This window comes from Sinohyriopsis cumingii, chromosome 7, assembly GCF_028554795.1.
Source record: "Sinohyriopsis cumingii isolate HCF-2022 chromosome 7, ASM2855479v2, whole genome shotgun sequence".
NCBI classification, from domain to species: Eukaryota; Metazoa; Mollusca; class Bivalvia; order Unionida; family Unionidae; genus Sinohyriopsis; species Sinohyriopsis cumingii.
Genome location: NC_142967.1, coordinates 98093326 through 98165414, shown reverse-complemented (window position 1 = coordinate 98165414; position 72089 = coordinate 98093326). Strand labels below are relative to the sequence as shown.

The 72089-nt window shown below is 32.2% G+C and overlaps 2 protein-coding genes, 1 long non-coding RNA gene and 1 pseudogene across 6 annotated transcripts in view; 3 read left to right on the top strand and 1 right to left on the bottom strand.

The window, feature by feature from the left end:
• Positions 1–5009: 5009 nt before the first annotated feature.
• On the top strand, positions 5010–11094 carry LOC149795782 (uncharacterized). 3 transcript variants are annotated; one of them, XR_016422403.1, is made up of 3 exons: positions 5010–5329; positions 7107–9106; positions 10654–11094. It is a non-coding gene; the product is annotated as an uncharacterized LOC149795782 (long non-coding RNA). The 3 variants fall into 3 exon arrangements; XR_016422402.1 differs by having other exon boundaries at positions 5020–7279; positions 8515–9106; XR_016422401.1 differs by having other exon boundaries at positions 5010–9106.
• Positions 11095–26542: 15448 nt separating this feature from the next.
• LOC149795781 (galactoside alpha-(1,2)-fucosyltransferase 1-like) lies at positions 26543–40291 on the top strand (annotated as a pseudogene). The gene is made up of 4 exons (XR_016422400.1): positions 26543–26660; positions 28936–29135; positions 30359–30443; positions 36003–40291. The product of XR_016422400.1 is annotated as a galactoside alpha-(1,2)-fucosyltransferase 1-like (transcript).
• A 5312-nt stretch (positions 40292–45603) lies between these two features.
• LOC149795780 (lewis-type alpha-(1,3)-fucosyltransferase-like) lies at positions 45604–50091 on the top strand. The gene is made up of 3 exons (XM_089965704.1): positions 45604–45772; positions 46284–46330; positions 48109–50091. The coding sequence occupies exons 1-3, from the start codon at positions 45753–45755 to the stop codon at positions 49329–49331; spliced, it is 1290 nt and encodes a 429-aa protein (XP_089821830.1). The 5' UTR covers positions 45604–45752; the 3' UTR covers positions 49332–50091.
• A 16815-nt stretch (positions 50092–66906) lies between these two features.
• LOC149795779 (uncharacterized) overlaps positions 66907–72089 on the bottom strand; it is a gene marked incomplete at its 5' end in the record, with an annotated part of 6384 nt that continues 1201 nt past the window's right edge. Inside the window, 4 exons of the mRNA XM_089963848.1 lie at positions 66907–68618; positions 68651–68663; positions 69245–69361; positions 70887–70961. Of these exons, the coding sequence (XP_089819974.1) occupies positions 68385–68618; positions 68651–68663; positions 69245–69361; positions 70887–70961 (439 nt within the window). The remainder of the gene's footprint in view (positions 68619–68650; positions 68664–69244; positions 69362–70886; positions 70962–72089) is intronic.

Genomic DNA, 72089 nt, shown 5'->3' with positions numbered 1-72089 from the left:
TGTTTGGCTAACTGGAGATGTATCGTTTAGAAGATATTTAAAAAAGATTACCAGTATATCACTTTTTGTAAAACAAAGTTTATACGCCAAAAAGTCATTCGATATTGAACTGAAAAACAAATAAAGACAGAAAAAAATAACTACAAAAATAAAAACTAGGCATCGTAACATTCAGAAGAAAGCGTACTATACACAACGGATAAAAATAGCAAAGAGCAATACAAAGAAATAATAAATTGCATTACAGATGTCTTGATCCGATGTGGTAGAACATCTTTTCCGACTTGAAAGAAGGAAAAAAAACCAACAACAACACGGCATTGTAGAAAACCTGATATATCATATACATACAAAAAACATATTTGTATTTCTATATGTTCCGGCTGCCAAACAAGAGGTCACGAGTTTGAAACTCGTAGCGGCATTCGCAACATATATTTTTTAATTACATTGTTATATTTATCTTCAAACTTCTTTTAAACTCTCTCCCCCAGTTTATTTATTTATTTATTTAATTTTTTTAATTCCCGTCCTAGGACGGGCAATCAAAATAGTCATATAAAAACACCCACATTTGTCTTACTGTGCAATCCAGGTTGCCAAACAAAAAGTCACAAGTTCGAAACGAGTGGCGGCATCACAATTCTTTCAAAACTTTATTTGTATTTGTATGTTTAAACTTTTTTTTGAAGTCGCTGATCCCAAAATAATTTACGTATTTTTATTCCCGTCCAAGGACGGGCAATTCACATAGTAAATTAGAAATTCGCCGAAACACAGAAGGGGGGGGGGATGATGGTAGGGGTTGGTGCATTTCCAGAAAGGGCAGTCAGAGATACCTCTTGCAGTAAAAGAGAGAAGCTCTAAGATATGAACTGCACGGCTTCACCGCCAGGAATGGGAGGAAAGAAACATACTGAAAAACAATTTAACAAATAGAAAAGGAAAATCAATGGCTCAGGTACTCGAGTGGTCTAAGATGCTCGCCTTTAAAATCACAAAATATTCTCATCTCGCTCGCTTCGGGTGACTCTAATTTCGGGCTAGACTTTAAGAAAACATATCCATCGTTAAGTCCGCCAACACGTCGAATCAGATAAACAATAACAACAACAACAAAACACACAAATAGACAAAGTACTTTAACATGCGTTAATGCTCGGGGTTCCTTTCCTAATTGACTCTTGCATTATGTATGAGAGAAACTTTTGTTACGTCAAAATACTATAACACTCAGACGTGATCTCCGATTTGTAACTTTGAAGAAATATAGAAATGGTATGAAGGGTTATCAGCTAGTTTAGACATCACTGGAGGTAACCTCATTGTGTGTAAATTCATAATTATCAGCCATTCTGAAGTTACGAATGTTGTTGATTAACACACTTGGCCAACTTGTTTCTCATGTTTTACACTACTCCAATGTTAACTATATGACCAAAATATAATGGGGAGGTCGGGGTGGGTGGGTGGATTATATGTTCTATGTAAACTTTACCACAAACAATCCAGTGGGTAAACTGGATGGACTTACGTCAAAAGATATTCAACTCAAACTCGGACAGAACGTGATGGGGTTGGAAGGTTTTGTGTTTGCGGGTGGGGGACGTGATTATAAAAATCGATTATACCTAAACTCAATCCCTACTCGTACCTAATCACATTTCACTACACCCCAACCAAACCGGAGCAGACAAACATGGTCATTTCACCAGTATCAAATATTACTGGGTAAAACGTAATGAAATAACATGCAATGTTTGTATTGATATCTAGGTACTTCTATACAGAAATAATATCCATTGGATATGGTCACTAGGGAAGATATTTTGGAAATTATATTGTCTCTACCATCCGAAGATAATATTCGTATCGATATGTTTCTTTCTAACACGGCTGACATTAACAATACTTATGTATAGACCATTTCTTCGCTCATTGATCTTTATTTCCTCCATTAAGAGATTTTGCATCAGGTATCGAGTTAGGTACATGACAAAGAAAAGTTTCATATTACATACAAGAATAGTTTCATGTATACAAAATATACACAGCACCTCCACGCACCAACGGAAAACAACAAGTAAACACAAGGCGTTTCCCTTTATACATGCAGCTATCGGAGTGTACTTTTCAAACATACTCAGGGGCCCCGAGTGGTCTAAAGCGCTAACCATTATGGATCACTGCAATACCACTTCTGTCTGCGTGGGTTCGAGTCTCGGGTTCGGCCAATGTTGGTATGTGAGAAAGCTTGTCAGTAACATCTCGTGGGTCGGTGACTCTTTCCAGGGTTCCCCCTATACTATTAATGCTGGCCGCCATGTATAGCCTCTCTTTTGCTGAAAAATGGCGTTAAACGCTACAACAACAACAACAACAACAAACATACCCTGATGGTTTCTTTCATTTCGGCGATCGCTATGATGCAATACGACTATGTGCAAGTGACCCTGGATGCATTTCCCCAAGTATCCGAAAACTGAACCAATTCACTTCTTATGAATATTCAACTGAAATTATTAGTATCATTTAAAATTGAATATATTATATATGTATAACAACAACATGTCGTTGTTCTTTTTATTGCTACTCGGATCAAAATTAAGAGTCATATTGTCAAAGTTAGGTGGCTTGTTACGAATCATTGGCCTTAAAATAAGTAACAGAAAGAAGCAAAACCAACACAAGAACAACGCGCTAAATGGAATACTACCTTATCATTGGTCAACTGAAAATCAGTTATAAATAAATACAGGACAGTATTTTATTTTAACCAGTGAGGGGACAGTATTCCATTCAGCCGGATCTCACATATTAAGCGGGCGCGATCACGGGCATGTCGAGCAGTAGTGTGGGAAAGTTTAAAAGGGGATAAACTTGTACTGGGGGAGGGAATTATGTCTTGTCTCTTATTTTTAAGAGGTGGGAGGTGGGTGTTGTTCTGGGGTTATTTTATCTCTACCCGATATTCTCTATAGGTAATCGTCGTGCATGTCCTGACGGGCGAAAACGACGTTACTCCAAATAGTCAGTCATTTATAGGTAAACTACCCTAAGCAACGATACGAGACACACACACCCCACCCCTATAATTGTGTGGCATTGTGTAGTATCTTCAGCACCTAAACTGCATATAGATTAAATCAAAATCCAATCTTTGACCTACAGTATGCAAGTCACTGCCAGGTATGTTGGCCCAGTTTGCAAATGGAGTTATTGACGGAATAAACAAGCAACAGTCACATTCAGTCAAATTGCATGATCAACCAACCTCTTCTATACTTTGGAATTTTCTTCCTACTGGCTACACTGCTAGATCCCTGTTACATCTACAAATCCCTGCATTACAGTTGCAGTAATTACAATGCGCTTTGGGTAAGGCAACTGCAAACCCGCGATTATTTTTGAAAATTTAGAGACAGCTTTCCCGGAAGCTGACTAGGCCAATATATAAGCATCCGCATTACGCTCGAAGGTATCACTCCGAAGTTAATCCTAGAAGTGGGCAAAATATTTAGATAATATGCAGGTCTATGGTATTTCATTATATGTGCTAACGGTGCAATATGTAAAACAATGATGATCAAAAAAAAAAACTTAAAATCCATCTTAGTGATATAAACATACACGCAATACGTAATATACATGATGTCGTCGAAAGGTTGCACCCCGAATATATATACAACATTTAAAATTGAAATATCTAAGCATCCTTTTGAATAAAGTTGACTTAAAAATAAGTTTTAACCTTATTACTATCTCATATATATATATATATATATATAGATATATATATATATATATAGATATATATATATATATATATATATATATATATATATATATATATATATATATATCAAGTGACCAATACATTTCTATTTTCACAGAAACAGTAGAAAATAATGTCTGACTTTTGGGCGACACTAGATATATCCTTTAGGCAGCCACGGTCGCCTAAATGTTGCGCGTAAATTTAAAATTGAAATATCTAAGCATCCTTTTGAATAAAGTTGACTTAAAAATAAGTTTTAACCTTATTACTATCTCATATATATATATATATATATATATATATATATATATATATATATATATATATATATCAAGTGACCAATACATTTTTATTTTCACAGAAAGAGTAGAAAATAATGTCTGACTTTTGGGCGACACTAGATATATCCTTTAGGCAGCCACGGTCGCCTAAATGTTGCGCGTATGTCGATCAATGGTCGCATTTTGGCTAATATATATATATATATATATATATATATATATATATATATATATATATATATATATATATATATATATATATATATATATATATATATATATATATATATATGTATGTATGTATATATATATATATGTATGTATATATATATATATATATATATATATATATATATATATATATATATATATATATATATATATATATATATATATATATATATATATATATATATATATATATATATATGAGTACAATCAATATAAGGCAGAGTGAATAGTTTCACAATGCTTAATAATATGTGAAATCATAGAAATTCTTTCCAGAACACTAAATTAAAATTATATCAAAACTGTATATTGCGTTGTAGCAATTTTTCGAAACAATAACTCAGACACTATCACTTTGATTACGTTCAGATTGGGATGTATCTTTTTTTCTATACCTTAAGTAGCTTATAAACCTTTTGCAATGATTTATACATTATAAACGTATTCTTGTATAGACGAGTCTGGGCTGGATTTGAACAAATATCATTAAAGTCTGAAAAAATCAGAAGACAATATGATAACAAACAAAGACCAAATTAGCAACTGAAATGGTATGCAAATTATTTAGTGCAGATATCGTTATCTTCTTCTTTTGATTGGACTAGAAGTTATTAGCTCTTGAAACTTAATCTATTACAAAATTTAATACACCATCTAAGTTTTCATTATTACTTTATTTAGATCGTGGCTTCTATTGCACAATTACAAGACCATCGTCATGCAGAAATGACAGGAGTACGACACTCAGTACCATACAATTTACCAACCGTGTGAGATTACCCTATACAATCACTCAACTTAGCCAAATTAAGCGAGTGACTTCCACTGAGTCCGCCATTGTTATTTAAACGTTGTCATCGATAATCACCGCTGACCGGAGATGCTTAGAGACTTACGAGAATATGAAATTACAATACACAGATTGTGAAAATGGTTCTTCGTGAATAGTACGTGAGCCCTATACATTAGACTGGCCCTGGTTAATTTAAGATAATTATGGAGGCGTTCACATACGAGAATATTTACTATGATGACTGCTGTGAGTACACTTAATGCTTTATCATTTCAGACGTTACAAATCGATTGTTTGTACTTTGCATACTGGTTTCATTTACATGACAGTTGTTTTCAGTAGCTCCAGAAGTAACTGGGCGAAAGCGCAGAGGAGTGCTTAACCTGTTTTGATTGAACTGCTATTATTCAAAACATTCATCATAATATGAATCAGAAATAATTTAACATATTGCATTAACACCATACAAAGATATCTTTGTTATAAAAAACAGTCTAGTATATTTGAATTAATGTTTGTGTTTTATAGTATTTAAAAAGAGCTGCTAAAATCCTCATTTTACATTTAACTCTTGGTTGATGTGGTCTCATTAGATGTAGCTCAGGTACTTAAAAGGAATAGTTAAGTCTAATATTGAAATGGGCACAGAAAACTGTATAAAAACGGCATCCGAAAAAATAAAACGTTCTTTATCCACACACATTGTAAATTACACTGTCAAAAGTTATAGAGGTAAGATAGTGCTATTTATTTTAATTACTTTCTGGTCAATAAGACCACCTCGACGTATTATCATTCGTTTGTATGCTTGGGGTGCGATCGAAGAGGACTAACAAAGCAAAACATTTATCCTTAAGAAAATAAAAAAAAAACCATATATTGACCTGTAAAATAGAAACAAATAGATATATATTATAAAATTGAAGAGAATATTATTAATGAATGATAATCGGTGTTTGTTAAAATTATAGTCATCAATGACATTTATATAAATGAAAACCAGCACATGTAGTTTATTAGCCATGTGCAATATACAGGCAAATTTCTAAACCTAACCGTTTGCGAAGTTGCAAGTTGTGCATATCAGTCATGGTCGTTTATTTTGGAATCCCGGGTAGGTAAAACAATTTATATTTGGCTCACATTCGAGACAAATGTATGTTATAATTTGATCATTACGAGTAAATTGTTTCAGTTTTCTTAATCTAGTATGATTACAACGTAATGTTTTACAAGATTGTAATTAAAGTATATTCATAACCTTATTGGACGTGTTGGAGATAGGGTGTCTTCCTGCTAACATCTTATATAAAAATGCTGTCAAAAACGAAATAAGTATACATAACAAACTTTGAAAACAGACACTTCAAATGATGCTGTTTTGTATTGTTCCATTGCTTAAGATAGCTACAATAAAGACACTACGTAAAACGTAATACCTATATTTATCTGCTCGTTAGCTGCAGCATTATTACTTCAAGCTATAAAACACAGCATTCATTCGCCACTTGTATAGCCACCACTTTATTCCGGAAATAGAAGTTGACGGACTTAAATCTTCTTTAAAAACTTTTCTTGCAATCCTTTAAAAATGCTAGTGTTTAGTATAATCAGTTTGCAAATGTTCTCTATTTCTCGATGTCGATGTCGTACAAAATAATACGCTCTTATTTCTGTATAGTTAAAATTCAAGATTGCACATTATGATATTAATACGAAATCAAAGAACATACGAATAATAGAGGCAGATAAGCGTCACATAATATCGATGTATATATAAATTCCAAAGACCAGTTGGTGAAAGCGGATGCATAACATATTGGTTTTGTTTGCAATGTTTGAATTGATATCAATTAGAAAGGCTCTTGCCTGTATGCATTATACCTAACATGTGCAATGATCGCTTGTGAACCTAAGTTTGCAGGTACAATGTAGCTTGATATCAACATATAATGTATGTTTAGGTGTATGGGTGTACATTCATATTACTTACTAAAATGCATCTACCAATATGTAATTGCAGCCATAAAGCTTAGTTCATGTATCCTCAAGCCGGTAAGCAAAGGAATGAAAACCTACGAATATGTGTTTAGGATCATCTGTGCAGCAGGCCTTATTTTGAGCCTCGTGTACATTTTTTCATGAAAGATATATTTGTATTGCAAAATGCCAGCACAGACGATCAGTATGGATTAGGTAAGTCAATCTGAACGTTTCTGCCTTACTTGTCATATTTCTTACATTTTTTGACACGAAGTCAATAATAATAACAATACTACTACTACAACTGCTACTACAATTGCTACTACTGCTGCTAATAATAATAATAATAATAATAATGATAATAATAAAATGGAGACATTAATTAGTTTATGAGCCATATTATTAGCATTGACATATGGGAATCGTGTAGCTTTTCTTTTGGTAGGATTATATATCAGCATTTGTTGAAGTGACGCTATTATCAAATACATATTCAGCTGCACCCAGAAGAGCAAGCATACTGAATTATATAGTAAACTGTATACATCATGTTTTTATGAAACACGTACTCGCTTTATAATAGTCATTACAGCAATATATTTACATTAGGAGCGTGCATATGTTTACGAGTATTTGTTACACTAGACGAGACCTTAATGTTTACACAGTTATAATTTTAAAGCACTGTAATATATCGTGTTGATTTAGTAAAAGTTGTATCACAATTCATTTTCAACGTTTTGTTTTTCAAATAAACTTTCGCATTTTATCCAAAATATCTTAACAAAAGGATATATAATCATTCATAACTTTAACACAGGTGGCTTCAGATTTATGTGATCAAACTCGTCAGTCTTTAATATGTTAAATCAAGTACACACGTTGAAATAATGTTTTAGAATAATACGATTTCATTCAGCTGCTATGCGCCTTAATCAATTCCATATATATTGTTAAAAGCTTCGCATTGATTGACGTGGCATTATATACTAACACCGACACATTTATCAGCATATGTAATCATTATTTACTAACAATAAAAGGTTCCAAGATCCAAAAATATAGTCATATGATATGAAATGTATTCTGTAAGTGAGGTATGATATGAATTCAATTATATTTGTAGGCGTAATCAAACGCAAATAAATATATACATACATTGCAAATATCTCAATCTCCAAATGTTTTTTAAATTCGTTTAAAGGCATTTCGAGTAATGTTGGTAGATTATTAGAGTTTATGTTTTTCCGAAATAACTTTTTGCTTCATGTATCCTTTTCGGCCGTGTACCTTCATTGTTATTCTAGTGTACCGTTCTGTATTATGACGGAAATACAAGTATGTTCTGTTCTGTTTATATTTTGATTTATGTGTAATACGTCTGTTATATTATCTACGCAAGAATACATTGTCATAATATCTGCATGATATTTGTTTTTCTCCGGCAGACGAAGGAATGTCATATATGTCAAAGAGATGTTTTCAGAGCAGCTGGGGAAATGTTCGCATGAGATGCTCATTTGCGAATAACAAAACGGACTGGTCCTATAAGACACAGCTAGTTTGCCATGTGTTTCCATCACTGAAACCACTAAACATGAGAAAGAAACTCATATCAAAATGTTATGGCTGTAAAGGAACCATCCGATACTACACAACTGACTATGCTTCGAGATGCATTAACGATACGATTGGATGACATATATCAAAAACAATATCTAAGCGGCGTAATTGATCATTGTTGTATGAGAAACGGGACAGTAATTTCAGACGTCTTCCATTACGCATGGTATTCGTGTGAACAACGTGGATGCTTCCCCTTCCTAATCTTCACGAGTGCCCCGAGATTTATTAAACCATGTCTTCTGCCGATTCATGAAAGCACCTTGTCTTCTGGCAAATATTGGGATTGTTTCATCAATATTGCAACAAACGTTATTAGTGTAAGTGTAATAAAGGATATTCGTACTAGTATATATGATCATAATCTGAAGTTTGAGGATCGTTTGCTTGACGCCAAGACGAAAAAAGCTCATACAGGTAAATTATATATGGCACGCTTATTATATATGAATATGTTTTCTACAACTTCAAAAATAATCGTCATCATTAAAGTATTGTATTTTAAGTGAGACAATCATTGCTGTATAAGAGATAATCGCCAAACAACTAGTGCAATTGTATTGAATATAGTCGATATTTTGAAACAAGACTCATGAAATTGGTATGTGTATGCCTGAAACATTTCATTCGCGAATCGTAGTATCAGTCCACATATGACTTACTTAGAAAAAATATGTAGTTATAGGTCTGCTTGATGGCTTATGTATTTGTCTTTGTTGCCAAGTAAATATTTAATTCTTACCCGTGTAAGTCTAGAAATACAATACATTAGATGCCAATATCGTCAGGTTTGTTGTTATGACAGCACTAATGTGTTGATTATAGTTTACTCCGATGTTTCCTAAACACCTTCTGCGAGCAAGATAGTGTTGTTCTTGTAGTTATAAAACGCAGCAACACGATCTACACAAGACCCAATAGGATGGCCAATGATCATGAATGCTAATCGACTTGTTCTGAATAACTCATAATAACTATATAGACTGGTCATTGTACTAAAAATGTACTATTTTATAACATTTCCACATAACTTATTCTGACTTATCCTAAATTGTGTCCCAGCTGTTAATTGCAAAATATAGAATAAATAAATTGTTGTTGTTGTTGTTGTTGTGGGGTTTAACGCCATTTTGCAGCACGATAGGCTATACATGGCGGCCAGTATTATTGGTGGAGGAAGAACCAGAGAAAACCCCGGAAAGAACCACCGACCCACGAGAAGCTACTGGCAAGCTGTCTCACATACCCACATTGGCTGAATCTTAGACTCGAACCGCCGTAGACAGAGGTGAGATGGCAGTGATCCGTAACGAAGAGCGCTTTAGACCACTCGGCCACTCGGGGCCCCGAATAAATAAATCATAAGGCACATAAACCTAGAATGAAGTAAAGAAGCATTTACTATTAAGAGGTTATTGAATGTAATAATATATCAGAGCTACAATGCTTTGATTATATGTCCGTTATAAAAATAAAAATAAATATAGGTTGCATTTTGATCATTCATCCTTCGAATATATTTCCCATTCAGGCTGAATCAATAGTGTTTATATTATTTTTTATTAGTTTTTATGTGTTTTTTATGTTTAATTAGTTGTTTTACAAACGTATGTAGACGAATGTATATAGATACAAAAAAAAGATCAGTATGAAGGGTTCGGCAGTAATATAATGAGACACTAGTAGTTTGTGATCACCAAGATAACCTTTACATACATTTTGCAAACTTGCATGGAATATATTCTTTCCATTCGTTTTAATTGTTTCTTGCTTTCTTAAGCATAAACAGGTTAATGGTGAGAGGTATTTGTTTCTACAATGTTTCATATTTTAATTATATTATTATTACACTCCGTTTAACCGTTGTTATGTAAATTTTTAGGAGCAAGCGTTATAAATAATCTAAGTAGTTAACTTTTCGTTTGGTAGAGTTTAAATACAAACGTTTCTTCTTTTTTTTCTAGCCTATGGTGGAATATGCTTGGCATATGATGTAATCATCCAAAGACCTCAGACAGTGTATAAGTATACTAGGGTTCATGATCTGATCATGGCGAATAAGAGTGCTGTTTTCCTGAGACTGTGGTATACCAGCTAAGCAACACACCTACAGGGAAGACTGGGACTCAACGCTCTGAACTTCCATGATTTAGCTATGAAAATGTCCTTTTGAATGTATATACATGAATATACTTTTACTCCAATGTCTTCTTCCAAACTGGACGTAATTCTCAATGAAAACTATTACCGCGTAATAAGCTTTCGATATTTTCGTTCGCTTATATAACAATGAGATGAGATTAGATCCAATAGGCAGCTGAACATAACAACAAGTACTGTAAGAAGATACATCTTTCTTGGAAATAATACAGATTATGCATTAAATTATGTAGTTAGAAAACTTATACATTTCATTATTATTATTATTATTATTATTATTATCAGAGATACGAAATGATGTGATCTGCAGGGTGGCAACCGCACATTTTCACAACTCAATGATATAATCATCATATTATTAAGTTAAAGCAATTGACAAATTAAACCAACTAACCTGTGCCACAGGACACAAACTTTCAACATTGTATGAAACCACTCAGAACATTGACATTCACTCTAGGCCACCATCTGAATTAAAGTTTTAGGTCGTAAAGAGAATCCGACTCAAAGGTACGTTAACAAAACGTTTTCAAATTTTGGAAACAGTGATACAAATACTTACTTGTTGTTACAGTTATTATTATACCATGATATACACAAGAACGATATCAGATACACATGGGATAAGGTCAGCAAAAGTGCAATATTTCTTAAAATTCATTTAAAAACAAAAGAGACCAAATTAAGTAGAACGGTGTTCTACAAAGATGCTGCTATATTTAACCTGTTTATTTTTTTTATAAAACTGGTAACTTGAGTTGCGTTATTATCATTACATAACCTGACAGCATATGTTTCACGCAAATGTTCAGCAACTTCATTTGTAACATAAATGCTAAATAGTAAATTCCACTCTTAGTTATCTCCTCATGGAAAACTGAAGTACCTCATTTTTAAAACTACACTGCTCACCACTGAGGAACATAAACTTGCAAAAAACAATTATATATTAAACAAAACTTTCATAATACATCAATAATAAATGACAAGGTTTAAAATCATAAGCTGCCACTAACATGCCAATAAAATTAAAATTGTCTGATGCATATATACAATCACCTTTACTTGAAAAGTAATATGACATTTTGAACTCAGCTGAATTATCTTTGTATGCAGTGATAAAACAATTCAGGGTTCATGGAATCAGAAAACATTATATAATAAAAGCAATACAAAATTTCTTCTATTGTGCACGAATTATCCGTTACCTTCACATAAAATTGTATAAGAAACGATAATCTTCAGCTATGATAAACGTAGGGACCATTACAATGGTCTCTAAAGTTTAAGCAGGGCATACTAATCGATGCAATAGATGCACAACAGGCAACATATGTAATATTTACATTGGTACAACGGAAAACTAATTTATCATATAGCAAGATTGTTCTTGTTAATTATCTGAACTGTGATATCATAACAAGTCAATCTTCAGTTTGATTTTCAATCGTTTGGTTTAAAACAGCGAACACAAACAGTCTGTCGTTAGTCTGCAAGTTGTTACTCCATATTGAAATTATAATTTGCGAAAGATGTAAAATCAAGTTGCATTTATTGCAAACTTTGCATACAATAAGAAATGAAGATTACGCGTTCATCGATCGTCACAACGGTAATTCGTTAAGATTCGTTATCACCCGTTCCAACCTGTGCGAAGATCTCATTTCTCCAGAATGCACATAAGCCACTTTACCTTTCCTAAGATTATGAGTCAGCATACATTTTCCTGACGCGTGAATGAAACAATCATAATATATTTTCTACGGTCTGTTATTTATCGAGAGAACTGTGCATTTTCAATGACATATTGTTACATTGTGTTGTACCTCTTGTAAACCAAAGTAAACTGACACTAATACTGTCTATTCTGCGTCTTTACGCATGTTTCCTCTGTTGATGATTTTGGTCTTGATGATAAGTTTTCGTTTTCACTGTAATCCAGGTATTTTGCACATAGTGCCCATTAAATGGGTGATGACATTCTACATTGTACTTTCCTTCAATAATTGTTTTGCAAGGACTGGTGTAAATCTTTCATCAAAACAACCAGCATTCATATAGTCTCCACGCTGTTTCATATTACGGCATGGTGATAAATAATATTTTATTGTAAATCTCTTCTACAGCAGTGACCTGCAACACATGATAAATGTGATGTAATTTATAATCTTGACTTATTGATCTTCTAGGTTTCTGTTTCGTCTGTTTTAATGTTTCAAGGGAGGCCATTGGCACATTATCAGATTTGAGACTACAGGCATAACAATACATTCTATATTGGAATTATTTGGAGCAACAGTGGAATTCAATTGAAAGTCTATACAATTGGAATTGTCATATAAATGTTACGACTGTTTTGGATCTAATTCACTATACCGTAAATTCTAATTAAATTTTTACTTTGTATTCTGGGGAAATACATTATTTGTTGAATTTTAGAATCCTATGTTCGTTCCTTTGTATTACTTCGTTTGAGACCGTGGAGTTGTAAAAATATTCGTCGGTCACTAAGGTACGGGGGTAAATTGTGATACTGACTTTCTGTTCGACACGATGCGATTAAGTAGTATACATTTTTTGAGGATATCTTCTACATGTCAAAAAAAGAATTTTGCTTGGTTACATATAATGTTATATAGTTATGAAGACAGTATCTGCATTTTTATATCATCTAGTGTCCAGAATGTATAAACGATTATTTCCCTTTATTACAGATCTATATTGTTTATTACGCCTATACAAACATTTATGACCTTATCTTTTTCAATAAACTAGATGAGCTTCCTATGCCAGCACTTCTAATATATTTTTGTAACCATTTCTTTAACATTCCGCTGTTTGCTTTCATTCATTTCCAAGCTATCCCTCCAGCACTTCATAATATGAATAGAATTGACCAATTCGATGCCGCTTCAATCATATTATACTTGTTAATATGGGAACACTGATATATTTAGTGCTTCATTTTATGTTTCTTCCGCATATGTACTTCATGAAATTTCATTCACATTCTCGTTATCAGTGTTAACTTACTGATTATTTGCAAATTCAATGCTTGTAAACCTTTTCCGTTTGCTACTTTGAGTTTCTGTACTCATGAGCTTGTACGAACGTGTCATCCCTTGCTTTAATTCGGTGAATTACGTTTTCACGCATTCCGTCTCCTGAATTTTGTATTATGTTCTCAAAGAGATTAACCTCTTTTTCTGGAATTAAAAGAAAAATTAGAAATTTTCTCCTCTATACAAAACCGATTTCAAAGTCAAACACCTCCAATGAAAGTTCATATAGACCTTACACCATCCACTCTACAATCTCTTTTCGGACTGTTCCGGTATCCTAGTGGTTAGAGCCTCCGCCTCGATGCGGGAGGTCGTGGGATCGAAGCCCGACATAGTCATACCAAAGGCTTATAAAAATGATACTAACAGCTGCCTCGCTTGGCGCTCTGCATTAAGAGGCAAGTGTTAGGACTGATCGGCCTGGTGTAAGGATAATGTTACTGGGTGGGACATCATACTACATGTCTGAGGCATGATTCCCCAGTGATATACACAACTATAGGCTGCCGCACTGCATATATAGTAGCGATATGACTGAAAATCGTTAAAGCTACGTCAAAAAAAATAAAAAGAAATAAAGACCATACAAACACATCACAAGTACGTACCTTGTTCTGCCATTAGATTTAAATTTGATTTTGATTTTATTAATCTTACATTTATTCATATATGTGGGAGCTTTTTTGAGATCTGATAATGATACTGAGTTACAGTTAACATTTGTATCAACGATATTATTGGTAATATCCGGTTCAAGCTGAGTGTTACTGTTATTATTTTTATTCTTGGCATCTATCATTGAATTATTCAATCTTTGTTTTTATTTATAACCCTACATTTTGTGCCGCTTTATATCCTTTCCTCTTGTTTGATTTTGTATATTCATTTTCATTTTTCTTGATTTTCCATTGGCAAGTGTCTTAAAATACGTTTATGACAACTACTTGTGACGATTGTTGTGCCAGAGTATGGTGTTAGCCACTAAGCCATAATGCGCTGGCACTATTCAATATAAAATTTAAGTGCACATGTCCACTGTGAATTGAATGTGTTTAGGCGGATAAATGAGCTTTTGAAATGCAGCAGCTGTGCTTTCACATATAATGATTATAGCTCACGAGTGTCCCTACTTACGATTGAAAACCACTAAACATTGGTTGGTCCCTTAGCATAAGAAGCCCAGTCGTGTATGCCGGTGTATAGGTACTAAATGCCAATAATACATGCTTTAATATTAAAAGACGTGTAAAGGCTTGTTCTAGAATGAAATTGTTTCATCGGCACATTCTACAGTTGTACTACTTATTGGTTATTCTAATGTTTTGTGGTATCTTTCATATGTGAACATCTTCCTGAGACGTTTATTAATCGTTCCATCGAGCTGGTCAATCAGGCTTACACTATTGGTATAAAGAATATAGCTCTTAAGTAATATGTTGTTCAATGTGGTTTTAAACCAGTCTACCAAGGGTTTCGTGAATGCCTTAGTAAATGACACTAGTACATTGGAGGTGCATTTTCATCTACTCGCATAAACAGAGGGTTTCGTCATACACTGATGCACGCAGGTCCATGAGGCTACCTTATACGAAACAGGAACATTTTGGTATTTATGACAAAATATATTTCCCTGATGTCATATGAAATTCACGCAAAACTTTATATTAATTACCACAACACTCCTTTTATATACATACATGTTGTATTTTATAACAATTATTGATGTTAATATTCCATGTTCCTATAACATATTGCAGAAAAATGGTCGCATGAGTATCAATCAAATAGTGCTAGTTATACTGCCTCATTTTGTTATGTTGCATTTTCATTAATCAAGCAAATGCTAGATGTGAAATTTTGTCACTTTACTTTACAATCGCTAATTAAAACAATACCAACTTGTACAATTTTGTAATATAAATACTCTTATTCATATACATACTTGCATCATATATTAATAATTTAATGTATAAAGGTAACTTTCCTAATGATGAACTGATGTCAAATCGCTGCGTCGACCAGACAATTGAACCGTGAAAAGTGAAAGATAATACAAACTAATCCATTCAAGGCTCCCACTTCTGAAACGTCTTCCACCAATAAATGTTAGACTCATATATATATTCTAAACCAAAGATAGGAAACTGCATATTTTATTGCATTCATTTAAATGCCCATTACTGGACACAGTGTTTTTATGAAGTAATTCATCTACATTAAAACTGTGGTTACACAAATATTTTCACCATCATTTTGATGATATATGATGCTAAGAAACTAAACAACCATGCATTAACACTTTAAAATTTATCGACGTAGGTATTCTATAATAATATCGAAATTATGGAGCTAACACAATGATGTCACAGGTGTTCACTTATTCATAAAAACGACACTACATACTTTTTTTATTTTAATTTAAATTCAATACCTTAATACATTTTTACGATTTTTTTCTAGATGTTTACCTTGATAGCGCTTCAGAAAGATCAGGATGGTTCTTGATCAATGAGCTTGTTGTAATAAACTATATCGGAAACTCTTACTAAAATTGCATAATGATAATTCGGAAATAATCGGCAAAGGCAGGTTGTAATGTCTGGTATTACTATTGCAACATTATTATCATACTAAATATGGTGTGCTTGCACATAAACTCAGATCGAAATAAAGATAAGGCCTTGTGCAACCTTTACCAAATTTGCCAAACAGTTCACAGTATATTCTGTAAAAGAGATTTGTTTTTCCTTACAAAATATAGATTATATATTGACATTTAATATAAAGATAAAAGAAAATTTTATTACAAGCGACAAAAGAAACTTGGTTATTGGCTTAATTAGAACACGAAACCTTATCTCAATTTTCATGATATTTGCTAATTCGAAATGAGATTCATGCAGCAATTGTGTTACCGAAATGCGTCAACTGTATACACTTCTGAGCTGGGACCGTAAATAATTGCCCATAACCTTTTAAAGTCTGTATTATTTGTTGAACTAAATGGCTTAGCAAAGATCAGTTTTGGCCCTTTTATAGATAAAACGTTAACTACTTGTATCTTAAGTTGAATTATAAAATGTTGATATATACAGATTATGAAATGCATTTCGCGATTCATCGTTAATACCTTGGGCACATTATATATTACTGAAATATATGGTATTACATCTTCATTTTAAATTGGTTCATTAAGTCTCATTTATTGCTAAGATCATCTTGATAGTCTTTTGGGGTGTGTTTCAATATGTTAGGATTTGTGAAGACAATCTGAAATTGTATATAAACCTTTGGGATCATTTTGTTTAGAATGACTTACATACAAATCATTTCTCATCACAATTTCTGACATATTAACCATTATTAGATAATAAGAGGATTGACATGTACAAATACGGTAAGCATGCACTTATACGGCAATGTTTACAAGGAATACTTTGATGTACGTTCCATAAATAGTTCATGTTAAAAAGACATATCAGCCTCAAATGTAACCAAATTTGTATGATAGCCTTTAAAAAGACATATCAGTCTCAAATGTAACCAAATTTGTATGATAGCCTTTCCATTTATCAACTTTTATATGAAGTTCTTTAGATTAAGACAAATTTGTTAACATGTGACAATGATGGAGTTTAAAACAAATAGAAAGCAATTATGCTAATGAAACAAATTTCACTTCGCATGTCTACGTGATTGATACATGTGTATCATATTAGTGTACATTTACAGGACAAATTTATTTAAAATAAGGTACAATTTAATATTTTTAAAAAGACAAACGATTAAAAACCAGTAACTTCTATCCGCATAGTTGAAGCGGTTTTCAAGTATCTAAGTTTTTAAGGATAACGCATGCACATGTACACTGTATAAGTCGTTTAAAATCACGATTATGTTGACGTTTATGATAGTTTTCAAAGTTAGGTGTTCCATTTTTAGCAAAAGGTATATCTTGCATATTGTATTTACAAACGAGTAAGACTATACAAATATATTAGATGAAGGACTAGACTTTATTCACAGGAAACTTCTGTAGATATGTTCATTTAAGTCTTTGTGTAAATAGTTCTTAGACCAAGAACCATAAACTGATTAAAAAGAAGGATTAGCTATATACAAATCAGGATGTTGAAATAGTTGAATATAACTGAAGACCTGGTTTTGAAATACTGAACACAAATTGATTGTATTTAAATTCATGTGAAGTTAAAATAATAACGTATTAACAAACATAAGACTTAAAATAATTGGTGAGCGAAACGTTAATATACGTTTCTAATTTAACGTTTAAAACAAAGACGACTTTGCAAGAAAAACAGCATAAGATAGAGAATACTGTAGGATAATATCAATAAGATACACATACAATCTCTTAAATAATGAAAAGGAAACGAGGCTTCATGTAGCGTACGTACTATCCATATATTTTATTTATATCATATACAAATACACGTATTTGCTTTTTCAACGGAGCTAAGATATGCTCCGGGTAAATGTACATTCACAGACTGTATGAACTTCTCAAATTGCTGCGAGTGTGTCCGCTACAAAAGTAGTTCCACGACATTTGTTGTTGTTCACAATCACATATGAAAATTCATAAATTGATTGTTTTTTGTTTTTTTTTTGAGTTTCTATTTTTATTGACGTTAATGAAATCAATATAATAACATTGATGATTTAAAATTGAAAGTTGTCTTTTATGAAGAAAGTAGTGCACTACAAACACGGTTAGCTTCTATGCAGTCCTTCCTTGCCTAGTTATTGCATTTCTGTGATGAGCATCTCGTGAGTATTCCTTGGATTTATTTCTGCTAAAAAAATCATATAAATTTATTTTATGTGAATAACATTGATACTTGGGATCACTTATTCTGTCAGCGATTTCAGATCTTGGTTATGTACTTTAATTTACAGATTATAAAAAAATGTTATACTATATCATTAATTATGCAGATACATGCAATAATAATGACAATACTACTATTACTACTACTATTAAAATTAATCGAAGTAGCAGATATAATATTGCTTATATTCTTGCTGTTTCACACTAGTATATTTATAAACAAAGCAAATGGAAAATATAAAATGTGTTGAATCGATATTTTTCAAATTATATCTCTCTCGCAATAGCCCTGCAACCTGTTATGATCAAATACATGTCAGTCAAACGTACCTGCTTAGAACAACTAACGGTGACATTCATTTCATGGGTTATTAGCGAATTTTTGTAGATGCTGAACTAACTAAAGGAGCAAGTCATTTCAAAAATACTTTTAAAATGTATGGGGAAAAAAATTCGTAGGTACTATCCATGGAAGTATTTAATTATGATCTGACTCTTGAGAAGGTAACATGTATATAACTTAGTACTAACTGTCATAGTATCACACGTACTCGCTAACTTGTATTGCTTTATATGGTGACCAAGTAGCTTGACAACAATCAGAAATGATTGTGTATTTGTATACATCAAGATGCATTTGATCGACCTGATGATTCTAAAACATTTGCCAGAGCTTCAAAAATTATCGGCATTTTGCTATCAAAACGTCTGTTTAAGATATATAAATACATTTATATTTAATGTAATATCCAAGAAAAACAAACTATATTTTAAGTATATAAAATGAATTAGTCCAAAGCTGTAAGATATTAGGCAGTCAAGATTTAGAGAGAAGAGTTGGAGAATGATTATCAGTGCAAGTGGTAACCTGGTTTTGTGCATCTTATACCATCTATTAAAAGGGCATGATATATAGGTCAGATCAACTTTTATAAACTGTACCTGATACAATGTGTATAGTTCGTAACTTATACGTTAATGATTCATGGTTTCAGGTATGCAGCCAGTTGCGTTGCTGAATAATAGAACACTGAAATAACTGATAAAGCTGATATCGGTGTTATTTTTTAATTGGAACAATCAATTCGTTCTGGATTATCAGCACTTATAATAGGGATGCTCTAATTAGAAAATATAGCTTAATGGAGATTCTAGATCAATTGACAGCTATGATGAATAACTAAACAATGTTTTTTATAATAATATAGCCCAATGTGGCAGCATGACTTATTCCTGGTGATACACACGAGAAGTATTGAACATGCATTATGGTGAATATTCATCAAATAGATATACGAAATTTCCTGAAGCACGTTACTTAGAGAATGCCCAGCCCGTGACAGGTTAAATAACAAGGTATCATAAATTTCAAGGTGTATGTGAATATGTATGTAGGGGTAATTGGATAGTTTCTACAACAATTCGTGAAATCAGTATAGTGGGAGGTTGATCAGCAAAGTAATATAATAACATATATTAACACAAAAGAGCTCACTCCAGCAGTTTTGGATATTTAAACTGCACTCATCGTGCCATGTACCTGTAAGATCAGTTATCCTTACATTTAGATCTGATATCTTGAACCAGATGTGAAGTTATGATACAAACCAATTTTAAACAAACGTTGAACACCTTTTACCAGTGACCTGCAACGATATACCCATATTAATTACACATATTATATTCACATGATCCTTATGAATAGTTATGATGCCTATTTAACAACGTAATTTAGTATTCATGGTGAAGAATGGTCTAAACGAATTTGCTATCAGCTTCTGCAATAATTATATACCATGTCAGTCAATGTCTCAACCAAACGTAGCCTCAAAGTATCATTGATTTCATATTAGATTCACTTCATTTCGCTTTATCCCACATCCACGTGAGAAAGTTGATTGTATCTCATTTAGTTGTATTTCTTTGATATTTTGCATTCTCTGACAGACCAAAACAGATCATTACACAAAGTGGTATGTTCTAGCCTTGATCTCCATCCTCTGATTTATTATCGTGTAAATGTGTTTATAAACAATTAAGCAAATCTGTGTTACAAATAAACCACTTCATCAAAGGCACATTCATAAACTATTAACACTGAATTTACCTAAACTAAAAACGAGGCTATAAAAAGTAAAAACAAATGCAACTAATATGATTCATTTTAACGTCACTATTTGACAGTTCGAACATTGACCAATTAATTCATTCAGTAAAGAAACTAAAATATATATCACCTAAATATGTGTAGAAATATCAATAAATTGCGAGAAAGGTTAACATTATCTGATTCATTTCCTACAGTTGAGTCATCAACTGTAAAAACAAAAGAAAATGACAGAGAGAATTAGTACCAAACAACATCCATTATATGCAAGTCCCTTAGTGTTGAATAATGACACCATGTAATGGTCAACACGTGATAGTGCTGGTCAATACTGTGGTGTCCTGATCAGTAGATGAAAGTGGTGGTCAGTAGATGGTGTGTTAGTGAGTAGTAATGATAGGTCTGCAGTAAGATGATATCGTATCCAGTTGAAGGAAGTGTTGGTCAGTGAGGCGGTGCTTTCAACACTTAGTATAGATATTGGTCAATTATATCGGAATCAGACTTGATTTGACTGTTGAGCAGACTCACGCCTTGTCTTTATCATGACCTCTCTTCACAAGTCATTTTTATCACATACCAATTCGCGTTTTAATAATCTCAAAATACTCAACAAACTTAGGTTAAAGGTGGAGTCTGACCTCGCGCGACTGTGTAGCATTCACTCGCCAAAAATGTTTCACCGGGCGTTTTGTTGATTTCATTAGCAGATGTTGTTTGATTTTTTTTAAACAAAAATTAGAAATTTAATAACTTTAAAGAATTGGAAAATCTTCCTTCGTCAATACGTGTACCTTATTTGACAATGTAACGATGTATTGCGGTTTCGTTGATATTTCAATATACACTTCGTGGATTGCAGTAGTAAACAAATAAATCTTACTAGGAGTGTTGTTCTTTTCTCTACATTGTTAAGCGGATAGAAATAGCTATATTATATCGTTAGAATGATTGTGTGCTGATCAGGAGGTGCATCGAATGGTCAGTAACACTCACTGTATATTGGTCAAGAGTTGAATGCAAGTCAGCTAACATACAATAGTGTAGGTCACTATATGTTGGTGCAGACCACAGTGCGGGGTGTTGATAAGTTGGGAAGACCTTTGGTCAGTTGAGCTGGGTTCCATTCAGACTGGCGAGGGTGGGTGAGACAAGGTTTGTTCTTCTGCAAGTGTATGTGGTGGTTAGCATAATGGGTGATCTTTAGTTGGGATGATAGTTAGTAAGACGACATTTTGTTCAGTTTATATATATACATCTTTCCAAAGTATATGCTTTTCAGTGTTTTTCCTTTTCTACATACCAATACAGAACACTATATAAAGAAATTATAGCATAGCTTCAATGCAATTGTTTTTATTATGAGCATGCATTTTGAAGAATATTAGCGATTAAATGCATGCCATTAATCTAAAATTAAAAGCCTTGTGAAAGTTATTTTTGCACAATACATTCATCGATGACGAATATTTTGTAGAAAAAAGAACGGTACAGATGAAGGACCTTAATTTGAGTGCTTTATACAAATGTTTATCTTGATTTATTTATTCTTGCCATTTTATAAAAGACAATGTTCTCGAAATCCCATTGAGAAACGCTCAGGGATATTGTTATGGTCCAACAAGATTAGTCTTGTTAATAATGCAGTAGAAAACTGTGTTTTTTTAAGTTTATTACGTGCCTTACCTTTAGAATATTAGCTTTAAAACAAGTGGCAACATGTCATTGCGAGCTTAAAAGAAAATATATGTTATGGTTAGCTGTAAAAACGACGTGTGTCAAAAATATTCGTTGAAGATATGTCGCTTGCATTTCGGGTGATAAGAGATAAAATGCAGTGAGTTTGATTATTTTTACATCTCGAACGTTTTGCAAATAATAATAATCATTTAATAAATGTATTTATTTTGCAATATCCTTCCTATTGATATTTTGATTCCTTATATATAAAGCACAGTTGGATTCAAACATATGTCATTTATATTCCTGAAAGATTTCATATAAATAATACAATGTATCATACTGGAAAACCAAATGTAACATATTTATGAAATATTAATTTGTCATCCAAGTTTTGTTTTCTTTTACAAAGTTATTCAAGGAATACTGTTCTTTGTGACACACTTTGAACTTACGTAATAAATGATTATAGGCAGCATAATCATATTTCCAAATTGTATTCTTCTTGTCTAAAGTATTTCTTAAACAAATAAAATGGAGAGAGTGACAGATATAAAGAGACAGAAGAAAACGAAGCATAAAAAGCACTACCAAAAGTAAAAAATAAATAATGATAAAATTGGAAGGATATAAAAAGACGCAGAATACAATGTCTTGATGTGATGATGTAAGCATGATATAAGCTAGATTATTTACTGGGAAATGTTTATTCCTTTAATCTAAATATTATATGGGATGTTACTAATTTATTAATTTTGAGATTCTAACTAATGTTATAATATCAACTAATTTTTAAGGAAACTTGCGTGCCTGAAAGGTTGGAGTCATTATAGTTCCAATCCAGATTATATTCTGTATCTTATATTGTACCCAGTTTTATTCCCAAAACTCCATTGCTTTGCTCATTTTAATGTTTACACAAACTGAAGATGACTTTGCAGTCTTATATTTAGGGTCTAAGCTTCATATCATCACACAATTTAAATTGTTCTTAAGTTTCAAACTAAAATTTGAAATTGAGTTCCTAACGTTAATGCATATTTATGCATTTTGTTTATACAACAGAGATATATAAAAGATAATAAAACGAACAGGAACAAGTGATTGCAATAATTGGAGTACGTAACGGATATATTAGGCTTGCGTGGTTTATTGCATATAAAATAATACAAAAAAAAAAGAATTATGCAAGGTACCATTTGGCACTTAATAAATGTGGTTCTTATATGAGGAAAGTCTACACAAGAGACTTTTCCAGCAGGAGTAACTGTTCTGAATCGAGCATTACATGTCATCTGGCACATATCCCGTTTGGATGTGACACTCTAACGCATATTAGGTCGATCATACTAGGAACCATTAAAGTGAACTTTAATTATATTACTGATATTGAGCTTTTAACTGGTATAAAATAATGTAGGGTAGATTGGATTATGCCCTAGAACAAATGTATTTACCAATGAATTTCCTACCAAAGGTAACCAAACATACACTAGTCTTGCGCAATTCGATAATACGGGGTCAACCCTGGTACTTCAAGATCCATTGCTCTACATGCTTGGTTCAACAAAGAGATACTATTTTGCGGCGTTTGATTGCTCAATAAACGATAGTAACTTTTTTATAGAAAACAATGATCGTTTTCAAAGAAGTGCGATTTTTGAATGATATAATGTTTTTTCACCAGCTTTGAAGCGAATGTGTCCTCTCTGGCATCAAAGTTGATGATATAATATAAATATATACACACAATCAAATAATATTTTGTGTACAATAAGGGACGTTATATCTTCATGAACTTATCTTGTTCACATTATTCATTAAAGCAGCATGAATATTCAACATCTTCGTGACTCCTTGATCTCCCTACATTAACACAAGTAGCAGTAGTAGCAGTAGAGGTAGTAATAGTATTAAAAGCAGTAGTAATAGTAGTAGTAATAGTAGGAGAAGTAGTAGTAGTAGAAGAAGCAGTCGTAGTAATAGTAGTGGTAATAGTAGCAGTAACAGCAACATTAGCAGCGACAAAGCAAGGGGAAATGACAATAGTAATATTGATTTTGTTGTCGATGTTGCTGGGTTTAAACGTGTAAGCTGTATACTGACATAATAATACAAGACATTTCTGAAGTAACAGATTGAATTGAAATTAAGGAACACATAATATGCTAAAACGATACACGAAGTTTATTATCGGCGTCATGTATAAGGTAATCAAGATCATCTAATAAATCATGCTCTGCCTCTGAGCAATATCATTATCATGCCTTGGGAACACGACGGTACAACAGAATAACCTTACATTCAATTATTTTGTTATACGTTTAAATATTGTATCTTCGAGTAATTATTAGAAAAAGCCCAAAGAAATATTTTGAATAAATTAAGAATAAGCATAGTTTCAGTGTAATCATTGCTTATTTGTGTCGAGCATAAGGAAGGAAATATTACAAGAGACACACACACACACACTTCGTCAGTAATATGAATATATATATATATATATATATATATATATATATATATATATATATATATATATATATATATATATATTCATATTACTGACGAAGCGCTTCGGGTTGACGATATACATTCTGTATATCAGCTCTTGAATTTTTTTCGTACATACATATCTAACAGAAGAGAAATCACCAACTGTTTATGTCATCATTAATTTTGCTGTAAGTTAATAATCCTCGGTCTTCAATTGTAGATTTCATTCCATGTTCTCCTTTGCAATCGTTTAATATCATTTACCAGTTACTAACCCATTTATATATGCGTGTACCTGATAAACAATTTTTAATTACAGGCCTACAACTGCTTTCATGCTGTACTTTAGTCTAAAAGCCGTATACGTCAGCTGAATCAACCGCAAATATTACATAATATTGATGAAAATACATCCATTTAAGATAGAGGTAGTTCTCTTTTGTTACATTACGTCCGAAGAATTATATGTTATATTTCTAATGCGAAAGACGTGTTATATTAAATTACACACAATTACAATCATCAAAAAATGATTTCGGGTGAAGGCAAGTTCATAAAAGTAGCTTATTTGACTTAAGAAATGAGGGTAGTTCATCTTCAAGAAGTACAACAAGATCAAGTATTATAAAGCTATTCATCTCAAGGCTTTACACCCCCCCCCCCCATTAAATGTTGCAGGCAACGCCGATTCCTACCATTTTAGGCCTTGAGTTTGTTAAAATGAGGAAAAGATCACTGACCTAAATCATTCTTTCAAAGAAGATTTTGATTATTCTGTTAGTTTTCATTCAAATGCTTGAGGAAGCAACCCGTAAAACTGTCTATATTATTACACTGACAAATGTGGTTGGTGTTTCAATAACAAAATCAGTGGATATAACTTGAAAGCAGACAGTGACCCTTTCATCTATTTTATGTTACTTTGCTTAAAGAATAATTGTTATTTAACATATCCACAGGAAAAACTCGGCACTAATCAGCATTCGTGGTTTGGCGCATGCAGAAAGGATATAATTAATTGTCACATTCAGATTATAATTGCGATGCTTGTACAATGAGTTTCATATGTACTGTTCACATATGTGTTTTATGTTAATCATGTTCATTTGATTCAAATGTTCGGGGCGTTATTCACTATTCCTTAAGCAATGTGTTTATGTGTTAAACATTGAAGTCTTGCGTAATTCGCAGTATGAAATTGGTTTCACATAGGCGTAAATATGTGGGAGTAGCAAATTACATATATACGAAATTAATGTTCATCGTATACAGCTCCAATGTTTAACACATAAACACATTTATCTATCATAGATACAGTAACACGTGCTCTGTTAAAAACAAACAAGAACAAAAAGATCCATAAGAAAAGCTACCAACAAACAACAAAGAAAAACAACTGCGTACAATTTATGTTTTGTTATCGCTATGGAAATAGCCCACGACAACAACACGGAACATTATGAACCCAACATATGGCAAATACATGTGATTGTTAAGTTTAAGGTATGACAGATATAAGAAAGGAATGCATATCAATTATTGATATTTATATTTTTATTGCGCATTGGAGATAATTCCTTGGTAAAGTCCTGATATGGATATCGGCCTGATAATGTAAGTGATCAAACTTTGCACCGTACATATAGAATATTTTAATAAAATGGAGAATGGTAATGACCTGAACAGTTAGAACGAGTACTTAAAAACATTTGCATGGAAACATTCGTTCAGATGTAAGGGTAGTACATGATTTGCTAATATTGTTCTCCTTAAAATACCATATATTGTAACTTGTAAACAAGATTTATTTTGTGAGGAATAATATTCAGCGGAAAAAGCAATATTGAAAAAGAAACTTGTTACAGGATATTAACCAATGAGAGTTGAAAAAGCTATGTATGGTCTTAATTACCATTGTGTAGACAATTGTGGAATGTTACCATTTCAGGCTCAAATTGTGTAACAGCCTTATTCTGAGGGTCATTGTTTCTTTATAAATATTATGCTAGCTTTCTAGATATGTGTCTACTAGTAATGCACTATGACCTCTATTTCGTTTTTTTTTTGTAGCAAAAATGTACTAATATATTTACTCAGTCATTACGTTATTTATATATATATATATATATATATATATATATATATATATATATATATATATATATATATATATATATATATATAAGTTTTTGTTAATTTTTTTGAATGTTCAAACTTTTGAACACTTATTAAAATATCATTTGACCCTATATATATCTTCATATTAAGGATTTCTCCTGTAGAACCTTTTATCTTTTGAATTTTGTGGAATGTAAGTAATAAGATGACTTAGTGTGTCGGGGTTAAAATAATTCTGTAGATAAGTGGAGACGTGATCATAATATGGAATTGTTTGTTCTCTCCTGCCTGTCTTTAAAGCTACGCATATTTATTTCATATCTAGCTTTACTATTAACCATTACCTTCAATACTTCATCAAATATTTTAAATTAAATATTTTGTTTATCTCGCAATATTTCAATTTTAAACAGCTAAAACAGTGGGTGTATGTGCTTATATTATATGCTAATGTTGTCACACCCTGCGAACACATTAACCTATTTTGGCAATGACTTTCAAATTAGCAGCATACATCATTTCCACGTTTGAAATAATTATATCAGGTTATAATACAGGATGTGAAGGAAGTAGTTTGCACAGAATTACGCATGCAAAATAGATGCATTTCAATATATACTTTTTCGAAGACAAAGTCGTTTGTATATCTTATTATATTCAATGGTGAGAAAATAATCATTGCGTTGGTCTAGCTATACAAATACAAACACAGTATCTGCTTAAATCTGACATCTTTAATAACCTCATAGTTTAATTTCTGGTTAATGTTTGCATGTCCTGCTATTAACACGAATATTTATACACACACACACACACACACACACACACACACACACACACACACACACATACATATACATACATATATATATATATATATATATATATATATATATATATATATATATATATATATATATATATATATATATATATAATCCTACTCTTGTTGGCTCGTCCTTCATAGTTGTTAATCCTTCACCATTTAAATTAGGCATTGTTTACGTTATCGTTACTTGTATGCTGATTGGATATACTAGTGTGTGATGATGTGCCTAGGCGAGCGAACCACCCTTTCACATATTTAAGTCGATGTCGTCAACCGTTTCATTAAGTTACGATGGTTGCAAGAGCTAATTTGACTTTGCATCAGTTTTATGTATAATTCAGTTTGGCATGGAATTCATATATTGGAAACAATGATGCCAGGTCATAAGTGTTCTGCGAAGTAGTTCAATTTTGTACAATATGTTCAAAACCACAATTGTTTTGTGTACATTGGACACTGAGAGCAGATGTTAAGCCAGAAAGTGTATTGCACATTGGTCATGTCCTGCTTGTCCCCGTCCTCTTTGAAAAAAATGGGTTTGAGGGTAAAGATCTGCAAAGACAAATTCTATACTTTCTTAAATAAGACATCCTGATAAATTACTAGCACCCAAGATGTAGAATGCCAAAATGTAAGGACACAAGTTGGCAATCGCCATCAAAACATATCTTACCAGATCTGATAGAAACGTTATGCGCATTATATTCCTCAACAAACAATGAATACTTTATAAGAATGTGGTAATAGAGAACAAAAGACGGGTTGGACAAAACTATACCATCGAAATATAAAATAGCTTTCCTGATGATGCTCGCATAATGTGTCCAGATCTACTGAGTGGCGATTGCAGGACAACGCACTCGCACGCACACGCCAATTTTGAATTGCAGACATTATAAATTTACACCACCCACAATACACTACGGAATTCGTTTCTTGCAGCTGTTTGATGTTCCCAAAAAGGTAAAGGTCCGTTACAAGAAAACCATGCCGAAAGCAGAGAAGGACTTAGAGATGTAACATCTGTCACATGATGTACTATTGTAAAGTTAACAAGATTGGAGAAGTTTCCTAATTCGAATAGACGTTCCTTTCACACTGTGTTTCAGATGTGTTAACTCAGTTTATGTCAAGGGGACTGTGTAAGTACATTGATTCCAGCGAAGTCCTAATCCAGCATTGCATACAGTTCTTTAATGAACGAAGTTCTACCAAATCCAGTTTTAAATATGACTTTATGACTAAACGTTCTAGTTTACTAACTTAATAATTTTGTATAACCAACCTATTAATTCATAGGGCATAAATGTGCAAAATGAAATGTCGTCCATTTATGTTGTTCCCATAAACACAATTTCGAAAATCGTTGGGCATCTTTCCTACAAAATCGGATATTATTAGTCAATACGAGTAGTGTATGGTGTAGGAAGTTTCAGTAAGAAATCCTTTGCCTTTTTATATCAAATGTTATTGAAATTATGTAATATCCATTCATCCCCACGATGCCTGCATTTGCAAAATTCAAGAAGGAAAATATATACAAGTTACTTGTAAAAAACGTAGCAACGTAATCAGCACTGCTGTTTGTATTTTGAATACCCTTGAATTGTAATTAAGACCCTATATTAAAAAGGAAATGAACAGTTGTATGACAACATACAAAGATCACTACATGGGCAGCGGTAAGACAGTTGTAATCACATAGGCATAACAGTCCTTTACAAACAGTCTTCAAAGATGGCGGTTATTTATTTAACAATAAAGAACTGTGCGATAAAACTCATATGTTCAAATTTAAACATTAATAATACACTGGAACTTTGGAGACGAAACTGGGTTGAAAGGATAAAAAGTCCTGGAAGGATAAAGACCATATGATACAGTATTATCTCTAAGAAAGCATTATCTATCTGTAATTAGCGCAAACGATTATTAAAACATAAAATAACTTGCCAGATGTTTCTCCGGTAGCTTATGCTGTACGGTTATATGAACGAGATTGCACACGTAAACGATGTGTATATTGCAGGATAAATAGACGGGTTTAAAATATTGTTAAGGTCCATTATAATAGAGGTAATTGTAAGTGTTTGCGAATATTGTAGCATACGCATATTTTGTACATGCATTAGCCGACTCAGAGACACTTTCATGGAATGATGTTAAGATCTGGAATGGCACGCTAGATGCTAGGAAAATATGTTATAAAATAGCACAGACTTCGTAATAATACGATCTAAGCATCAACAAATTAAAGGAAAATGAGCAAAATTAATATTTTCTACTTTAATGTCAAGATATATTCTTAAATGATACTAGTTATGACGGAAAATGTTATTCTCTTTCGTCTATGTTATCTTTTCAGCATATTTTGCAAAAACTATTTACAAAATCCGAACCGATGGTGATATCCACGACAATGAGTTTGTCGATACGCAAAGTAATCAAATGTAAGTAGCTTTCATGTTTGTTCATGTTCTGTCATACCAACATTGCAGCAAATGGTCAATGCTAAGTTTTGTGTGGAGTTTGTATCTAGTTTGTGCATAGCGATATATGTTTCGTTGATGACATAGTTATTTCCGTATAAATGCCTTTTTGATAAACTAATAGTTTCTGTTTGCGTTTATCGTGATGCTTATGTGCGTGTCTTGATTTTTTCAGGAGGTCTATAGAACATAATTACATTATGCACATTTGCACAATTTGTTTCTTAACCTTTCTGGGCAAGTGAAACTCGTGAACATTTCATATCTCTTTGGTGCAAACAGAAGAATTTTAAAAGAAATAGGCATATCCATTTTACTTTGATTTACATTATGAAATAGCGCAATGAGCACAAAAGTGCAAACTGGTTAGAAAAACATCCTTTGGAATTAATGCAATTCAAATTTCCAGATCAGAATTTTAAAGAATGTTTATCCACTTTGTGCAAAACCGTACGTTTAGACAAATTTCAATGTTTACAACTCTACTGCTTATTGTAGGTATACTTATGCAAGTGTTTATTATGTTCTCCATATACTTGTCATTGGTAAGAAAAAACAAACCAATTGCTTGCAGACATACAGGAAATCAAGTTCTTCAGCAATTACATTTACTAAGCTAATCAGTCGAGCTCATGTCTTAAATCCCACGGTTGCATAGGATATACGTCATGGCCTGTCAAACACAAAACTAATATTTTACAATTTAGTAACTATTTTGTTGTTTTTCTTTCACTCTTATACGCTATTTTTTCTGATATGCACCATGGTTCTTGTTGTCATTAATTAAGACAATATGCCAGCCTATGTCATCGCCCATGGTGCATCATTCATTTTGCAACTAATATAAATGCCGCATGGAAATTCTCTGTTACACATGCCAAAAAAGGACTTTATCGTTTCAGTTTACATATCTAACGACCATACCGGCTGTTAACAATTTAAAGTAACATATACGCAAGAAAACAACCAAAGTTTGTAAAATTCCAATAAATAATTTAATTCCCATAATGCAAAATTGAAAAGATATAAAATACACAATAGTGACGGACTGGTAATAGCAACAGAATGGTACAGAGCCAGTCTATTTTCAAGAAAGAATTTAGGAATATTATATGTTGTCCTCGATTCTGATAGGCAGCACATTCGATGTTAATCTGCAAACATTTTCGGTATTTGACCACATCAAACGTTGAGTCTTGTGCAGTATAATGCATTGATTATCAACATCCCCAAAAGGATGACTCTCCATAAGAGGCGTCATAAATGTATGCCTACATTGCAGCATTTCCACATAACATATCGCTCACAAATCTGAATCAACCACGGCTTAATAAGTTTGCAAAAGTCCAATCCACACACTAATTTCCACGAAGGCGTGGAAGTGTTATTAGATGTGTGTACCGTCCGTCCAATGCGACAGCGATGCATATTCGTGACATGGCTTATGGGTATATATATCGGACTTAAAACTAATTATAAACCACTAATTGTAAACAACACAACTAATTTTACTTACGTTAGTTAAGTGATATGAAGATACTATACACTCTGGTAGGGTCCGACCATCGTCCTACTTTAACGGCTATTAAGACTGATCTACTTCCCATATTTTATTCTTGTCCCAATGAACTCTTAAACCTGAAATACAACATCAACTGGTCAGACCTTACTTCTGACAACAGCAGTAAATCAGAATTATACTCATTCTTATTAAACAGGATTGAGATCCCACATTGTGTTGCCAACTGTAATGACCACGGCTGCACTAATCAGATGCATGGAGTATACACTGATATAGTAAAAGCTTTGTCGAAATCCAGTAATAGCTTGACAGGTAAATCCAATTGTGGTTACTTGGTTATGCCAGGCTGGAATGACTTTGAAAAAAAACTACACGACTTTGCACGAAATGCTTATCTTATGTGGTGCGATAACGGTAAACCTCATCATGGCCATCTCAGTAACCAAATGCACCGAACAATAGCACAATTTAAGTATGCTCTTAGATTATGTAAGAAGGGGAAGTAAATAAAGAGCAGACTCGATAGCACAAAGATTTAAAAATGTCAACCAACGTCAATTATGGATGCAAATTAAACAAATTACCTCGAAAACGTCCAAAATAAACCACCAATTTGTCTTTATGTAATCCATGGTCATAATATACGCAACATGTGGAAAATTAATTATGATAACTTACTCAATAATGTCAAAAATGAATCGAATAATAAACATGTGCTTTCAGCATTTGATACCCATTCTCATATTGAAGTAATTACCTTAACTGAGATTCAAAGTACACTAACAAGACAAAAATGTGGTACATGTCTAGGATCAGATTTTTTAATTTTCAGATACTATACTTCATGTGCTATTAATGACTTTATGTAATTGTACGTTTTTGCATAAATTTTTAACAAAAATTACAATTTTACCGCTACTAAGAAGCACGATTAGTTAAATGGAGTACAACAATGACTACATATATATAGCTATTACGGCCATTATTTCCAAAATATTTGAATGCATCAAAGTGCAAAGAAGTGATGTAACATATTCATGCCTATATGTCTTTAAGGAAACTGTCAGCTATTATGTAAAACATGGCAGTCCAGTGTTTGCATGTTACTTAGACGCTAGTAAGGCATTTGATCTGGTCAATCATTGGAAACTCTTTAAAAAGTTGATTGATATTAAAATACCTTTCTACATATTTCATATATTAGTTAACTGGAATGGTAAACACCTGTAGTATGTGCGATGGGAAAGTGTAATATCCAGCGCTTTACTTGTAACCAAGACGATGCGGTATTCTTTCCACTATGTTATTATTATTATATATATATATATATATATATATATATATATATATATATATATATATATATATATATATATATATATATATAGACGAGTTAAATCGTAAGCTGTGTCAGTGGAACGTGGGGTTACTTATGCCACCGAATGAGTTGTTTCTTAACAATTTTAGTTTTGATGATGATATGTCATTGATAAGTCCTTCTAGTACGGGTTTAAGGAAGTTATTAAAGATATGGGAACAATACGCATATGAGAATGATATCATTTATAATACCTAAAAATCAGTACGCATGGTCTTTCAGCCAACTTTTTTCAAATTACCATCTCCTCCTCCTGTACATCTTATCGGCAATGCTCTTACGTATGTCAACAGTTATACGTATTCGGGTCATATTTTGAAATCCAATCGGTCATATAATGAAGATATGATGCAACATTACCGATTTGTGTGTACTCGAACAAACATGTTTATACGAAAACTTTAGAATTGTTCATTTAATATCAAAATTAGGATATTCATATCTTCTTGCTTCACTTTGTTTTGCTCCTCTGTAGACAAGCTTTAATGATTGTATGAAAAGAAAACTAGTTATTGGCTATACTAATAGTCTTTGATTTATATTAGGTCTTCAAAGATCGAACAGTGCCTCCAACATGATTGTAAATTATATTGTATTCAGTTTCGAAGAATTAATGAGAAAGTATCTCTCCTCAATGATGACAAGTTTATCTAGTGCTAACAACTGTATACTGAAATTTCTTTGGAACTATGACATTCATTTAAATTCTAAAATGATTAGCCGATGGAACAGCTTATTCTTTAAATGTGCCACTTAATTTCATTCTTAACAATGCAGGCTGCAGTTGATTGTGTAGATTAATTTAGATGTATGGACTATATAGTCTGAAATAAAGAAGTTTTATCCTATCTTATCTTCTCATTTCCTTTGCTAAGTTGATCAAAACTAGTTATGAAAAAGAATTTTTCGTGTCCTAGTCTCGTACGTTCTAAATGTTTGCATATATCTAAAATTATCAAGCACCATAAAGAGTACGTGAGTAAATTTAATACAATAATTGATCCGCCTCATGAACTGCTATTGTAACATGCACAAGACTGAAACGTAATATATATAAAATACATATCAGTACCTTGACAGAACTATTGTATATTTATATACATACATACATACACACACACGCACACATACACATGTATATATATATATATATATATATATATATATATATATATATATATATATATATATATATATATATATATTCTAACAAAAGTATTATTTGAATTCCAGTTACATGTGTGCATTAGGAATGTCCATGCATATAAATGTTTCCGAAAAGCTAGATTTTGTTTTACTTTACTTTTTCAAGGTAGCTGGTATGTTATTGAATTTATTGTACATCCTAGTAAAAAATATTTTACTTTTTTCTGTATATTTTAAGAGCTGATCATGTGACCTAATCCAAGTTTACATTAAAGATTGTATAGAGATAATATAGTTGTCTTTCCTATTCCTTATTCTGTATATAATGCAAACAGAAGCAAAAGCAAATTAAATTCAGGATGTCAGCTTTTATCAATTGTTTCACTTTGCTCTATCAATTTGCAGTGAAATGATAGTGCAAATTTATTTCTGGTCTCAAAACTAATCCTCTAAAAATAATTGCGTATAAATCACAATATGATGGAGAAATTGTATTATTGTATCAAAATGTAATTTCATTTTTACTTGCGTGAATTTATTTCAGTTTAACAAAGTATTTTTTTGTATTTTTAAATGTACAGAATACTAGATTTGTTTATTTGCAGTTTGACGTGATTCTTTTATAGACAAATGTTCAACATCTGTTTCGTTAATTGTACTTTTGATTTAATACTTCTTTCTTTTCGTACGTAGACTATGAGTAAAACAAACTTCACAACATTTCAGTGATGTTTCCACAGGTGTAAATAATTCAGTAGATGAAATATAGGGAAGTGTATTTTTTTTAAAAAATAATTTCTTTTTCTTTACTTACTGAATTAATCTAATATAATAGTGGTCCTGCTGATTATTACCTTTCGGTAGATGACTTACACATTATCTAAGTAGTAATAACCTCTACTAAAAAATTACGGACTAGAAGATGTCCAGGATTTTGGCAATATGAATGTGTTGCTCCTTTTGAGTTATATTATTCAGTTATTAACATCTCAAACGTGTATTGGTCTGTCTGTTTATTTGTATGCTATTTTAGTTTACATTCAAATGGATGGAGTGGATGTTAAAATTTGTTGTCTAAATTAAATCATGTAGTTAGTTCAATAATCAGAAGCAATTATCACAAACAAGCATTTTTGTTACTAGAAACATACTTTAATCACTCACACTTATAAACATGCGAAATGCAATTTTGCTGACAAAACAATTTGATTTTTAGTTAAGGAACTTCCCTTACAACTTAAACTGCGAATCAATTGTATGTAAGTGAAATACCATATGTTGTGTTAAACAAAAACTAGAACCGTTTCTTTTTATTCAATATGTGTGATGCAGGAATTAATATATTAATATATTCTCCCGATTACTGAAATTATTAGGAACATCATTAAGGATGATTTATTAATTTCCAAAAGTACGTAGTGCATTATGAAACATTCTAATCATCTGCTTGCATATTTACATTTATTCATTCCAGGTTGGAGTTGTTTTCTTCTGCTGTCAAGTGTGCTGCTTTTGTGCTTCTTATATCCCCACTTGACGACTGTAAACATTAGATGGGTAAACACAGATCTCAAACGTAGTGACATTAAATTGTATATTTGTCCATTGTTTATGGGCAGACTAGGAAACACTATGTTTCAGTACGCCGCCGCCTACGGAGTAGCGTCTGAGAAGGGCATGAGGGTGCTTTCACCAAAAAATTCGTTGATAGCTATGAGTTTTAAGGTTGAAGGAGAAGTCCTCGAAAATGCTACGCATATATGTTCTGCGTTTCTTGTCTACCGCGAACTCGATTCCAATTGGGCAATGTATAACCAGTCTTTTTTAGCTCGGATACCACGAGACTCCAGCGTTTCCATACATGGTTATTTTCAATCATATAAATACTTCAATCATGCAAAAGATGCAATAAGGAAACAATTTCTGGCTTTCTACGATGGAACAAATACAAGGGCGATGAAGATACTCCAGGAAATAAGACAATACTATTTAGCAAAACAAAATGTCATTAACGTCACCTTAATTGGAGTTCATGTGCGTAGAGGGGATAAGCTTAGTACAACCGAGGTGCAACTTGGGTGTAAAGTTGCACCAAAGGAGTATTTTATTAAAACCATGGATTATTTCAATTCTAAGTATAAAAACCCTGTTTTTGTTGTTTGTGGCGAGAACCAGACGTGGGCAAGAGAAACCGTGCCATCAAGATATAATGCTGTTTTTCTCAGTCAGAGTTCTTTCGCCAGACGTTGATCTTGCCATTCTTACCATGTGCGATCACATGATCGTGTCAATAGGTAGTTACAGCTGGTGGGCGGCTTATTTGAATGCAGGTGAAATCGTGTACTACAAAGACTGGCTCTTACCTGGTTCATATTAATGACAATAAATGTTCATCTCTTGACATAAAAATCGTAGAAGACAGCCAAGAACTGTAATACATAATTCCTCAAACCTACATTGGCATGCTAATTCAGTTATGGCAGGAAATATAAATGGTTTTAGTTTGTGCAGGTCCTGATTTCTTTTGTCGTCAAAATGGCAAGTGGTGTGTAAAATAGATGAAAAACTGATATTTGTGGCATCGTAAAGTCAAGTTATCGTATACAGCATTTTGTGAAATAGACAATGTTTTGAGAAAACCTTACGCAGTTGTGTCATATTATATCACGCTCGTGCAATCAGTGGTAATTTGCAAAGCATCATTGAAAGTTACAAATATGTCATGACGTACTGAAATACTAGTGGTTTATGCAGCGACTGATTAATCTTTGTCATTCGTTTCATCTTAAATGAATACTTGTCTCTATGGCGAGGATCAATTAGACGTACTAGCGTATGATTTGCACTGTTATGTGCATGGGGGCTCATGCGCACATGAAGCACACATTAGTTCGTATGTCGTAGGCCGAATTATAACACCAAAATATGACAATCAACATATTACAGTTATGGGGTAAGGAATTATGTGTGCCCTAAGTATTACCTATTATTTATGAAATATAAATAACGAATGTTCTACCAGGATTAACCTCTTCTGAATGTATGAGTTAAAATATATAACTTACAATTAATTGTGAATTTTTTAGGATGTTAGTGTCAATGCTATTTACTCATAGCTGCTGAAAACATTATTTTTGGCCAATGCCATTCATTAATCTAGACTTTCTCATGGTCGTGTAGACAACTCAAAATTTGGTCCGGACACGTCCTTCGTACCTTACCGCAATACTATCAACGGTGTTAATTAAAAGTATTCTCTCGTACTGGAAATTAAACATTGTGTCATAGTTCGTGATATATGGTTAATTCTAATATAAAACTAGACGAAACCTGACCAGAAAAAGTATCAATTTTCATTTCGGACAGCTGCATTTAATACATAAGCTCATAATCAGCTGAGACGTAATATGACGTTGTCCCATATCAGCATGCGGAGCTATTTACACGTTTGATAAATTATTAGGTTATTTTATTGGAAATGCGGGGACCCCATATCAGCATTGATACTAAATATATTGTGCGACCTCATTATCAGTACGATCTCAAAACGTGATGCTGCAACATCAAGATCATTTCATTGTTCCAATACGAAGGAGGAACAAATCAATTACTAATATATCTTGTTGTTGCATTCAGCTTAACTAGTTTCCCATATTAATGCGCTCAAAAGCGGCCCTTACATACCTACATCTACAGATCCCCGAGTCAATATTTTACCAATCAGCTAATGAGTTATTGCAATGAGAGTGTGGTACTTCAGTGATCCTCTCCTTTGTAAATCCCTTTAAAGGAAGGGCCATTCCTTAATGGGAGTCAAGGTTGTTCTGAATCACAGTAATATGTTTAAACAGTTCATTCTTCTCTCAGAAGGCGATATTTGATGTGCAAAAGGAACTGCTATCTTACATTATTCAATCAATGCTTTTTGTTGAAACAGATCTTGTTAAATGCAGAAAATTATAGAAATGTATGTGATGTTCAAATATGCGTCAATGAGGCCTACTGTTTTTTTTATCGGCGAGAGTCTCGCGTTATCTGTCATGGCCAACACGGAGAGGTTAGTGTAACCATGCCAGTTTATATTATCGTGTAAGGACTTAATCAATTCAAAATAAGCCAAACTTATTTCACAACATAATTATGCGTATGTAGTATATTTCTACACTGTTTGTTTTTCTGACTTTAGTGATGTTTTTTTTGTTCCATTACATGGTATGGGATCAGTTCGTAGCCTCAACCACAACAGAAACAAATGTCGAGGCTACGACATCGTAGCTAAAGTGTCCCATGCCCTGATCAAACTAGCAGGACAGGTAAATACAGGTTCAAGCCATTAAACTGGATCATGTTCGACTACATATTTACAATGGGTTAGTGGTCCTTAGCTACACCTACAATGGTTAAAATATTAGAACAACAATTCTTTCTGTACTTCTACAACTAGCATGAAAAATATCATGCCCCATAACTTCTTAGTTTTGAATTATTTTACATTTAGTTTAGAACCCTATTTGTGTCTTGTATTTGCATTTATCAAACTCCTGAAAACACGAACCATACACAGTTCCACCAACATATACACACTTTTTCTATTTAAGGAGCAGCATACTAAGTCAATTGGAATTTAACTATTCGTTCAGTCTTTTTCCAAGTTGTACATCTGTTAGAAATAAAAGACATTCATCTCTAATATTATGTTCAGAAAATACATATCAATGTCAGCTAATTAATTTGATTTAACCTATTATCTTTAACACGGCATAATCGAACAGTCCTCGAACTGAAAGATAATACTGACGTTTAAGAGGCTATTTGAAAGGCAATCTATTTCTAAATTCTTGAAATACATATGTCAGGACTAGAATGTATGATAGTTTATAATAGTAATGAAAATCAACGGGGTCTTGAATTTAACGTAAGTTAACACATTTTGTACACATATGTAGTCTCGTTGAGTTAAGTTATCGCCTCTTATCAAACTAAAGCTTAATTCATAGAGACATATTTCAATTTTAATAAATCATTCGAAAAATATCATGTAATCCTGTGGATATATATTATTCATGAAGATATTTAATGGATTCTTCTCAAAACGTAATTGTATATGACTACATTTGTCGTCTTCAAATTATGTGCACATATAATTAGAGAGTGTCACATGAAGAAATAAAAATGATAAGTAAGTCGTGTCGTTTTATGTGTTTTACATGTTGTTTTTGATGTTGTAGGATTTAACGCCATTTTTCAGCACACGATAGGCTATACATGGCGGCCAGTATTAATGGTGGAGGAAGAACCTGGGGAAATCCCAGAAAGAACCACCGACCCACGAGAAGCTACTGGCAAGCTTTCTCACATACCCACATTGGCCGAATCCGCGACTCGAACCAACGCAGATAGAGGTGAGATGGCAGTGATCCGTAACGGAGAGCGCTTTAAACCACTCGGTCACTCGAGGCCCCTGTTTTAAATTTAATTCCTGATTTGTACCTCTAATGGACAATTTTTGTGGATATTTTAGACTTTGCTGTGTCAAGATTTAACTAAAACAAATGTAGTCAGAAGAAACGCAGTTAGCAGTGGTTTTTTTTCAGTTTTATAGTGACATGATTAGGATGAATGTAAAAAAATGTTCCGTAAACTAGACGATTATGTTATATTGACATTTTATTTTTTATGCATGACCACTGTAGCATGATTTGTTGATTGTTTCAAATAAAAACAAAATTATAGTGGTATAATTATCTGTTATTGTTTTCAAATTTAGTATCGGAATAGAAATATAAGCATTACAACAATCGGCTGTATCTTGTTTCCTACTTTGTTTGTGAAATAGCCACTGTAAAATGGGTTTGGAAATTTGTTTAGTCATATCTAAAGGTGCAAGTGAATGGATGACATCTATGTATGAAAAATGTATCTATTAGTATCAGCATGACATTAAAAAAAGATCAGAAATAGATGAGTTACGTCCAAGAATATATTTATAATCATAACTAAATATCCACGTAATCCTTATTAGTGCGACCCAGTCAAAATGTTTAAGATTAGTGGCATTGAATTTGCTTAAAAAACAGCGACTCGAATTATTATTAACTCATATTTCTTACCTTCAATGACGTTGTGCTGATCAAATACGAGAGTTTTAGAGTTCAAACATGCAACTAAGTTAAGGACACGAGTGTCTGTGATTTTATCTAATATATTTTGATATTCATAAAGAAATGACATTCATGATTCATTCTGAGGTATGCACGTGCATGCCAGAGGAAAATTCGCTGAAACAACACTTGTGGAAATATGACAGAAACATATGTTCATAGCAATGATCAACACAAACTCAGTTGATGCTTTAAGTCAAATGATTCGTCATTGATTAGAAGCTACAGCTATGACAGACAGTACATACAAATTGTTTTCGAAGTTGCTAAGAAGGAAAGACGAATTTTGGGATAGCACATTGGTAAATATAACGAAATAAATTACCTATCTCATAAAAGGAGCAAAGCAATCAATATTTGGAAGGAAATTATAGGTTGACCATAGGTAAATGCAATACACTTTTAGATTCTCAACAACTGCTGTTAGTATTTTTTGAAAGGTCACATAAACTAATTACAATGTTCATTACATTGCACAGCAAAAGAAAACAATATCCAAAGAATTTCGCAAAATGAACATGCATGAATGTTTTGTATCTTCCTCAGCTGAGCGAAGTTATGGTTACTTGTGTTCATCATAGATGACTGACCGGTGAAAATATCAGCTGTATTATTGTCCCTATTTTTCAATAGTTTGACCATAACGTTTTGAGCTTAAATTATAACATTTTATAATTATTGTATATTACGAATATCATTAGTCAACTTTACAACAAAAAAATACTAGTCTTTCTTAAATTTCTTTATAACACACTGTCAGGCTACCGTGCCATGGTTCGATGCCTATGGCTCACCATTTATAATTTAAGACGAAAAATAAATATGCGATATATAGTAGCCTATCCAAACGTTCAAAATTGACTTAAGCTGTCATGTATATGTCTGGGGCTTTGAGAGACAAAGACAGAGACAGACAGAGATGGAGAGAGATATATAGAGACACAGAGAGACATGCATGTATTATTCATCCCAATCTGAGTAAAATCAGATCTCCAACATCCTACATGGAGATCTGACAGCGAACGCTTAAGGGTTATGTTCTGGTGACCTAAGGAATTACCACAATAGCTACGTGTATCAGCCAATCAGATGAATTTGTATGTGTTCGCGTTTAAGAGATTAGATAGTGTAGATGCAGAGTATCAATGTGTGCCGAACAATTCGATTTACTTTCTAATTCTTGAAAGCAACATTTCCATTTTGTTAATTCAAAGGTCACCAGAAAATTACATCTATGAGCTCGGTGTCAAATCATCACGTATGGCAGTGATTTTAATCATATTGCATTTATCAGGGCTTATCATAATGAACGTAAATCTGCAAGCGTTTGGCATACGTAGTAAATGTAAAAAATCATGTTATTACATATATGTTATTATTATTTTATAACTGGTTGTATGTCTAACATGGTCTGCGCTGGAGTATGTATAATTTATCTACCTATCCCTCATAAAACTTCGGAAGCCTTCTTCGTACATAATACGTAACACCTTCAAGTCTCCATTTGCTAGCATTACCATGCAGTTCAATCTGCATCTGATTCACAGAGTGAAGAGTTCCAGACCACACCATCTGAGGCACGGGAGTCCATTCTGAACCTTCTATGTCAATTTTCAAAATGTTTATTGTCTTCTGGAAAACATAGATTCATTGTCAACAATAAAAGAGAAAGCCAAACATATCAAATAAATATACTGAAAAAATGACTAAACAGAAACAAGTAGATCAATGTTTAAAGATGTTCTAGATTAATAACATGAACAAATAAACGTGTACGATAAACCTAAAAAGTAGTGAAAACATCAATTCGTAACTATAAATACATATGTAATTATACAGTACCTTGGTCGCAATACCGTTGGCTCAATATTTCCGAAACAATGGATATATCAATAGCGGAAATACACGCAAAACTGATCGAAAATAATAAACACAAGGAACACTGCTTCAAACCGACTACGTCCTTGATTACTTTTGGTTTTGTCTTGAGTCTAATAATGGTCTGTTTGGCTATATCCTTAAATCAAAACTATGGTTCAATTTGAGCAATAAATGGACGTTACTGTAACATATCCTCTCATCACACATTATCTGAAGTAATTGACAAATGCTGTTTGAAGTTTACTTTAAACAGTGTACTTACTGGTATAGTGTGAAAACCGTGTTATGCATACCAAATATTTTTTTAACGTATTAGATACAATCAGCTGATATACACCTCCTTGTGACTGAGATAAAATATATATTCCTTTATTTCAAATGGTACACGGGATACTATTAGTATCTTAATTCTACGATCCTAGCTAATCTTATAATATCAGGCATATTTAATGAAACTTGCGTACATGAAAGGTCGTAGTCATTAAACTTCGAATCCAGATTATATTCTGTATTTTATTTTGTACCCAGTTGTATTCCCAAAACTGCACTGCTTTGCTCTTTTTAATGTTTACACCAAATGAGTATGACTTCGCAATCTTATATTGCAGATATAAGCTTCATATGATCACACAGTTTCCATTTTTTTTGTTTCATATTTAGATTTGAAATTAACTTCCTAATGTAAATGCATATCCATTCATATTGTTTATACAACCGAGATCTATAAATGATAATATAAAAAAAACACGAAAGAGTGATTGCAATAACTGGATTACTTAATGTAAATATTATAAATATTAGTACTGCGTGGTTTATTGTATATAAAAGAAGACAAGAAATATTTATGCAAGGCACCGTTTGTCATTTGGTAGACGTGGTTCTTGTCTCCGGCAAATCTACACAAAATACTTGTTTAGTAGGAGTAACTATTTTGAATCGAGGTTTACGTGTTTGGTGTTAAATATCCCGTTTGGATATGACTCCTTTGCGCATATTACGTGAAACATACTAACCGCCATTAGCATGACCTTTAATTACATTATTGATATTGAGCCTTGTGTTAATTCATCTCAAAGAGTTGCACTGAGCATCAATAGAAGCATGGCAGGGATATAATTACTAATAGTATTACACATTTTGTTGTCGACGTGCTGGGTTGAAACGTGGGTGGTATATACTGATTTAATATTAAAATACATTTGGCTCAAAGGAATTGAAGTAACAGATTATATTGAAATTTAAAAAAACACACTATACTAAGAGGATACACGAAGTTTATTATCGGCATCATTTATAAGGTAATCAAGATCATTTAAAGAATCATTCTCTACTTCTGAGTAATATCCTTTTCATAGATTGGGAATATGACGGTACAGCTGAATAAACTTGCATTCAGTTATTTCTTATACGTTTAAATATTGTATCCCCTATTTATTCTTAGGAAGAAACTATAAGAAATACTTCGAATAGACATAAGAATACATATGGTTTCACGGCAAATTTTGCTTATCTGCCTCGATTGTTATATATATATATATATATATATATATATATATATATATATATATATATATATATATATATATATATATATATATATATATATATATGTCTGTGTGTGTGTGTGAACATATACGTAACTGACGAATGGATTTGGCACGAAGATGCACATTCTGTAAATCAACTCTTGAAAACCATTATTTGGAACGTATCAAACAGAAAAGAAAGCACCAAGTCTTTATGTTATCATTTATTTTGCTAATAATCATCAATCTTTCCTTATAGTTTGTTGGGTGTCAATATTTAATTCCCTGTTCTCCTTTGCAATCGTTTAACATCATGCGCCCGTTACTAAGCCATTTATATGAGCATTTGTCTGATAAACAAGTCGTAATTAGAGGCACACAACTGTTTTGTTGCTGTAAATTTGTCTAAAAGCCGTTTAAGTTAATTGAGTCACCTGCAGATGTCACATAATATTGATGACTATCAATCGTTCTAAATTGGAAGTAACTTTCTTATGTTATGTGAGGTCTGAAGAATCATATGCTTGTTTTCATATTGTTATATCTCTCGTGCGAAAGAAGTGTGATATTATAAAGCACACCATTATAACCATCATCTAAATGATCACAGGTGTAGGCATGTTCATAAGAGTAACTTATTTGACTTAAAAATGAGGGTAGTTCAACGTAACGTAGTTCAACAAGAACACGTATTATAAGGCTATTCATCTCAAAGTCCAACCGAAATATAATGTTGCAGGCTCTGCTAGGTCCTAATTTCACAGTCCTTAAGTATGTTCAAAGGAGAAATAGATCACTGACTAATAATTCGTTCAAAGAAGATTTTTAATCAAACCATTAGTTTTCATTCAAATTCTTGAGGAAGCAACCGGTAAATTTATATCTTTACACTGACACCTGTGCTTGATGTTTGAATATCAAAATGAGAGTACGTAACCTAAAAACGGATAGTGCTTCTTTGATCTAATTTATGGTAACTTGCTTGAAGAATAGTGAATAAAGCCCCAAATATTAGAATCAAAGGAACATGACTGATATAAAATACACATGTGCACAGCACATATGCAACTCATTGCATAGGCTATACTCTTGTAATATGAATGTGACACCGAATTTGTGTTTATGCATGCTCCAAGCCACAAATGCTGCTTAGTGGTCAAGTTGTTCATTTGGATACGCTGAATAACGATTATCCTTACGAGATGCATTCGCTGAAAACTAATTTCATATAAATGCCATGTGCTACTCCAAGACATGCGACGCCTATGTGAAACTAAATTTATACTGCGAATTACGCAAGACTCCAATGTTTAACACATGCACACATTTATCTCTCATATATACAATAACAGCCGTTACTACTTGTTGGACAAAAATAATGTATGTTCTGTTCGAAACAAACAAAAACAAAACGAGCCATAAGAAAATCAATCAACACGCAATAACAAAGAAAAGCCGCTGCGCACAAATTCATGTTTTATTATCGCTATGGAAATTACGCACGACACCAACGCGCAACTTACCAACCGAATATGGCAAATACAAATCAAGTTTAAGTTTAAGGAATGACAGTCTTAAGAAAGGAGTGCATTTCGAATTATACGTGTGAATATTTATTACTTCGCATTGGAAATATTTATTTGGTCAACTCCAGACATGGATAGCGGCTCGATAATGTAAGTGATTAAACTTTGCACCATACATATATTATATATAATTAAAGTGGAAAATGGTAATGATCTGATCAGTTAGTATGAGTACTTACAAAATCTCAAAAATATAGTTATACATGAATTCCTGATATGCTCTATAATTTACATCATTCACAATGTGTGTACCTTATACACGTGTAATCACTTTAAAGTTTTCATTACCTGGTAATGGACGGATGACGATTGAAATGTACATGTTGGTTATCGTTGGTTGTCCAATGTATTTGCAGCATGAGGGGCACAGATTTAAACGTGTTCGAACATGCGTGCGAAATGACACCCACTCCAAAATATAGTAACATTTTTGAGAGTTTAGTTACTATTCTCTAGGATGATGGGACTATAACGTTATTTCTGTTTATTCGATTTATATTCCTAAGTACATAATAAGGACAATACATGACAAAGGAATATTTCTACATATTACACATGCACTTGTATCTGAATGTTTTTAGTGCATTTTCTTTTATTTCAGAAGGAGGTGTTGTCGGCTTATCAACCACATACGTATGTCTAACAAATGTAAGTCTTGTGATTCATTGCATATAACGTTGTTCAAACTATGTAACGGACTTTTTCTCAGGTTCTTTGTTTCTTTATATCTTTAATACTAGCTTTCTATAGATGTGTTCACATAAAATTACTTGTTTACTATAATTACCATATATGACACTTATAGCGCACAAATAGTGTGGAAGAATGAATCTGGTCAGTACTAAAGAGTGCGTACAGAAATTCAAATGAATAATAATATAATATGATTCATAGTATTGTTTTGTTGTTGGTGTTATTGTTGTTGATCTTGTTCTTCTTCTTTTTTATTGTCGTCTTCTTATTCTTCTTTTTCTTCTTCTTCTTCTTCTTCTTCTTCTTCTTCTTCTTCTTCTTCTTCTTATTAGTATTATCAGTATCATTAAACTTATACAAAACATATAGTACTCTTCTTTCTTCTACATTATATATTAATATGTACAAATTTAAACTAGATGAGACGTATCAAATCATTTTGGCAAGTATATGAAGGGGATTTTACTTTTATTTTCCGTTTTTATTAAGTCTGCAAAATACTGCTCATAATGTAATCAAGTATTACGTCTCTGAATGTAAAACTATCAACCGAATAGATTCCAGTGAACAGGTCGAAAAGGATTGTAATCATCAAAGTAATCATCATAGTCATCACCATCATCATTGTCGTCGTCGTCATAGTCGTTCTCATGTGAAGCGATCACTCGAAATGTCGTCACCACTCATATTTAATATTATGTACTTTTGAAATTTTACCATAACCCTTTCATCAGTATCGTACAATAGCTTTCCGAAATGCAATGGTCAAATTATCAAATTATAAAGATGTATATGTATATAAGTTAACCAAAGTGTTGTCCTAAATAATCCCGTAAAATGCATTGTCTGTGCAAAGTTATTTATTGTTATTTAACCAAAGCATTTTATCAAGTTGAAATGCTATGCAATGTTCAACTGCTTTACTAGTTTATTATTTTGAATCCAAAGGTAAACTCATATTAGAGCCAACGAGTTCTGGACACATAATCGTGACCTGCACGTATGACAAAAGCGCAAATACTAGAGCAGTAAAGACTATTTTCGCAACATTTTATGATTTACAGAAATGACACAAGTCATGAGAAATATTTTATATAAGTAGGTGTTTTGTAGCCCCGACATTATACCAAGCGTCATTACATGCAGTTTTCCGAACTTGAGCCAAACTTTTCATATAATTAAATCAAGTATTATATTTGAAAATACAAGTCATAAGGATTAAGATACACTGGAGATACAAGAGAAACAAATTTACCTTATCAGGACATGTCTGCAAAATGGGAATGTTCAATTGTTCGGAAAATCATGCAAATCTTTCTTATTGATATATCCTTTGTTTTATAAGATAGTTAAGTACCAAAGGTGAAAATCGTATGCCTAGTATTATAAACTGAACTGACGTATTCAGGCTACATTGTCGAATCTGAAGTAAATGTGAAGTATGCTTGGGTTAATTATATCCCAATAATTCATATCCTATTGTAAAATGTGGACGAAACATTCCCATTACTGCAGGCTACAAATTTAAGATATCTTGAGCAGTCGCAAACGATATTGAACTGAATATCAATCACATTTTAAGGGAGACAAATACTTCTTAAGATCAGGAATAAATTAAAGGTGTTGCAGAATAAGGTAAACAAGCTAATATACTGGTAATAACGTGAGGAGATAATTAACACCAAATGATATAATTTACTAACTGGCATACATATCCTTTTTCTCTTTTCAAGCAATAATAATTATGATGAGTGCCTGTTGTGCCGTTTTAACTCTTGCATTATTGAGCTCTCTACCAAGGAGTACTTTTTCAAACTACATTTCTCCAAAACGCAACACTCTGCTTGTGAATAATACAGAATATAATAGATCCACAAACGATGGATATGCGACCTTTACGAAGAAAAAGAATGCTCTGGTAGATGTACCTCAACTTTTCAGTGATATTGGACCAGTGCATAATATCACGGAAGAAAAGAAGAAAGTCGTATTACAAATTCTCTGGTTTAACAAACCTATATGGTTTGGAGAAGAACAAGAGGTTTGCCAAAGAAACATAAACCGGTGTGTTAATGACAATTGTATCGTCACGTATAACAAATCTCTACTTACAGAGGTTGATGCTGTTATATTCGACGCAACTGAGTCAACGTTTCCAAAAGATCCACCGCTTACACCACAAGAACGTGATCCTAAGCAGGTGTGGATCTTTTACGGTCTTGAAAGTCCTTTTTATTACAATGCTAAGCATTTCCAAAGAAGCCAGTGGACATCAACGTTCAACTGGACCATGACTTACCGTCTAGACTCAGATATTCCTCACCCGTACGGAATTTTGTTGACGAATCAATCCCCACCTGAACGAAACTATAGGGCTATCTTCCGCGCTAAGACAAAATTTGCAGCATGGATAGTGAGCAATTGCAATGCTGTCAGTAGGCGAAATGACTTCGTCCATCTTTTGCAGAACTATGTTCCTGTCGATATTTTCGGAAGGTGTGGCACAAATATCTGTTTCAGAAAGGGTACTGAATGTAGAGATAGAATTGGGAAAGATTATAAATTTTATTTGAGCTTCGAAAATTCTCTTTGTAGGGATTACATAACTGAAAAATTCTTTCATTACTTTCCATTGGATTTGATTACTGTGCAACGAGGATATTCCGACTACGACGCTTTCCTACCGAATGACACGTTTATCAACAGTGCTCATTTCTCTACAGTTCAGGATCTAGCACATTTTATGAAACAGCTTGCTGAAGACGAGGATCAATTTATTCGCTACCTGAAATCTAAAGACCGATACGTGTCTAAGGGCTTTAGTTGGACATATTGTAATGCTTTATGCAACATTTGCAACAAACTAAATAATCTAGAAAGGAACAAAAGATCATATAGTGATATATTTACTTGGCTTGAGAACAACATGTGCGGTCCAACATCTGACGTCAGATGATTTGGTCAGAAATAATTCATCGTTTTTAATTTTCAATTTTATTTAATGTGAAGAAAAAATAAATGATAACACAACTTGTGACGTTATATTTAACTATGTTTCCCAAATGGTATTATTTTCCAAAAGATATGTAGAAAACATCATGTCATAACATTGTTTGTGGATTTAATTTAAATAATTAATAATCCACAGCAATCGTGTAGATTTCAAATAGTATGCATTCCAAAAGAGCCAATTAAATGACAGCTAAATCAATAGCTTATAGTTTCATTTAACCACGAACAAAATTAGGAAATGACCTATTCTAATAGGTAAGTAAATGTTGGAAGCCGCAGTTGTGATCTCACAAATATGAAAAATTAAAATCAGTCTCAGTTTCAAATGATGTTCTGTCTTAATTTATAAAAATTATTTTGGCAAGATGCAATGTTTTGTCATTAGGTCTTTAAACACTGCTTGTTTATGTCTCTTTTTGTCATTTAGTGTAGAATAGCGTATGTTGTAATATTTTCAGAAAGTAGCAATGTACTAGGATCTCTATAACCTTTGATGAAGAAAATAATGTACTAATATATGTACTCTGTAATTTGTTCCTGTTGCATCATGTTAGATGATGATGTTGGCAAATATGAGAACTAACATGTTTTCAATTAAATAAGCAATATATAGAAATGAAATACTTTCATAAAGTAATAAAATACTAGGACCTTTGTTCTTTTTGTTGAAGAAAAAATATACTAATATATTCACGCAGTCATTTGCTCATACGTTTAATATATATATATATATTTATATATATATATATATATATATATATATATATATATATATATATATATATATATATATATATATATATATAACAGAAAATAAATTTAGAATTATATCATGTTAGATGATGGTCAAAACAAATAATTGTCAGATGATCGATGGCCTACTTTAACATTTATTTTGGAAACGGATGAAAATATTAATCATAATGCTACCAAACAAGTATGTATTAAAACTTATAAGCACGCTTTCAAGTTCGACACGTGTTCATGAACAGTTTACACGTAAGTTGTTTTTGCTATCATTTTCAACGTTCAAACATTTTACACCTATTAAAATATTATTCCATGGTCTATATTTATCTTTATATTAAACATTTATACTGTATAACCTTTTGACTTGTTACTTTTATGGAATGTTAAGCAGTAAGATGACATTGTGTGTCGTAGATTAAGCAATTTATGCATATAAGTGGATACGTGATCTTGAAATGGAATTGTTTGTTCCTTGGTGCTTGTATTTTAAATTACGTATTTTATGCCATATCTCTCTTTAACCTTAACGATTCACTTCAAAATTTTTTCAGATATTTTAATATACTAATGTCGTGTATCTCACAGTATTTCCCATTCAACAGTTTCATGAGTGGATATATATGCTTATATCATACACGAATGTTGTCACACCCAGCGAACACATTACACCTATCAATCTCATGTTTGAAACAATGAACCCTGTTTATAATACAATGTGAAGGAAATATGTTTACAAAACTAGACATACAAAGTAGACGCATTGCAATAGACACTTTTCCGAAGAACTAGTTGTTTGTATATCTTATTATATTCAGTGGTGAAACGATAATCATTGTGTTGGTCAAGCTATGCAAATATAAGCACATGATCTGCTTAAACCTGGCATCTTTGTTAACTTCATGGTATTATTTGGTCAAAGTTTGCATGTTCTGCTATTAGTATATATATATATATATATATATATATATATATATATATATATATATATATATATGAACTCCTACTATGGTTATCTCATCCTTCCTAGTTGTTTATCCTCCCCATTTAAAGTAGGCCTTTTTTATGTCATCAATACTTGTATGCTGATCGGTGATACTATTGTGTTTTGATCTACCTGGTTGAGTGTACCAGCCTTTCACAGATTAAGTCAGTGTGGCAAATCGTTTCATTAAGCTGCGATGATTTCAATAGCTAATTTGACTTTGCGTCATTTTTCTGTTTAATTCAGTTTAGCACGGAATTCATATATTGCAAAAATGATGCCTGTCATAAGTGTTCAGCGAGCATAATTCTAATTTTCAAAACATCTACAAAACAAATATTGTTTTATGTATAATGGAAGCTAAGAGCAGATGTTGAGTGCACGTTATCGTGGCACTGGTGTTAACACCTTACTATTTATTTATAGCAATTCGCATAAGTAAAATATGTAATATTCTGCTAAAAATACTTTTACACAACACAGTTTTGAGTCAACCTGTTGAACTAGTCTGAGCAAGAAATTATAATGCACAGTGTTGATGTTCTGTTGGTGCCCATGATCTTTGCAAAAAAATGGGACTGAGGGTAATGATTAGTACAAAGAAAATTATATACTTTCTTCAAAAATACATGCTAATACTTGGATACATTACTTCCACCCAAGAGTAAGAATAAAAACATAGGGAAACAAGTTGGCAATCGTCAGAAAAACATGTCTTACCAAATATGATAGAAACGTTATGAACATTATATTCTTCATCAAACAAGGAATATATAAGAACATGGTAATAGAGAACACCAGACGGAATCGACAATACTATACCATCGTAATCGAAAATAGCTTACGTGAAGGTTTCCATATCTAGTGATTGGTAACTTCGTTTCATCAGGATAAATCGCTCCCACACACATGCCCATTTTGCATTGCAGACCTTATATAACGGGGTGTTTTAACTTTACACCACTAACAATACAGCACTTAATTCGTTTCTTGCAAACGTTTGCTGTTTCCAAAAAGTTAAAGATCTATCATAAGAAAACCATGTCGAAAACAGAGAAGAACTTAGAGATCAAATATCTGGCACACGATAGACTATTGCAAAGCAGAGGTAACAAGACTGGAGAAGTTCTCTAAATCTAAATGACGTTCGTTTGATAAGGACTAATGCGACCACATATAATGACTATGGTTCAGATGTATTGACGCAGTTTATGTTAATGGGACTGTGTAAGTACATTGCTTCCAGCAAAGTCCTTATCAGACAATGTATACATTTCTTTAATGATGGAAACTCAAAACCAGGTTTAAAAATGGATATATGTCGAAACATTCTCGTTCACTAAAGGTATGTTGTAGGAAACTCCAATCGCAAATACTTTGCCATTGTATCTCCTTGGTTATTGAAACTGTACATATCCAGTCATCACTTTAAAGCCAGCATCTGTAAGATTCAACAAGAAAAATATATATAAGTTACTTGTAAAAAGCCTTTAACAAAGTAATCAGCAGTGTTTGTATTTTGAATACCCTTGAATTGTAATTAGGCACTATAATAAAATGCTAAGGAACAATTGTATGACAACATATAAAGGTGTATGTTATAAATTAAATATAAATAATACAACGGAATTCAGGAGATGAAACCGGGTTATAGAAACATACATTGGGATCATTGCAATTAATATTTACATATGCGCATTTTAAAACATATGTATCCACATTGTGCAAAACAATACATTTAGACAGAATTCTGCGTTAAAAAAGTAATGCTTATTGCAGGTATAAGCAATGCATGTGTTTTGTCTAATCTCCATATACTTGTCATTGGTCAGAAAAGAAAAAAAAACAATTTCTTGCAGACTTTCACTGAATCAATGTCTTTAGCAATTATATTTTCTAAGCTAATCAGTCTATCTCACGCCTAAATCCCACGATGGCATATGAGACGTTAAGGCATGTCACACACAATTTAACAATTTACAATTTAACAACGATTTTCTTGTTTTTCTTTCATTCTAAGACGCTATATTTCTGATAACCACCATGGTCCTTCTTTTCATCAATTAGGCAATGAATGCAGCATATGTCGTCGCCCATGGTACCTCCGACATTTTGCAACCAACATAAATGCTGCATGGAAGTTCACTGTTACACATACCTGGAATGACATCATCGTCTCAGTTTGCATCTCTTTCGAGTATAGCTGCTGTCAACTTAATCTAAGTAACATATAAGTGAGAAAACCAACAAAGTATTAACATTTCAATACATAACTGACCTCCCCATAATACCAAATTTTCAATAAATGAGATGCAGAATAGTGATGGAGTGGTAAGATAACCAGAGTGGTGCAGAGCCAGATTACTTTCAAGGCAAAATTTATTATGTTATATTTTGTCCTCGATTCTGAGTGTAAGATCACATGGCAACATTTGTTACAGCAAGAAAGGCAGCCCATTCGAAGTGAATCTGCAACCCTTTAATGTATTTGACCACATCAAACCTGCGGTATTGTGCAGTATAATGCATTGATTACCCACATTCAAAAAGTAATGAATCGCCCTAAGAGGCTTAACATATGTATGACTGTAATTTTCCCCTCCTAAGTGGAGCAAAATTATTTCTGAAATACAGTATTTTGCGTCCTACCCTCATACGTTCTAGAGTTTAGTATATATCGTGAATTCGCACGTACTAGAGAGAATTCCTTGAATAACAATAATATAATCCGCCTCATTAACTGTTTTTGTAATATATGCAATATTGAAACGTCATATAATTGCAATGCATATTAGTACTTTGGCAGAACGATTGTAAATGTATTTATATTAAAAATTGTATAATTTGATGTCCAGCTACATCTGTGCATTATGAACGTCCATGCATATAAAATTTTCCAAAAAGCTCGATTTTGATTTTTTATAACTTTTTCAAGGAAGCTGTTATGTTGTTTTGTTAAATGCACACCTTGCTAAGCACGATTGTTCTTATTTTCTCTATATTTTAAGAGCTTATCATTTGATGGAATTCATGTTTACATCAAAGACTACATTGATATAATATATTTGTCTTTATTTTTCATCTTTATCTATATAATGCAAATGGACGTGAAAGCTAATGCAATTGAGGATGTCAGTTTTAAGACGTATTTTCACTTTACTCTATCAATATGCAATGAAATGATAGTGCACATATGTTTGCTTTCAAAATTTATCATCAGCAAATAATTGAATCCAAATCACAAAATGCTGTACAATCTTTATTCTGGTATGAAAATGAAATTTAATTTATTTTTTCGAGAATTTATTCCAGTTTCCCACTTTATTTTTATTTTTATTTTTAAATATACATAATACTAGATTTAATTATTTGCAGATTGACGTGATTCTGATATAGAAACTGGTATACCACCTGTTTCCATAATTGCACGTTTGGTTGAATACTTCTTCTTTTTCACACATAGACTATGATGTAAGCAAACTTACATATTAGGTGCATACAATTTGATGAAATTTGCACTAGTATAAATATGTCAGTACATGAAATATAGGAAAGAGTATTTTCTAAATATAATTTCTTCATCGTTATTTCCTAAATTTAAATAATTTATTTGGGGTCGTGCATATTATTTCCATTCAGCAGATTACTTTCACATTATCAAAATCTAATAACCTAATACAATAATACGAATACGGAGATGTGTAGGATTCTGGCAAGCTGAATGTATTGCTCTTTTGTGGTAATATTATTCCGTTATGAATATCTCAAACGTGTATTGGTCTGTCAGCTTACGTATGTGATATTTTAGTTTACTTTCAAATGGATGGAGTGGATGTTAAGATTCATTGTCTAGATTACATCATGAAGCTAGTACAATTATTCAGAAACAATTGGTACATATATATATATATATATATATATATATATATATATATATATATATATATATATATATATACGTTTATTACTAGTAACATAATTTAGTCACTCACACTTATAAACGTGCAACATATTTTTATATCACAACACAATTTGATTTTTATATTCAAAAACGTCTTTACAACTTAAACTGAGAAATAATATTCTGTAAGTCAAATACCATATTTTTGTGTGGATGAAAACAAGAACCGTTTCTTAGTATTTAAAATGTGTGATGCAGGAATTATTGTATTCATACAATTACTGGATATATTAGATTAATTAATCATTAAAGATGATTTTTTTAAAGTATGTAGTGCCTTATAAAATATTGTTATCAACTGCTTGCATATTTTAAATTATTCATTCCAGGTTGGAGTTGTTTTCTGTTGCTGACAAGGTGTTGCTTTTGTATTTCTTATATGCCCACCTGATGACTTTTAGCATTATATCGGATTATATCGGTAATCACAGATGTCAAGCTTAATGATGGGAAATTACATTCGTTGACAGCTAGGACTACTACGCATATGTGTTCTACCTTTCCTTTTCAGCTGGGATACCCCGAAACTACGGCGTTTGCATACTTGGATCTGTTCAATCATATAAATACTTAAATTCATGTAAAGAAACATTTCATGACTTTCTACAAGACACAACTACAAAGGCGATGGAGAAACTCCAGGAAACAGGACAGTACTATTTAGCAAAACCAAATGTTTTAACGTCACATTAATTGGAGTTCATGTGCTTAGAGGTGATAGGCTTAGTACAACCGAGGTGAAACTTGAGTGTAACATTGCACCAAAGTAGTATTTTATTAAAACCTTGGATCATTTCAATACTGGGCATAAAACATCTGTTTTTGTTGTATGTGGCGAGAAGCAGACGTGAACAACAGAAACTGGGCCTTCAAGATATAATGCTGTTTTGCTCAATCAGAGTTATACGCCGGATGTTGATCGTGCCATTCTTACCATGTGCAATCACATGATCGTATCAATAGGTAGTTACAGCTGGTGGTAGGCTTTTTGAATGCAGAAGAAATCGTGTACTACAAAGACTGTCACTTACCTGGTTCATATAAAAGGAAATGTTGCTGTATAGAAACTAAAACAGTAGCAGACAGCTAAACGTGTAAAACATATTTCCTCATTCCAATATTGGCATGCAAATTTCTTTGTGGTATCAGTTATAAACGGTTTTAGTTTGTGCGGGTTTTAATCTTGATTGTCGTCAAAAAGCCAAGTCGTGCGCAAAGTAGATGAAAACTGATATTTGTTACATCGCAAAGTCCAGTGAGTGTATGCGTGAAATAGACAATGTTTCGAGCAATCAGTGGCAATTTGCAAAGCTTCATAGAAAGTTAGAAATATGTAAAGACGTACATAAATATTATATTTTACTTCACTGATTCATTGATTTTTGTCATTCGCGTCATTTTAAATGAATGCATGTCTCGATGGGGATTAACACTAAGACGTACCAGCATATGATTTGCACTTTTATGTGCATGTGGGCTCATGAGCACATCGTGCACACATTAGCTCCTATGTTGTAGGCCGAATTATCACATCAAAAGATGACAATCAACATATTACATTTTAGGGGTAATGCCTTATTTGTTCCCTTAGTATTACTTACCACCTATTAATTCTTTGAAAGGAAAGCTCCACCAGGATTAACCTCTTCTGAATTAATGTCTGACAATGTATAACTTACAGCTAAATCAGAACATTGTCTTTTGTTAGTGTCAATGGTTTTTACTTATAGTTGTCGAAAACATTAGTTTGCAGCACCGTCATTCATTAATCTAGACTTCACAAATTCGTGTCGACAGCTCCACATTTGTTCCGGAGAGCTCCTTTTCGTACCTTATCGCTATATTTCTAACGGTGGTCATTAAAATTATTATATCGTGTTGGAAATTAAACATTTTGTCTTAAATTTTGGAAGATGGTTAACTCTAATTCTAAATTAGACCAATCCTGATCCGATAAAGTATATAGTTTCTTTCGCAAGAGCAGCATTTAATATATAAGCTCATAATCAGCTTATGGGGACTTAATATGACGTTGTCCCATATCAGCATGATTTGCTATGGGCTAGTTTGATAAAATAATGCTATTTTATTGGAAATGCAGCGACCCCATAGCAGCTGTGATACTAAATAAATTGTGCGACCTCATTGTCCATCCGATCTCAAAATGTGATCCTGCAAATTCAAGATCATTTCAATGTTCCGTTACGAAGGAGGAACAAGCATATTAAGAATAGATCATTTTGTTGAATTCACCACTACTAGTTTCCTATGTTAATTCCTTCACAAGTAATGCTTCCATATCTACATCTACAGATCCCGGAGTTAATATTTTCCAATCAGTGTATGTGTTAGTGCTATGACAGTTTGGTACTCCAGAGGTCATCTTTATAAAGCCATTTAAAAGAGCAGCAATACCATGACTGGAGTCCGAGTTGTTCTGAATTACAGTAATATGTTTTAAACAGTTTAGTCTCCTCTCAACATGCGCTTTTCGGTGTGAAGAATAAATCGATCTCTTCCATTATTCAATCAATGTTTTTTGTTGAAACAGCTCTTGTTAAATGCCAAAAGATTTTAGTAATGTCTGTGAAGTTGAAATATGTGTCAATTCGGCCTACTTTTCATATTATGATGTGGTTATAAATTCAAAAGAGCTACATGTTTTATCTACCATAAACCAGACATATGCATACACCGTTTCATTAAATTGAATAGTATTAGATATATAATATTATTTATATCCAATTCTTGTTAACCGAAATGGCTGGATAACAAGCCATTCGCCATTGTAATGCCTTCTAGCATGTGACCTAAGAGCTGGGAAATATATGGTCGTACGTCTGATGTAAAAATGAACAACAGCACTCGAAGTTGACACAAAGAATACATTTGGCATGAAAATGCATTACTGGGGTCTCGATGTCCTGGTCAAGCTTTCATGACTGGTAAATAAAAGTTTATGCAATTGTATGCAATTACGCTTTGATAATATTTGGACTAAATATCTGCATTGGGTTAGTGGGCCTTAGCTACACCTACATTGGTTCAAAACTTAGAGCAACAAGTATATACTTCTTAACTATCATAAAAAATATCATGACCGATAACAATTTAGTTTTGCGTTATTTTTATATCTAGTTTAGAACTATATTTGTGTCTTTGTAAGTGCATTTCTCGAATTCCAGAAAACATGAAAAACACAAAGTTGCACCAACATATATACAATATGGCTATTTAATGACCAGCAAACTAAATCAATTAGATATAGTTATTCGTTCAATTTTTTCCACGTTGTACAACTGTTCGAAAAAAGAGACATTCCATCTGCAATACTACGCTCAGAAAATACATTTCAATGTAAGGTAATTAATTTAAATTAACGTTTCATCCTCAGTAAGGCATAGTCGAACATAACTTGACCTGAGAGACAATACTGAAGTTTAAGAGCGTATTTGAAAGGCAATTTATTTGTAAATTCCTGAATCATATATGTCAGGACTAGAATGTTTTCTACTACATGATAGTAATGAAGATCAATGAGGGTCTTGAACCTAACGTAGATCAAACATTTGGTATAAATTGGTAATCTTGTTGAGTTAAGTTCTCGTCACTTTTCAAGGTAAAGCTTAATTCATATAGCAATATTTAAATTTCTTTAAATCATTCAAAACAAATTACGTTAGTATGTGGGTTTATATTCTTCACGAAGACATCTAAAGGAATGTTCTCAAAATGTAATTTTATATGGTGCATTATTTCGCCTTCAAATTATTTGCAAGTATAATTAGGGACTGGCGCAAGAAGAAGAAAGGAATAAAGAAGTCGTGTTGTTTTATTTGTTTTAAATTTGATATCTGGTTTGTATGTCGCACTAAAGATTTTGTTTCCAACAGTGTTTCCTGTTGTGGTGCGTATATTTTAATTGCTTTGTTACAAAGGCTTCGAACAACAGATGACATGTGTATCCTTTCTATTTTTTGGGCACTGTTCATAAGTACGATTCGTTAACATCGAAATGAGAAGCTTGATTGTTGATTACATTACGCAAGTTCCTGATGTAAACGCCTCCTTGACATAATTTAGTGGATACTTTGGATTTTGCTTTGACAAGATATACCTAACTTAAACGTAGTCAGAAGAAATGTATTTAGGAGTGGGGTGTTTTCCAGTGTTATAGTTCCTTGCTTAGGAAGAATATATAAAACTCTACGTGAAAAAATAAAGTTATGTTCAATTAACGTTTTACTTCTTGTATGCATGACCACTATAATATTATTTGTTGAATGTTTCAAATAAAAAATATCATATTGAAATATCAATATATGTTGTTGTTTTCAAATTTAGGATCAGAATAGAAATGTAATTATCACAAAGAATGACTCGGCTGTATTTTGTTTCGTTCATTGTTAGTGCAATATCCTCTGTAAGTCAGCAACTTAGCTTTGAGGACGTTCCTATACCTGCAAAAATATGTAGATTGTATTCGAAATACTATACAGTTACATGCACTGGATCAAACGTCACTCCTTTACGATGAATAATAGTTTAAGACAAAACATGTATAAATATAAAAGTAAAGGACAAACAGGACATGCTTATCAGATTGGATAGAAACAATTTGCAACTAAGATGTAAATGTGCGTGATTGTGAAAATTTACTTATTAAACATAACTTATTTATTACAGCAGAAAATATTGGAAACTAGATTATGTGAAATAATAAGATATTAACAGTTATGGAAATTAGATCCAATATAACTTAGACGCAACCTTGAAACTTACCGATTTAATAGTCTCTGTTTATTACTATAATTATTTGTACTTGGATTAGAAACGACTAGAACGCTTATTGACGGTTTTATCTTCAAAATGAAGTCTTATTCAAACTGACACTACTATACGTGATGGGTAATTTGGATATATATATAGACCAGCAACATACAAGTAAGGTTTAGATTTCTAGAGTTTAGTAGTTAGAAAAAGAAATAGATTGTATAGAACATTGGACATTAGAGACCAATATTTTCATAAACATATGACGAAATTTATTATTTTAGTTACTTTTTAAAACAGGCGTTATTTTACGATAAGAATTAGATGCATTTTAATCATGCATACAATAGTTGACGGTCTTCAGTTTAATCGTATCGGAGATTACAAGCCTGTAAATGACGCAAAGCATAACGACAAAGGCTATATACATTTCAATTACTAGCCTTCTCAAATACCAGGTGGCTAAAATAACATTCAAAGGTAGATCTTTGAAATCTGGGATATTTTCTCTCTGTCCAAAGTTAAAGTTAAAAACATATAGATCATTACATTGTTATTCAATACTTAGGTCGATGCATTTAGTTTGAAAACAAATATTGTGCTCCACTAAAATATTGACTGCATTATAAACAAACCGAAACGGATTTTAACTTCTCTGTCGCCAAGATCAAAAGCTGAACGATTACTCGTAAAAATAAAACCAAAATAGTTCACATGAGTATAAACTCTGCAGGAACACAGAAACAGTAAGTATAATTGCATTCACTATTTCAAAACAAAAGAAGAATAAGGATGATTATTGTACTATATGGCCATGAAAGTGTTATAACCATGGTTTGATACTGTATCTGGAAATGACAATATGCTCCCTAAAATATGTTCATGAATGCATGCCTATACATTATTTCAAGTTAAGGGTTTTAAAATCAACCATCTTTAAAGAAATATAGTCAGTACCTGCTACATTATCTGTATAAAAATAGTAGGTGGCTTGCAATTCAGAAACGAATAATGGATAAAACTATTAAGTAATGGAAGAAAACGAATTTTCAGAATCAGCATCATAGACATTGAAACTTTGTTAGTGAGTAACATCTAGTTAAGTATTGGGAAAATAATTCATAATGCGATCTTAGAATATCGAAAGGTCAAGCGCAAGTGAAAATATACAAATTTAAAACCTAGAATGAATTTGTGTGAACTTTGAGTGGCACAAAGTGCTTTAAAAATCATAACAGTTTAAAAATATGGAATGATACAATTAGTTTTGGTGTTTTTATATTAAATGACAATATCAAAATAATAAAACAAAATCTTTTAGTTTCTTGTATGCACAAGTTGGTGCAGGTAAATTTACGTTATTAGTAACAAGCATTTAAGAAACTAAGAGAAGACACAAGTACACTCCTGGAGAGAAACATATTGTAATGCTAGAGAAGCAGCAATTAAAATCAAGAGTGAAATAACAATAATTCAATCTAGATGGTGTTTTAGGAACTAGGTTGGCAATATTAAGGCGACTTTTAAACACTAATTCAAAATAATTAACTTCTTCATCTATTTATGAATTCCATTATTGCGTAAATATGTTGTTCTATTTTTTAATCATAATACCTAGGTTTTAGGACAATTATCGCAAATCATAGCTGAATCCTTAAAGATACCTTTGTCTTTCTATTTCTGATTTGGAGGCTTTCCATGATATGTACAGTCTCTTAAAAAGTGTTCAATTTATAGGCATATCATCGTTCAAATTACATAGTTTCGTTATAAAAAAGACTTTGTATAAATATTAATCGTTTCATGTCGGGTCTGTCGCTTAACAATATGTGTATTGTTATCTAAGTTTCTTATAAGCTCACAGTTATCTTAATATAAATTCCTCGTAGACAGATCTTCATGAATTCTGTATATTTGGTTGATTGGATAGAACTTGGCCTAAATGAAGTTTAGACAACTACAATAATTTATATTGAACATTGATACCATCTGATCATATCTCTAATTATTAGTTGTTGTTAGGCTTTTAGATATTCGATATCAGATAACTGATGAAGAACAAAAAACGGAAAGCTGGCCCAGCCCACCAATGAAGAGACTATATATGTATCGATCATTAGAAAAACAGCTTTCTCTTTATTTGTTTGTTTATTGAATTATTAATTTAAAAGTTACATTATAAGACCTGTTTATGAATCGTGTGTTCACTTCGCTCAATTATGTTATATGTATTATCACACCTTTCATCCTCCAGTATCTGTTATTTCATTTATAACATCAGTTTTGCACTGGAGATGTGCTTGCTTGCAACGTATGAGATACTGAGTTATGTTTCCTGAAACTACATTTTCTGTAAACATTAATGAAGATAAATGTCCCATGAAATCATAAAATCCCGTTTTGGCAGAAAGAGTTACTGCTTAACAATAGTTCCAGAAGATACATGACACCATTATAGTGAAAAGGTATCAATACAATTACAGCTGACCTTTCCATTAGTAGCCTTTACTTTGGCAATCTATACATTGATGATTGGTATGCATATAGTATATACACATGTGACCAACAAATGACATCATGTTTGTTTATGCAGCCTTTCTTTGTCCTAGGAGACGGAAGCATTCATTAGTTTATTTGAAAGTTTTTAATTTAGTTCCACAGACTATTTTAATGAAACTCAATTCAGTTACTTTCCACATCTATCACAAAACATTTATATTCAAATTGTGCATGCTCAATATGGTATGAATTGAAGACGTTATTCATCTTTAAATCATATACCATTTATACCATTACGCGGTATGTAACATATATATCCTCGTCGCTAATGACAACCATTTTATCCTATTTAATCTCAGATGCTAAATTCCTGCCTGTTAGGAAAGATTTTAGCTCTCATTAATGCTCCTTAAATATTTCCGTACAATTTTACATTCTGTAAACTAATAACAGAAAACCAGATAATACAACGAATGTATGAATACATATGTATAATACGTGATACATTTTCTTGTCGATAACTTTAATAAAAACGTGTTATCCTTAAAATGCACTGAATACTGAATGTCTTTCTTTAATATATTTATATAAACAAAACCAACTGGCAATTCAATTTCACCATACAGCAAACAATTCCTTTTTAAGGCATTCTCTTGTTACTCTTTCATAAGCTTCTTGTACCATGGTTATAACGCTTTTATAGTCTCTAAACACCTGCTACCTCCGTCTGCCGCTTTTATGATTAGCTTGCAACTTATTTACATGACATTCTCTGATTGTAGTCTATTGTTCATTGTATAAATAGGAAACGTACAACTGCCCCAGTTATGACTCATTCATACCCTCACTTTTTATTGATTTAATCCTTCGTTCACAAAAGACCTCTTTTGTATAGAATAATGACACTCTTTTAATTTTCAACATTTTTCATACTAATTTTATCACAATTATAATGATCAATGTATCTAATATGTAAGCCATTCCAATGTGTTGATGTAAGCGTAATATAATTTTGGTTTGAATATGATACGACTTTCCACATCTACGTTTTGATCGTTGTTGGCAACGGATACTATTCCTTTATCTCTTCTAACATATAATTCATATTTGATAAATATAAAAATTGTTCACCAATTATAATATTTTTGAAGGCTAGGTTCTCGGATTTAACATATTATCTTCCATATAATTGTACGTTTTGTAGATATTGGACTTAAGATAATATACATGGTCACCTTCATGTTTTAATCGTGAGTAATATGTATGTATCAATATATATTCTATCTTCTTAAGCCAATTACAAAAATAATTACACATGTTTGAATTGTTCTTGTCGATAGTACTTTACCAGACTTCAGACTTATAAGGGAAAATAGGTTTGGGTACACCGTGAAGTAGATCTAAAAGTGAATCTGATTGGATGTCATCTATGCATTAAATATGTATCTAACAGTATCGGCAAAACGTCAAAAAGAGGAGATAATAAATATATGAGATACGTCCAAAAATATATTTACAATCGTAACTAAATACCCACGTAATCCTGATAAAACCCTATTCAAATCGAAATGACGATTTGTAGTGCCTCTGTATATATTTTCAAAAGATAGAATAAGCATGTGAGTCAAGGTCTTTACATTGGACTGTCTTCACCCAGCATAGTCTCTAGTGAACCTTGTTAGTTCGACCAATTCACAAGTTTGAAGATTAGTGGCACTGAATCTGAAAAGAACAGAGATCTCGAATTATTATAATCGCACATTTCATGGTTTCGACGACTTTCTGATCATCAAATACGGGAGTTTTATTGGTCAAACGTGGAACTAAATTGAGAACACAAGTGTTGATGATTTGATCCAATATATTTTGATATTTGTAATGAGGTGGCTTTTCTGGTACATTTTGAGGTGAGTATGAGGCAAGAGACAAATTCGCTGAAACAGTGATTTTGGAAATATGAAAGAAACATATGTTTATAGCAGAGCTCTGTTCAAGCTCATCTGAAGCTTTAAATCAAACAATTTATCAAATATTAAAGGCTACAACTACGAAAAAGAGTACATAAGAATTGTTTTTCAATTTGCAAAGAAGAAAAGATAATAATGTTGATAGTTCATTGGCAAATATAAACAAAAACACATATCTAATAAAAAGAGCAAAGTGACCAATGATTGCAACGAAAAATGTAGGTTGGCCATAGGTAAATACCATTCAATTTAAAATTCTAAACAACGACTGCTACTATTATTATTTTGTTGAAAAGTCACAATAAACCAATTATAATGTTTTTTACAATGGTAAGAAAAACGCCACATATGCAAAGTATTTTGCAAACATGAACATACATATAATTTATTGTATCTTCCTCAGTTGAGCGAAGCTATGGTTACTGTTGTAATCATAGATGATTGACGGGGGACACATTCAGCTGTATTATTGTCCCTGTACTTCAATAATTTGTCAATAACTTCTTGAATTTAACTAGTAAGAGCATTTTACATTCGATTTATTGGATGGGGATATAGTAAGATATTTAAAACCAGAACTGACGTTATGCAGATAATACACTAATGTGTTTAGATAATCCATGAGATGTGCAAAATTACCTTGACGTCTTATATAACTACTTTTATAATTACTGCCACAAATATATATTGAAAAAACAATTCAAACCAAAGTTATAGTGTTGGCTACATTTCGAAAATGGAAAACATGCGAAGCTCAGACAATGATACACAGAACTATAAATACATATGGATTGCCCATTCCAAACGTGATATGTATTTATTGGATATTACGAATATAATTAGACGGCTTTTGAACAAAGTAATACTATTTTTTAATTCTTTTTAACCCCTGGCAAATTACCGTGCCAATGTTGGATGACTAGGAAACACCGTTTGTAATTTATAACCTAATATAAATATGAGATATATAGCACCCTATCGTAACGTTCCAAATTAATTATAGCAGTCATGACTATGTCTGAGGGTTTGAAAGAGAGGCAGAGACAGAGCGAGACATACAGATACATCGAGACAGATAATGCGAGATGGAGGGAGAGAAAGGGAACGAAAGAATCACAAAGAGGAAAGTTATATACGCAATACATTACATATAGTATTTTCGATCCCTATGTTTCTGCCGTTATATTTTTTACCAATCATTCTTACACCCCTTTCAGCAAACAAATTACGATTGGCTTCAGAATCGATCAACATCATATATCATATGTTTTTGAACGATAACGGTTGATATAACATACTATAACAGGTACATGGATGATGTAGATGTACGGTCCAATAACACTTTATTAATGGCATCAAGATATCAACAAATTTAGCAGTCCTCAATATCTTCTCGCTATATAGTTTATTACAATCTTTTTAAATAATTGAAGTGTTATACTTATGGATATACTATTTATATTGGAATATCCTAGACTGTGTGCCACATATTTTAATAATTAGGTGCTACGCCACTGGTGTGAGTATGTGGTGAGTATATGGTGAGTCTACAATAGTTATTCAAATTCAAGTTTCTACTTTTATTAAAGTTTAATAAAATTATTTGAATCCTTGTAAATACTAATATCTTGCAAACAATATTAAATCACTCTTTCGTTTTTTTCTTTGTTGCAGTTTCAACCGATCCCTTAATCAGACCTAATCATCATCGTACCATTTCGGTAGCATTCTATAATGTTGGCTTACAGTTCGGTCTTCGTACCGTTTCTAACTTTGACAAAAAAGTTACACATTATATAGGATTATATTTACTCATTACAGGTGATTTTTACCTTATAACTATCAATGATGTGTTAGTTTTGTGTAGTTCGTTTATGATATTATGAGACGCACACCGCATGAAACCACCTTTTTACCCTTCAAGTATCCAACGTATGATTGGATCAATGGATTTGATTTTCAAATTCTTTCTGTTAACACTGGTTGATTTATTAGGATAGCATGCGCTCTTTCTGTGACTTAAACTTACGTTGGTTTCACGCTAATTGCAATTATCATTTAACAGTTTTCTGAACAACAGTCCCGGGTTAAGCTTACTATTCGTACTGGCTACGACAACAGATGACATAAAGCAGCTATGATATGGTTAAGGTGCGCACGTATCTTGTCCATACTGGGTACAGCAAACTAACTGTATTGTAAGTCGCCACCTGCTTGAGACATAGGTTCGTGGATCCAGCTTGGCGTAAACTATTTTATAGATTATGAATTTTCTCAATCTTTTAATCAAACACGTGATATGCACGGATCAAGATCTGTAGAAATGTACGTGAATATGGCATAACATTGGATACACACATATATAACGAAGTATGGGTATGTTATTCACTCGAACAGTATAATTCCTGCTTTACTATGTTACTAGCTGATCAAATTTAGGAAGCAATCTAAGAAATATTCATTAATAGTAATACAATAATATAAATCAACTGTTTATATACCTTTCTAATAAGGTGCAGAATTTAACTATCTTCATTTGCTATCATTTAATTTGGCAATGTCTTGAGTCATTTGTTTGCACTCATTCAGCACTTATATAATAAAACATTGTTTACTTTTTAAAGACTTTGTTGGCTAGAACTAAAAAATTTTTTACATTCATGTATCGTTTATCCCAATCTGATTAAATCAGATCTCCACTATCCTACGTGGTGATCTGACAGAAAACGCTTAGGAGTCATGTTCTGTTGACCAAAGATTGTATCATAATTGCTTCGTTTATCAGTCAGTCAGATGAAGTTGCATGTCTTCGCGTGAGGGCGATTAAGCATTGTGTATGCAGGGTACCAATGTGTGCCGAACAATTCAATCCACTTTCTGATTTTTGAAACCAGCGTTTTCATTTAGTTAATTCAAAGGTCACCAGAAAATGACCGCTATTAAATCGGTGTTAGATCTTCAGGTATGAGAGTGGATATATGATTTTAATCATGTTGCATTTATCCAGGCTTATTATAACGAACGCAAATCTGCATGCATTTGACATTGGTAGCAAATTTTCAAAAATCATATTATTACATATATATTATTTTATTTATTGTGCATATGGGGATGCGACATTCATAATTCCAAAATTAACAAGAGCAACGACATCCTGACAAATATTACTTCTAGATCATAATGCCAAAATACTGATTTATAAAGCTGTAATAGTCTTTTCTACACACGTCGTAACAATATTTCATACGCAAAATATGCCGTAATTTTGATTATGTTTTACTTTTATAAGAGTTACCAACTGAAGTGGATTACTTTCAACAGTTGAACACATTGGAATATTGCATTGCATAAAATGCTGTACTAAAATCAGCAAATTACTTTTTTTTGAAACAAAAACGGTTATGTATAAAAGGCAAAATGTTATAAAATGAAAAAAGATATGAAACCACAGTAGTCAATGGTCACTTTTTAACAAAAATGCATGACAATGAAACACTGCAAACGCTAAGGTCAAGTTTTATGACATCACATCAAGAGATGCAAATATATAAAACTGTCATTGGAAAAAGGTTTGTTTCAATTTTATTGGAATAGTAGATTCAACTTGTGTTAAGAGAAACTTTTAACATAATCTTCGTTGAAATTGAAAGTGCAAAACATTGTTTGAATAATTGAATAATTATTCATATCCAATTTTCCCACTTGTGTGAAATACGAAATATTATTGAATTCAGTGAACCACGTCTGTAGCTAAAGCGCTTTAAAGAATTAACTATCTTGAACCATTACCAACGTCCGTATTTGGCCTCTTTTCCTTCACGATAAACTAATGAGGTTTTCGTTGATGATAATGTTTTCGAGAAATGAACTTGTTCCTGATATTCAGTTTCAAATCTGCTAAATTAAAATGTACTAACATATAATGACATATCAATCAATGTCAGTTCCATTATATTATTTATAAGTTAACAATCTAATAACCGATAAGTACATGTATGTGAGTAATCTATTCTGTTTCTGTCATCATCGAATTGCATATGCTATAAATAGAAGCATCTTTGGATATTAGTAAGAGACTATCATTATGGAAACCTGCATGCAACTGGTTCTATGTCTAACAAGGCCTGCTCTGGAGTATTTACAATTTATGTTCCTATCCCTCATGAAAATTCGGAAGCCTTCGTCGTACAGCATAGGTAACACCTTCAATTCATATTTACTCCCATTACTTTGCAATTCAATCAGCATCTGATTCACAGAATGAAGAGTTCCAGACCACACCATCTGAGGCCCGGAAGTCCATTCTGAACCTTATATGTCAATTTTCAAACTGTGTATTGTCTTCTGGAAAACATAGAATCATTGCCAACAATAAAAAAGAAAGCAAAACATATCAATTAAATAAACTGACTAAATGCCGAAACAGATATAAGTATATTGCCGTTGTATTATGTTCTACATTAATAACATGAACAAATAAAAGTGTACAATAAACCTGAAAAATAGTGGAGGCATCAATTCTGATATATATATATATATATATATATATATATATATATATATATATATATATAATGATAAAGAAACTGGGTCGCAAGACAGTTGGCTGAATTTTTCCGAGGCAATGTATATATCGAAATCGGAAATACTGCTACAGACCGACTGCTTCCTTCAATTCGTTTGTGTTCTATCTTGAGTCTAATAACTGTCTGTTTTACTCTCCCCTCAAATCAAAACTCTAGTTTACTTTGAGCAATAAATGGAATATACTGTAACAAATACTCTCATCACTCATTTTTTGTATTAACTGACAAATAATATTTAAATTTTACCTTAAACAGTGTACTTACTTGTGTAATGTGAAAAACGTATTATTTTATATCTAATATATTTTAATGTATTAGATACAATCCGCTGATTTATACCTCCGTGTGGTTCTCATTTTCCATTGATTTTGTAAGGTCTCATTTTTTGAACCAAGACCAATCATGTAGAACCTGATATTTTCAGCATATTTGTAGGTCTCACCTTTGTCACGCATGCTAAAGTGAAGAAAATACAAAGAAATAGAAACTTTCAAATTTCAAATTGTCCCAAGAAATATTGACATTTTCAAATTAAAAGTTGATTAGTTGTATCTGTATGTCTTGGAATGCAAATGGAACCCTTCTGGGGATATAATGTGTATTTTGTTACAAAGAGTAACTAATAAATGAAACCAAACTCAACAACATCGTGTCATTGAGGATGCAGATACTAGATCACATATTGAAACTAGAATATGGCGTTGCCTGTCAACAACGCGGAACAGGTAGCTAAACGAAAACGAAATAAACTTTATATAGATTAAGCATCATGTGCTTTATCTATGGGTTTATATTACCTTTGTATCATAGGTCGACAGAAGGCATATTTAAATTATATATATATATATATATATATATATATATATATATATATATATATATATATATATATATATATATATATATATATATGTGTGTGTGTGTGTGTGTGTGTGTGTGTGTGTGTGTGTGTGTGTGTCCATTTTGTGTTTACCTAAGCTGTAAAATCTTTATATATATATATATATATATATATATATATATATATATATAAATATAAATATATATATATATATATATATATATATATATATATATATATATATATATATATATATATATATATATATATATGTATGTATATATATATATATATATATATATATATATATATAGATAGATAGATAGATAGATAGATAGATAGATAGATAGACAGATAGATATATAAAGAGAAAGAGACTAGCAATTGGAAGAGGATGATGTAGATGTAAAAAGACAATAAATGATCTGCTGAAGAAACTCGTACCGTCCTCACTCTATATACCAATATTAAATGTGCATTTTGTTGGTTCCGTTAATATCCACCTTGCAAGAACATTCCACCTTTGTTTTCTGTTTTAGTACTTGTGTATTTTGATGCGAAATAATATGACGTATAGGTTTGTTTAAACCAGTCCTAAAAAACATTCGTTTTGTCATGGTAAATTCGGAACATTGATTCCGTTGGTGCCATTTTATGTATATGTATAGTGCATTTGTGCATGGTGGTTGATGTGGACAGAAATTATGATGTAGTGTGATTTCCTGATTTATATTTTCGACTACTAATAATGCCTTCAACGTTCAGTAAATTGACATAAGCACCCTTAAATCGTCTCCGCTCTCAGAGAGTCTCATTCTCTTTTGCCACGTTCGATAATTTGCGTGCTTTGAATTATACGAACAGCGTGACCATTGGAATTGGATGCATATTTTAAACGGCCTTGGATTGCTATGTTTCATATTCTTTGCAAGTTAGAAACAACCGTTGCAAATCAAAATTGTTGACACACGTTTTCGAAATGATGACATGATAGTTTATCTCCTAATCTAAATTTACTTCTGAGGTATGACGTTTATTTTATTTTTTTTTTCGTTTTTTTTTTTTTTCTTTGTAAGGTTCGACACAAGAGAGATGAGATATAAGTCATTCCATCATCATGAAATGTGAATAATAACCCACCTAGGGTCGAAACAAAAGACTTCGCATCCAAACATTCTTGCTGCGTCTTCATCGAAATCCCAGTGATAACCGATTCTGAAACAAATAATATCAATACAAAAGGGGAATGTAAAAACGTATCGTACGAACCATTAGCATCATATAATGAGTGTCATATATGGCTACTTGCAAATTGACAAAAAAGAGTGTAATTTGTTATCAATAAGTCACGCACGGATAAAACAGCTCATTTGTTTCCTGTTAAATGTTGCTCAGCAAAGCGATGGTATATCTTGATTAGAAGTATACCCTTTATAAATAATATTATCCATCTATTTGTAAATGTTTGTTTCAAGGTCATTCTGAAAAGAATGACATTCCAGCGAATGCTGCTAATACAGCTGGGTCCAAACTAAACATTTCTAAGAGAGAGCTTCATGTGTGTTACATTTATATTAGGTCTTGATACATTCGTATCATATAAGCAAACTAATGTGTATTCCTATAACACTTAGTGGTAACTTGTATGATGCATTTAATACTCATGTCTACAGTATGAATATGATGTTATTATGTGCCAATACCGAAACTCCAAAAATCGATTGCCCTTTAATTAATGATATGGCATAAATTATCCTATTTATATGAAGGTACATGTTAGGTGAGTTTAAAATTGACAAATGTTCACTTTAATTTTAAACTTTGATTTTTTTTCCTAGGTCTTTAGCTTCGTGCTCTAATGATACATCGTATTCAGCGATTAGGGACAATTATGCAGTCAAACTCATAATTCAAAGTTATCATTTGACACGCAAAGCAAAATACATTTTGATGTCTCACCTGTTCTGGCATGTGAATACTTTATGAAAATTATCATGGATAAATAAGAAAGGTATCCTCGCAACTCACACTATATATTCATATATATATATATATATATATATATATATATATATATATATATATATATATATATATATATATATATATATATATATATATATATATATATATATATATATATATATATATATATATATATATATATATATATATATATTGTATCAATATTGTACGCGGTGATGTTAATACGGATATATCTAGCTTGGCTATAATGAGCCCAGCATAATTTACATGTTCATTCTGTGGGTAAAATAGAGCTCTAATCGAAACCTAAATCATAATGTAGATCAATTATCAAATAGGCTTGATGTGTTTTGACTG

Excerpts from the sequence above, each read along its gene's own strand:
- LOC149795780 (XM_089965704.1), top strand. The coding sequence starts at position 45,753 with ATGGATAGCGGCTCGATAAT. Across the intron at positions 45,773-46,283 it reads ATGGATAGCGGCTCGATAAT|AAGGAGGTGTTGTCGGCTTA; the intron begins GTAAGTGATTAA and ends CTTTTATTTCAG. Across the intron at positions 46,331-48,108 it reads CATACGTATGTCTAACAAAT|CAATAATAATTATGATGAGT; the intron begins GTAAGTCTTGTG and ends TCTCTTTTCAAG.